General features: G+C 38.6%; 1 protein-coding gene across 1 annotated transcript; it reads left to right on the top strand.

Annotated features, from left to right (window-relative positions):
* Positions 1–65,154: 65,154 nt before the first annotated feature.
* On the top strand, positions 65,155–66,972 carry LOC149178287 (NAC domain-containing protein 79-like). The gene is made up of 3 exons (XM_089423596.1): positions 65,155–65,344; positions 65,495–65,778; positions 66,049–66,972. Exons 1-3 carry the CDS (start codon positions 65,155–65,157, stop codon positions 66,970–66,972), a joined length of 1,398 nt encoding a protein of 465 aa, XP_089279722.1.
* Positions 66,973–72,089: the final 5,117 nt, after the last annotated feature.

Below are 72,089 nucleotides of genomic sequence, written 5' to 3'. Positions count from 1 at the left end.
TAAACCATTTCATCCCACATTAATGCTTGGAACATGTAACTAGGGTGATTAGCTGAAAGAGAGATTTGGTTCAACCCAATCTATGGATGAGTGGTATGTGGAAGTCCCTGACTTGGTTCGCATTTTCATATGTTAATATGATCTATTTTCTTATTATGATTAACGAGCACATGTATTAGTTATCATTTAGATCTTATGGTTGATTTTTCATGGTCCTATTCCAGTTATATGTTGGTTATATCCATGGTTTTATGATGTGCTCTAGTTGTGGACAATGTTCATGATCTAATAAGTTACTGAATGATTTATGAATGCATGGGCTAACAACTACTTTTACAGCTACTTGAGAGGGCATTGAACCTTCTTGATGATTCTCTAATAAAGTCCAAAAGTTTATGATCAAATATACATTCGTGACATGTAGCTTATATATTATCATATGTTTGATGAAATGTTTATCATGAGATTAACATGTTCTAAGCAAGACCTAGCATAATTTTTTATTGCGCAGATGTGTTATCATCATTTCTTGCATTCTGGAAAGTTTTGGGCACTTCTGGGAAGTGGTCTAAAGGTCATTCCTAAAAAGGTGGCATAGATATTGCCATTACACCCTCTGAAATATAATATTTTTTTCATAACAACATGAAAGTAGGCTTATCAATGTAGTTTGAGCCTCATGACCGAATGCATAGTGTGTCATGTTTGCAGTTGGGGTGTAAAGTTTGTAAAAATTAGTTCCAACTCATAGATTAATCATAAGGAGTGGTTGTCAAGCTACTGAGTGATATAGTATCCCTGAGGGGTGGTAGTATGAGTTCTGGTTTTTGGTCCCTACTTCCATAACTGGAACTTGGAGGTTAGTTCATGTCATAGTAGCACTCATCTCATGTTTACCCTAGAGAGCTTGTAGAATCAGGTATACATAGGAGGTGGTGTTATAGTTGAACCCTCGAATTGTCAAGATTTCAAATTGACTATTCTTTAGGTCCCATTATTATTCCACTGTAACTTCCAAACTTCAAACTACCTCCACAAGGGTCTCATTTTGGTTCCACCGATCAATTTTCATAGAATTTTGAAAATTATTTAACACTGGAAATAAACTCCAAACATAACACTTTGGCACAAGTTTTTATGGTATGGAACATCATTTTATATTGAAAACTTAATGTCATCATTGCCATGTGGATACCTCCTAGTGGTCTCGCGTGTCACTTGGATTTGGCCCAGTTGGCTATTCAAAAACACCAAAATTGACTGCCACATGTCAGTTGTACAATGTGTCACATCATCATCCATATCTAGTGATGAACCTCAATATTGAAACAAGAATGTTGCAACTCCCAAGGATACCAACTTAAATTATCAACCCGGGGTTCATGAAAACTTAAAAGGTGTTGACATTGTATGTGAAACATGCAATGTGTCCTTATTTTGTTGATCTAATGTAATGAATTGAATATCATGAAATTAAACACTAACTTAGTTTAGAAAATGTAAATAGTAGTCTGCTTGAGGAATGCAAATTAATATGCTAATTGTAGAATGTGGAATGTTGTTTTGAAAAGGAAATTTGATCTTTTCAACAATAATGCTTGTAACTGAAACCTAAAGAAGAATGAATTAAAGAATCAAGAATAATCTACTTTGCATTGATGAATCACCCTTTTTATCACTATGTTCAATGAAACTTAGCTTTAGTAACAAAATCCATGTAGATTTCATAAGAAAATTTGTCTTCTAATTCTAATTGCATATGTGTACTTGTTGTGAAGGAAAGGTAGGCCTAGAGTTGGATTTGTTCTTCCTCAATCATGGATTCATAGCATAGGGGTCATTATTCAAGGCAAAGAGATAAAAAAATGGTTTTTGGAGTACATCTGGTCAAGATTACATGCGTTATACGAGGTTCTATAGGAGGCCTCGTTTTGCTACAGGAACGAGATAAGTTGCCAAATGCCCAAGAAAATCAATTAAAAATAAGATGAGTTTTTTTTTTATTAACTAGGGTGTCTTAGGAATCCATTCTAAGTGAAATCAATCCAAAATACCCCTGTTAAGACATGCTAAAAAATGAAAGAATCAATTTCTTTGTAAACATGGAGCGCTCTGCGGAGATGGATAGCAACCCCCCGCCTCTGGCTCGGCCCTGATCTCCTGAGCACGCGGTGCCTGGCAGCCCTGCTGCTGGGCCGCAGCTCCCTGCTCTGGTCTCCTTCGACCTGAGCCTCCTGCTCTCCCCCCCGAGCCTCTGGCTTTTACGCTCTATTCGGGCCTCCTGCCCCCCCGCGGCAGCCCTGAGGCTGGCTGCGGCCCCTGCTGACCTTTCTCCTCCCCAAGGCCTTCTGCCCTCTTCACCTTCGAGCCGCTAGTCCTCCTAGCTGTCCTCCTGCGCCTCTGAGTGGAAATATGGCTCAGCCTTCTCAAGAGCAAGTAGAAATGGAGAAAGCTTTCGCTTCTCTCATTCTAGAGACCAATAAGGAAAGGATCCGTCCTACAGCTTCAAAGTTTGTTAAAAAGTTGGATGAAATCCCGGAGGTCCCTCTTCCTTCAGCACTTCCAAGAAGAGCTGTTGTGGCTCTTGTAGATCGTGGATTAGTCGGACAGTTCACGGGGTTATGGCCTTCCCCCCGCATGGTTCAACGCTGGGTGGAAAGAAACTGGAATGCGATGGTCCAAGGGAAAATCGCCATAAGATTTTGTGGAAGGGGATTCTTTACCTTCCTCTTTGAATCAGTGGAAGATCGCAACCTCATTTTTAGAAACGGACCCTATTTCATGGACACCAGAGGACTTTATCTCAATTGATGGACTCCTGACTTCGATCCAGAAATGGATGTCCCTAACGCGGTCCCGGTATGGGTTCGTCTGCCACATCTCCCACTCCACTGTTGGGGAGATGAATCCGTTCGCGCTATCGGAAATGCAGTAGGGAAATATGTAGACAGATCGGAGCCAAAGGAGAATATGTATGCTTGTGTGAGGATATGCGTAGAAGTGGACCTAGGCAAAGGCTTACCAGAGGCAATCAAACTCAAAGTAGACCAGTGGACGCACATTCAGCAAGTGGACTACGAGCAGCTCCCTTTCAAATGCAAGGTATGTCATGAATACGGTCATTTTGCTAACAGATGCAGCAAATATAGAGCAGAAGATAATAGCAATAAAGAAGCTACTGAGGAAGCATGGGAAATAGTCCGGAAAAAAAAAAAAGGCAAACCCTCCTCTGGATTCAGTTGATCCCTCATCGAAAACACCCTTCCCCTCCATGCATCCATCCAGTTCGGGGCCTCCACCCTCCTCCTCTCAGCAAGTACCTCCTCCTTCCCCCACCTCTCCTCCACGGTCCTCTGACCCCTCCATCCCTCCATCCTCAAACCCTTTTGCATCCCTTTCCAAAGAAGATCCCATTCAAGAATCTGAGCAGCATATCCCTTCACCCCCCCATACCACTCAACCTTCCCCGGACACTACCTCAACAAGAATCACAAGAAGCCTATCAAAGGATCTAGGAGCATCTAGTGAGATTCAAAAAAAACATGGACCAGGAAGGAAGTCGGCAAAACAACATAGAGAAGAAAGTGCGCAAAAGGACATAGCAATGGGATCTCAGACACCGATTGAAACCTTCATACTAGGAATTTCGGACAAGGAAAACAACATCAAAGGCAAAGAGAGGCGAGCACCTCTGCACACCACAGGTAAATCATGATGAAAGTGCTGTCTTGGAACAGCAGGGGACTAGGGCACCCCTCCAAAAAATCTGCCCTCATGGAGTTAATCCACGGCGAAAAACCTGATATCTTACTTATTCAAGAAACAAAATTAAATCAGTCCGAAATCAGCAAATTCATTGGCCAACAAAAACAGTACGATGGTTGCACCAGTGAAGCTAGAGGAGCTTCAGGGGGTATTTTAACGATGTGGAATGTCAACAAATGGAGCTGTAGCATGGTCAAAACACAGCAGCATTGGATAAATATTAAATTGGAAAACAAGGACAATGGCGCAGAAGTTAAAATCTACAACATCTACTCACCCAACCACTTCAGGGAAAAAGAAGTCTGCTGGACCACCTTAGAGGAAGAATTAGATGAAGATCGTGATAACAACCTCATCCTAGCAGGGGACCTAAATCTGGTCTTGCACTCAAATGAAAAAAGGGGAGGAAACTTCACTGCTGATCATTTTCGAAACCGGCTGGAACGCATTATGCAAGAAAAAGATCTGGTTGATTTAAAGCCCAAGAACCGCAAATATACATGGAGCAATAGGCGGTTGGGAGCAGGTAACATTATGGAACGTCTTGACCGTTTCCTTTTTAATATCGCTTTTCTGTCCTCATTCTCCAACGGACAGTCTGACATCCTCAATACTTCCGCCTCGGACCACTTCCCCATCACTCTTACCTTGCAAAGCCAAAGCCATCTCGGCCCCCTCCCCTTCAAATACTCCTCCCTTTGGAACCAAATTCCAGCAGCCCGTGACATAGTCAAGCATGCATGGTCACAGCACGTGGAGGGCTCCCCTATATTCATTTGGGAGTCAAAACTGAAGCAAACGAGGCAGGCGCTAAAAACATGGGCAAAAACCGATTACAAGGAACCCGAGACAGCTAAAAAAGATATCAAACAGAACCTTGAAAAACTACAGCAAAGTATTGAAGCGGAAGGGCTCACTCAGCAAGCAAGACAAAAAGAGATCAGACTGTATGCAGCGTTAACCCAAACAATTAGAGATGAAGAAACCAAATGGAGATTAAAATCTCGGCAGACCTGGTTGCGTGAAGGTGATAAAAACACCTCTTACTTTCATAAACAAGCCACAATTAGGAAGGTAAGAAACACAGTTAACACAATCAGAGACGGAGAAGGGAACAATCATGAAACTCAAGACACTATCAAGGTTGCTGCAACCGCCCACTTCAAATCTCTCTTGACAGAGGACAACAACGAGGAGGACTTCTCAAACTTCCTCCAACACATGAGCAGAGAAGTCACCCAAGAAATGAATATCAGTCTCACCCAAGAAGTCGATGAGGATGAAGTCAAAAAGGCGATATGGAGCCTTCATCCGGACAAAGCCCCAGGCCCTAATGGGTTCCCAATCAGTTTCTATAGAGAATATTGGTCAATGATTAAAAAGGACATTCTCAAGATGATTCGCTGGGTCCTCAGGAAAGGCAAACTAGGAGGCTATACCAACTCAACTTTTTTAGCCCTCATCCCTAAAGAGAATAGGCCAATCTCCTTCTCTAGATTCCGGCCAATATCCCTGTGCAACTCTGCTTACAAAATAATCACAAAAATCCTATCCACAAGACTCAAGCCTCTCCTCCCTTCCTTAATTTCGGAAAATCAGGGCGGTTTTTTAGCCAACAGGCACATCTCCGACTCTATCCTTCTGGTACAAGAATCCATTCACTCTAGTCTTAGTCGAAAGGAAAAAGGTTTTATCCTTAAACTTGATCTAGCAAATGCTTTCGATAGAGTTAGACACTCCTTCCTTTTTGCTGTCTTGAGCAAACTAGGATTCAATGCTTCCTTCATTAACATGGTCAAAGCTTGTATCTCTAATCCTTGGATCTCGCCTCTAGTGAATGGAAGACCCTATGCAGCCTTTCAATCCTCCCGAGGACTCAGGCAAGGCTGCCCCCTTTCTCCCTACCTTTTCATTCTCATAGCTGAATCCCTCAGCAAAGCATTGGATTACAATCGAAGAACAGGATTAATTACAGGTATCCAATTCGAGCAGGGCACAAAGAACATCAACCACTCCCAATTCGCTGATGATACCCTTCTGATGGGTGGTGCATCGACTATCATTGCCAGGCGCTTCAAAAGGATCCTGGACCAATTTATGGACTGCTCTGGAGGAAGAATCAGCCAAGGCAAAAGCTGCATATACGGATGGAATACACCAACTCACACCATTCAAAGTATTGCAAATATTTTAGAGGTCTCTTACAAGATTGATTGGAACCATTTCACCTATCTAGGGATGCCGGTGAGCAAAGGTCCCCTGAAGACTGAAACTTGGAATATAATTCTCGATAAAATCAAAAGGAAAATTCAACAATGGGGAACCATGTGGCTGAACCCAGCAGGCCGTCTTGTTCTTCTCAAATCAGGTTTGACCTCTCTCCCTATCTATCATTTTTCTTTGTTACAAGCTCCAATGAATTTCCATCACAAATTGGAAAAGGCCCTTCGTTTTTTCCTTTGGCAAGGAGGGAAAACAGAGAAAAAAAAATTCAATTTGGTTGGATGGAAAAGTGTCATTCAGCCCCAAGAAAAAGGAGGTCTCGGAATAAGGTCTCCATATCTCTTGAATTTAGCTCTCGGGGCTAAAATTGTTTGGAGATTAATCACTGGGGATTCTGCCTGGTGGAAATCAGTCTTAGAAGCCAAGTACCTCAGCAGTTCTAGGCACAAGCTCCTGGAAGTAAACATACCCAATAGAGACAGCTCCAACATCTGGAAATTGTGCAAGAAAATTATCCCTATCATGGCCCAGCACATCTCCAAAGTACCTGGAGAGGGAAGCAACATCAGCATTTCTAAAGATAGAATCCTAGGCCAGAGCCCCATAGAATCCAAAGCAGAAGTAATCCCAGCTATAAATTGGTTAAATAACAAAGGAATCTGGAATTTAGCCCAAATCTCCAAGTGGGGAAGCTCCTCCCAAGCTTGGATTGGCTGGGCTTTGCCGAACTACCCAAGGGATCTGGAAACAAGCTTCATCGCTCTAAAAGACCAATTGCACAGTAAGGCTCCTATTCATAAGGGAGACAGAGATAGCTTTCGATGGGACCCCTCAGGCACTGAATACACAGCCAAAGTAGGATACCACCATTTATGCGCCAATACCTTTCCGCAGGATACATGGAGTCATTGGAGACTGGTTTGGAAAGCGGAAGCCCCTCCTAAAGTTAAATTCTTCTGCTGGATCCTTCTGAAAGGTAAGATCTTAACAGCTGAAAACCTCAAAAAAAGGGGCATCCCAGGCCCTTCTAGGTGTCCAATCTGTCTTCAAGCAGAAGAGACTATACAACATCTGTTTATGGATTGCCAAGTGGCTGCCAATTGTTGGAAAGAAATAGCATCTGTAGGTGGAGTAGAATGGAATCCTAAACCAAGCATAGCAGAGGCAATCCAAAATTGGAAGAAACTTTGCCCATGGAAGAGCAAGAAGATCAAATTATCTCAGAGGATATGGAGCACTTTACCATTAACACTGCTTTGGAGCATTTGGATAGCCATAAACAAGAAGGTGTTCCAAGACAAAAGACACAACTCCAGATACATGTGTCACAAAGCTATCAGCTTAGCTGTAGAAGCTGTGACCATTCGCTCCCACAGCAAAATCAATTTCAGCAGCTTCAGTGCTGAAGAGAGAAACCTGATTAATTATGGCAGCATAATCAGTACCCATGAACAAGAAAAGGATAACTCAATCTCAAAAGAGACAGCTACAGCCTGGAAGCTGAGGCCTAAGGAGGAGGAATTCGCCCTTTGGCTGGGCAAATGCAACAAATACTGCCTCTTCTTCGATGGGGCCTCAAAATCTAATCCTGGTCTCGCAGGCGCCGGAGGTATCATATGCAATGCAAATGGCAAGACTATCTTGTATTTTGAATGGGGATTGGGTGACCTATCCAATAATCGGGCTGAAGGACTGGCTTTATTCCAAGGATTAAATCAAGTGATCAAGCTGGGCATAAAGAAAGTGAATGTCTTTGGTGACTCAGCAATTATCATCCGGCTCATGGAGCAAAAGCGGACTTCACCAAACATTCTACTGCAACAAATCAACAACAGAAATCAAATTTTACACAGAATGCTGGAAGAAGCCCACTATTTTCATATCTTAAGGGGACTCAACAAAAAGGCGGACCACCACGCCAACCAAGCATGTAACCAACCCAAAGGCCAGCTCCGCTGCAATGATTGCGTATCCATTCAACTGCTGCCATGAAATACAAACATCTAATCAACTCGCGCGGTATCCCATCCAACAGAACCTGCCACAGCAACCAAATCAACGGATCACAGGTCAGAATAGATCAGAATGATAGCATTGGTATCAACAGACGGCACAGAAGCACATTCCAAAGCAGGGGAACCAAGATTCACAGCCCAGGAAATCGTCCTTGTCTCAGGAAAGTTGATCTCAGTCAAGATATGCGCAGAAATATCCAGAGGAGCATCGGGAAGAGTAGATCCCTCTCCCGCCGTTGTAACCGTAGAAATTCTTTAAGTACCCCTTCAGCGCATAAGCTTCAACTCACATCTGAAAATTCCCACTGTAATTTCGAGAGAGAAGCCGAATTTGCAGGCCATCTTAGTAAGCAGGACAGAAGCACGATTGTGGAGCGTTTTAGAAGTTTCGCTCTCACTCTGTTATACAGTGGGAGCGCCGTTGATGTTCAACGATCCTCAAAAGGTATTAGCGGCAGTCTCAGGCACTCTACGTGCTGTCTTCTAAGTGCTCTTATCACCACAGAGAGTCTTAGCAGAATCCATACCAACAGCCAATCGAATCGACAACACCAAGGACAAAAGCAAAAGAACAAAGTTAATACTCAGACAAAGGAAAATATGGAGCGCCCAGAGGATTGCTTTCACTGCCGCGACCTGAACATGGAATTCAATGAAGTCCGAGCCCAGCAAAGAGCATTGGAGGACCTAGTGCGCAGCATGGAGAATCGGATGGAAGACAAAGTCCGCATTCTGGAGAATAGGCTGGAAGAGCAAGTCAAAATCCTCCATGATAAGTATAGAGCAGAAATGAATCTTTTTCTGCATAGGGTCCACACCCTCCATGAACAGTACAGCGATCTGCACAACAGATGCATCCATGCTGAAGAAAGATGCATCCATGCTGAAGAAAAGATTGAAACTCTCAAGAAGATGCTGGAAAAGAAAGAAGCCACTTCCTCCTCAAGTATCAAGCCAATCGAAGTCGATATGGACCCAGAAGGATCAACAGCAAGAAAGATGAGTCACATTGAGATTGACTAATCATGCTTTGTAAATGTAAATTTTGGGGACAACAGTATGTCAATATCTATAGCAGCTTAAGTAGCATTAGTAGCAGTCCAGTTAAGGCAAGGACCAAGGAAAAATTCCTTTTTGTAATTCCCTGGCCCAAAAATGCTCCAGAAGCATCCTATGTAAGGCTTTAGCCTCATCTTTTTTCAGTTAATGAACAGCACCCGAACTTTGTCTAAAAAAAAGACATGCTAAAAAATAGCATAAAATTACTGCTCTAAAAACTGGAAATTCAAGAACTAATGAGCTAGCTAACCTACCAAATGCCTAACCTAATCGAGTGAAATTTCAATAGGGTAAATTTGGTTGTTAAATTTAATATTTTTATGACCAAATACGAGTGAAATAATATCAAATTAATATCATTAACACATTCTAAAAAATAGAAGAAAATTACTACTATTTCGCTACAAGGGATTCCCAGAAATTTTAGACTTGTCAACTAGTAGACCAGTCCAAGTAGCTCAATGATGAATATGACTTTTCAAACTTGTTTTAAGGATTCATAATTCTTTTGAATCTATAAATAACCTTAGAAAAAACTTACTTCAATCATTTAACCAACATAACCTACAACAAAAGAGGCATGAATAGTAAATGCATAAATAAGAGATGCAAGGCATTCAAAGGAAATAAATAAATTGTACAAGAGGGCTTTGAGGCTCCTAGGATGGTCAAGTCCAAGGAAAATCAAATTCCTATGAGTTAAACCAAGATTTAGAAACTTAAAATGGCACCGAACATCATTATTTGAATCAATCTAAGTACATCCATGCTACAAATGAAAGTGGCACTGCTAAATAACATGTTTTCTCCACAAAAGGACTAATAAATACACACCCCTAGAGGCCAATTATAATTTCCACTTATAAAAAGCTTTGAGGAAGCATTATCATTGAAATCAGTAATATTTCCCCTCCAAAATCCCTCAAATAGTGGATCTGGTTCTCAACACTAGGAATCTAAATTAAATCACAGGGACCACATTCCTAGATTTTCTCAATCACTTGAGCTCTAGCTTTGTGAAATAATTTCATCATATATTTTTCATTTATTCTACAATATTGATCCTCCTATAGTAAGGAAAAATTCCTTAGATTATCTCATCCTCCAAATCTTCATAATGTGCCAAATATTCTCACAATATTCTAAACAAATAAATAATATTAGGCACATAATAAGCTAGGATAAACCAAATTCATAAGGACCCATTAATATTAGGAATTGACTATATTATGTGCAATTAATGGGGTAAAATACATTTTTTAAGTGTCTAAAAATAATTAAATGGGCCTAATAATGTAGACAATTATGGGGCCCATCATCTCCTCCTATTGAAATTGTTACCCACCATTGAGAAACCTAGCCTTCTTCCTCTTTCTTGCCTTTGTCATGGTGTCCTTTGGTATCTTCTTGATGTCTTAGGTAGTTATAGAGGCGATTTATTCTTAATAGGACTCAACCATGGATGGTCCTAGTTTAGGCATACTATATAATCCATATACTAGTTTGATGGGAAGACTTGGCATTGTTTCCCATATCCTTTACCTTCTTTGATTTTTCAATATGCATCCATCTACAAGTTTTTCCCCTCTATTTTTTCCAATTCAAATAAGAGGGGTACTACAAATTTCTCAAGAATAATCCTTCCTACTTTGACAAATTTATAATATGACTCCAATTTAGGCAGTGGTTTATGCTCGTGGAGTTCTTGGGGGCTTATTTCTACCAATTTTTATGTTGCTTCTGCCTCCTGTAGCACTTTTTATAAATATGTTCCTTCTTTTAGCAACCATGTCTTTCTCTTGTAGAAACTTCCTTTCTCTTGTAGAAACGATGTTTGTGCTTTTTGTTTCTTAGTTGTGGTTGATCTAGTGGTTAGCCTTGTCATGGATGTCACAAGTTGTTTACCCTTGGATTTGGGGGAGGTGACCACCTCAATTTTCCCTTCCCTTGGCCCCAATTATTTTCTTATTATCTAGATGACTCTTCATTTTGATGGGGACTTGTTGAAGGAGGTCGAGGGTGATGAAAACGAGGCTATATGAAAACAAAACTAATGGTGATTAAAACAAGGTTGGTGGTGATGAAAACGATGCTAATGGGACATGAAAATGTAGCTAGCTAAATATTTAGTTTGGAAAATAATTTACCTTGTGGATGGTTGCATTTATTGACCCTCGATACTTAGATATACAAAAGAGAATTACATAGCACTCATGAAGCCCAAAGGTTTTGATTACATACCTTGCCTACATATGGAGATGCTTGATGGTGTTGATGTTTTGGATTGAAGACTTGTTCTATAGGTGTTGGTGGAGCCAAAAACTGTGTTGCAGGTGTTGCATGGTGGCCTGATTCATCATTGGTACATATTGTCAGAGTTTTCTTGCTGATGTGATCCTTTGATGGCTGCATGGTAGATCTGGACATGAGTGAGGTTATTTTTTAGTGTCTTCTGAGATGTCATTTCTTTATCTTCTTTGCTTCCTGTAATTTCTTGAGAAATATATATATATATATATATATATATATATATATATATATATATATATATATATATATATATATATATATATATATATATATATATATATATATCTGTGTGTTCTTTTTCTCACTGAACCTCAATGTTGCAAGTCCTTTCTTCATGTAATGTTCTTTTTATTAGATGTTGTTCCTCACTGGGTGATCAAGAATCTGGTAGTAGTTGAAAAAGGGTCCTTTAGCTACTCAAAATCAAGGAAATGACTCTCCATTTCCTTCATGATGGTTGGTTCTTTAATCTGGTGCTTCCAACTGTGTCATGTAGAGTAATTAAAGACTATTAGAGGAATGTATTTCTTCCTATAGTTGTCATAAAAACCTTTCTATGACAATAATATCCTTGGGCGCATCAAACTAGGTTTTCACCTAGGATCATTTTTTTTTATTTTTCTCTCCAACCCACTGACCGCCTCAAGGGGGTTTTCAATTAGTGAGCCAATCTTAGGTGCCTCAAAGGAATTTTTCACCTGAGATTTTATTTTTCTTCTTTTTTCTCTTTTTCCCATTATTTATTTTATTGTTTCTATCCTACTCTACTTGAAAAAAAAATCTTTCAAGTATATGAATACTTCCAGTGGATCCATGTGCACATCAAGATGGTAAATAAATTTGTGTGTAGGCTTGAAAGATATGCTTTGACATGTACCTGGATATGAGAGACCAAATGGTTTGAATGGGATGAGATCAAGAGTTGTTGAAGAAGAGTGCGGTGCTACAACTTAAATATTGTCTAGAACCATATTTCAATATAGTTGTGATGCCCCTACTCCGCTTTCACATTTGGATCTCTTTCCATGTCCTCTTCTACCATGACATTCAAATATTCCTCTTTTTGTTGATTGTTCTCTTGAAGACATGGATGATCTGATGATAAACATGAGGGAACTTTCTCAATCTCCTGATTTGATGTCTTCTCTTCATCAAATGCAATCCATGATTCATTTGAATCTTCCTTTTATGAATTTTGTCCTTCAATGACTTCAAGAGAATCTCTTTTTTTCAATACTCTTCCTAAGTGCAGATGAATACCATTTATGTCAAGAGGAGATTTTTGGAAGTATTGTACCTCAAGCTTGTAAGTGGACTAAGATACTTCCTTTTGTGGTTTGGGAATGGTGGTACATGTACTTGAGTGGGAGTGGATCTTTGAGATGGATGTGCTTGAGGTTGTGGTTATGGTGGAGGTGGATGGTAGGGATAACATGGAGTTAGGTATGAAGGATATTGAGGAAAATGTTGTGGACTTTTCCCATAAGATACTTACCAACCTTGTTTCCAAGATTAGTTTTGGTTTTGAGATGGTGAAGTTTGCCAAGGAATGGGTGTGTTCCAATTACTTTGATATGGATGTGAATAACCGTGAAATTGTGAATTAGGTTCTTACATCATGCTAGGTTAACTAGGCTTCCATGGCTCCATTGGAGCTACATAACAAAGCTATTCTGGTGACTGACTTGTTCCATTGTACTTCTGTAAAATTCCTTCAACGTTGGTAATAATGGACAATATGTAATAGCATGCAATTCTGCATGGATAACACAAATATCAACATCTTATTTTTGCTCATTTTGCATTCTTAACTTTTCTACTTGTTCACTTAGATTGCTAAGAATTTATGTTTTAAAGTCACGAGACAAATTTCCAAGTTCAACTTGGCTTACCGATTTTGATGCTGATTTACTTTCTCTTTCCCTTCCTCTTGATATGCACTTGCATGTTTCAAAAATTTCTTCAAATGATTATTGATAGACATCACCTATACTCATGAGATCAAGAATATCAATCCAATCATATCTAATTGTTCTAAGTAAGAGGGTTTTTAGTGTGTCAAATCCTAAATGATGCAATTTTTCCATCTTGACATTATACATAAATCTCTCTATTAGATCCTCAAGGCTCTCATATTCTTTTTTGAATCATTCTAAAGATTTCTTCTTTAAGATTGTGATATTTATAGATTTTTAAAAACATATTTTGAATATCATTCCATGACCTTATTGAATTAGTCCCTAAACTCATGAACCATATAAGAGATCTATCCTTCAATGTTGTTGGAAATAATCTAAATGTTTTAGTGTTTAATAAGTAACGATAAGATCTATAAAGGATTTCAAATTCAAAGAGAAAGGTTTATGGATCCTCTGACCTCATATCATGGAAGTTGGGAAGGAAATATAGTGTGATCCTTTTCATATGGACACTGATATCAGTATCTTGAATGGGAAATCCAAGAGGATCTTCTTCATTGTCATAATCTCCATCCACTTCTTCTACCTTCTCTTCCACCTCTTCTTCTTCTACCTGTAAAATTGGACAGTGATGTGGTTCTTATGAACGATGTGATCAAATGGGGGGATTTGGTGTTGGAGAATTTTTGTTTTGAATAAGAATGCTAATGCAATGCAATTCTTTTCGTTTGAAATGAAATATACCTAATGATTTTTTTATTTTTTTTTTGTAGAAAGTAAAAGAAATGAATCAACTATGGAATAAAATAGTGCATTCTTTGACACCTCCCAGACAATGGCACCAAAAAGTTATGAGACGTAGTATTGAAACAAGAATGTTGCAACTCCCAAGGCTACAACTTAAATTATCAACATGAGGTTCATACAAACTTAAGAGGTGTCAACAATGTATGTGCATCATGCAATGTGTCCTTATTTCATTGGTCTGATGCAATGTAGTGAATATGATGAAATAAAACACTAACCTAATTGAAAAAATGGAAACATTAATCTACTTGAAAAGTGGAAATTAATACTCTAATTGCAAAATGTGGAACTTTTTTTTAAAATAAAATTTGATCTTTTCTACAATAATGCTTGATCTTTTCTACAAGAATGAATTCAAGAATCAAGTCTAATATACTTTGCATTGATGAATCATCCTTTTTATCATTGTGTTCAAGGAAAAATAGATTTAGTAACAAAACCCATGTACATTTCGTAAGAAAACATTCATTGTTATCCAAATGTGGAAATATGTCATCTAATTCTACTTGCAGATTTGTTCTTGTAATGAAGGAAAGGTGGGTCTAGAGTGGTCTTTGGTCTTCCTTAATCATGGATTTAGAGCCTCAAGGTCATTATTAAATCCTAATAGATAAAAGCCAATCTTTTGGAGCAGATATGGTCAAGTTTATATGTGCTACAAAAACGCTTCAGGAGGTCCAATTTTGCTACAGGAGCAAGATAAATTGTTGACTGCCCAAGTAAATCAAATGCATGAGAATTTTTTATTATTATGGATTAGGATGTCTTAGGAATCCATTATAAATGGAATCACTCCAAAATACCCTTGTTAACATGTGCTAAAAATAGTAGAAAAATACTACTCTAAAAACTCTAAATTCAACAACTAATGAGCTAGTTAACCTACCAAATTCCTAGCCTAATCAAGGGAAAATGCTATGGGAGTAATTTTTTTTATTAACTTGAATGTATTTATGACCCAATACAAGTCAAATAAACTCAAATGAAGATCATTACCACGTTCTAAAAAATAGCAAAAAAATTATTATTATTTTGCTACAAGAGATTTCCAGAATTTTAGATTTGTAAACTACTAGACCAATCCAAGTAGCTCAATGATGGATATGACTTTTAAAAAATGTTCTAAGGATGCCTAATTATTTTGAATCTATAAATGACCTACAAAAGAGCTCACTTCAATCATTTAACCAATGCAACCTACAACAAAAGAGACATGCATAGTAAATTCATAAATAAGAGATGCAAGTGAAAAAGACATTCAAAGGAAACAAAGAGATTGTACAAGAGCCTAGGATGGATAAGCCCAAGGAGACTCAGAGTCTTGAATGAAACCAAGCTTTAGAAGCTAAAAATGGCACCAAACTTCATTATTTGAATCAATCCAAGTACATCCCTGCTAGAAATGAAAGTGGAGTTGCTAAATAGCAAGTTTTCTCCCTAAGAAGACTAATAAATGCATACCCCTAGAGGATAACTTGAGATGGTACTTATAAAAAGTGATGACGAAGTATTATCCTTGAAAGGAGGAAGCTTTCCCCTATATAATCCCTCAAATAGTGGGTTTGATTCTCAACAATAGGAATCTGCATTAAATGGAAGGTAGCACATTCCTAAATTTTCTCAATCATTGGAGCTCAAAAATTTGTGCAATAATTTCACCATATCTCCTTCATTTATTCTCTAATATTTATCCTCCTGCAGTGGGGAGCAAGTCCCTAGATTAATCATCCTCCAAGTCTTCATAATCTTCATAATATTCTCACAATATTCTACAAAAATAAATAATATTATGCACATAATAAGCAAGGATAAACCAAAATTCTTAAGGACCCATTAATACTACGAATAAACTCTATGATGTGAAAGTGAGGGGGTCAAATACATGTTTTAAGTGTCTAAAAAATAATAAAATGTGCCTAATAAAATAGACACTTGTGGGGCCCATCACCTAGTCACCACCACCTTACTCACCATGTCGTTTTGTGAGATGATCAATTTGTATGGAATAGAAGGAAGGTCAATTTTAGGCCTTTGCTCATGGTTTCACTAAAACTAAGCATCTTGAACACCCGAACTCCAAAACAACCAATTGGTTTGAACAACTAAATTTACCCAAATAGTTGAAATAACTTAAATATATGTTGGGTTCAACCCTTTTGCCACATGCTTCTTATTTTAATTTTAAGAAGCATGAACCTCTAAACTTATTCAACACTCAAAAGTTTTTCATACCATCACATATTGTTGGAAAGGTATTTCTGAGAACCATCTAATATTATAGTTTATAGGGGAATTTGACTTGATCTTCTGCATACAAAGTACCTTCAATCAATAGTCGAATGGACCATTCATCCACACAGCCATAGTTGTAATGTTTTTAATGAAGCTTCAATTATTATGCTACTAATATGGTTCTCTACCAATGACCTAAATAACAAGCTTTATGCTTCTCTTATCATTAATGAATGTACATCAATCTCCAATATAAATCATAGGTGGCTATCAATGACAATAATATGTCCAACGATCTCCAATAGTGCATCCAACAAAAGCAAGGAAGAAATAAAAAAATTCATGAATTCCATTGAAAATATTATCTTGGAGAGGCTCACTAAATGAGACATGGAGATCGAGGGAAATCATGAAAATATGGAGAATAACTGTGTTAGAACTCAATAACAAATGAGGAATATTTTATTACAATTGTAGAGCGCAAATATTTTAAATCATAGAACAATAATCATGTTTTCACTCTAAGAGCCATATCATTAGCGCTTCAAAACAACACAAAGGAGAAACTTCATTCCAAGAATTGATAAGAGGAAGTTTGATAATAATCATCCTATAATATGGATATTCCAAATGGAGAAAACTTTGATATATACTGATTGATATCCTTATAAAAGAGAATACTGCATCTATGTTTTTAAAACAAGATCAATCTATATGTTATCAATGGCTTTGCAAAAGGAAAAATGGATTTATCTTCACCTGGTCCTTTTTTCTTAGAAAGTTGATTTTATATACCTCTAAATTGCAAGTTTCATAATTGATATGTCATGATAATTATGATGACCATAATACATGAAATCTATCCTCAATCCACCATAATGGAAATTGAATATGTTTTCAATGCCAAAATATATAGAGTAACATCAGAAGTAAACACTATTGAACATAACAACAACATACAATAGACCATTTACTAAAATATTTATAGTATGAAAGGAAATAAACTTAAGATCAAGATAAGGTCACGACGGTTGGATCCTATAACACCCTCCGGGGTAAATATAAATATAAAAAACATAATAGGAACATAAATACAATAAACATATCAGCCATCAAAATCCATATATACATCAGTACATTTCCACATGAAAATCAAGGGAATTAATTTTTCATTAATAAATGCAATGAACCAACTCGTGGTGGGGCTACCATGTTCCACCTGACCATAGATTGGTTGAAAATTCTCTCTTCATCCAATCACCCCCATGCCATATTCCAAGCATGAATGTGGGACTCATAGAACACACCAAAAACACCAATCAATGTGGACGCCATTGGAGTTCTCTGCCTACACCGTGAACGATTTGAGTGCCTCGTAGTATCTCAGTCTTTACCGTGCATTTGTAGTCTGATCCAAGGATCACTAAGCCCTACACCAAGACATACTCTCCAGGATATACCATGCATTCCATCCCAGAATCACTAGGCCAAATGGAGAGAAAATATACCTCTTGGCTTTATCCTATTGTCACACGGAATCTGTCAAGGGTGCGGACACGACTGACCTTCCTAGAAGTCTAAGACGTTCTAATGACAAACAAGACAAAATGGAGTGATCTTTCTCTAAATACACCTTTTACAACATGAAAACTACAAGTGTTTAGGCTTACCTTATTCCAAAACGCTGTTGTTGAAGTCCGTTCTTGACGATCCGGATGAGCTCCTCCTTCAAGTCAATTCCTGCAACCACAAACAATCAAACAATTACCAAGCACTTGCATTTCATATAATAAAACATATATTCAACATGCAGACCAAGGAACACATGAAATAACTCATTAACACAAGCTATTGAGAAAAATAAACCAGTTTGTATTAATAACGAAACAAAGAAACTCTTACAACCTGGCCTTGGTGTTGTGCAAGTTCCTCCCAGGGTCCATCAAGGGTTTTCCTCTACTTTGACAAAGCTCACCCTCTCCCAAGTAGAATCAAGTGAAGACAATCTCTCCTCACAAAGGCTCTAATGGAAGACCTAAATCCTGCAGCATTTACCCAAAGAAAATGTATAGCTCCAACCTCCTCTCCTTCTGGCTCAATGCCTTTATTTATAGTGCTGTAAAGAGGTTATTCAGGTCCACTATCAATGGGATCATCCCCCTCTATGGGTGGGATAGCTCCCTTATTGATGGGATAAGTTCCCCCTTAATAGAGATACATGAACCAACTGGAGGCGCATCCATTTCATCAAACCGACCTCTAGAATGTTCTAGAAGTAACCACAAGTAACTTTTTCAAGATAAAACTCGCGCATTTTGCCTTTTACAGAGGGACGCACCTGTTCCTTAACATACAGAGCGTCCATGGACGCAGATTTTGTGAACAAGGTCCGCGTCCCCGCAGGTAAGGCTAGAGAGAACCTGCGACCCCAGAGATAAACATGATTTTTACAAGACTTTCTCTCTTCTTTGAGTTTGAGATGGATAACAGAGGCATGAGACTTGCCTAAGAGGGTAGCATGACTGTTGATTTGAGCCATACTAACTGTAAGTAGTCAAGGTGACATTTTTTAGTGTAACAGATTGCCCCCTAAAGTGCGAAGCCTGGAATAGAAAAGGGTTTTGTAATTCTAGGAAGGGTGAAGCGCTTTATCATTTCAAGGATTGCCTTGTGGATGGCCTGGTTGGAACCTGCAATTTTCAACACAAAATACATGGATAAGATTATATCATCACTGAGGTAGGCATTCCCATACTCAGATTCAAAACTTTAACTAATGGACTAACTATTCTGATACAGGAATGATCTTGCAGTACATCATTTTTATAGACTTTTGTAGACACAGTATGGACGCAGCCATCTGTTTATGATTAGTCTACATAGACAATGAATACAAAACTCCTCGCAGCCTGGATGGTAGAAACTAGATCCAGGGTCTTCACTTCTACTTCCCGAATTGGTACGATTCTAAGCATGTGATTAAATGATTCGATGTCGAACATGGTAGAAACCACTTGATTACCAGTCAATGATGTAAACTGTTAACAAGCGTGAGAGAAACCACCAGTAATGTCAATGGTCCTCAAAGTACCAAGCACAACCCGTGAAATGTGAATAGATGTTTTGATGTCGAACACTTCACGGAATCCTCTGATCGAAAGTCAATGATGTAAACTGACGTCAAAGGCGAGAAACCTGCCATTGATGCATGCAGACTTCAAGGTACTGTCGATTCCTAAGTCATCTTTCTAGATAATGTGTCGATGTCGATAGAAAGCGACCCGTTGCAGGCAAGCCCGCAACACGAAATCATTGTTCAAGTTGAAGAAATGTTGCTGTAAGGACTGACTCAGGGATGGTCAAATGGATGACAAGTATTTTGCAGATGAAAGTTTTGCTTGCAGACCTCTTGAACACATAACGACACAACAGATGGTTTGGTGACGAATAACTCAAAGTTGATCCCTGAACCCGGTTAAAGATTTTCAAAGTGATTTGGTCAACTGTGAGGTAAAAGATTTCCCAACCCAGGTGAATGAAAAGTGTCGTGTTCAAGAGCGGTAATAAAGTTTCTTCTGAGACAAAAGGTGACAAATAGGTTCATTCTTCTCTTTTTTCCCCCACCATTTCTGGCAAGTACCTCTTTATTTTTAACAAGCTTGAGGAGGATAACATATGCTTGATTATAAGCTCATCCTTCGGACGAGTCCAACCTAGTTTAAATTCGAACCCTAGGAAGGAGTGGTTCGTTCCTGTTTGTAATTGAACAGGTCCTTTACTGTAAAAGTTTAACGAGCCCAGTATAGGAGAAACTCGGCGTTTTTCATTTTTAGAGAGTCTGAAAAACTTAAGGAAACTCCACGTTGAACTTTTTCGTAATTTGTGTCCCTCAAGCCCGAAAAAGTATAAAATAATACCTGGGGGAACCGCTTGATCTTGCGACCAAGGAGTACTTTCATAATAGTGTCGTTGACCTGAAAAGTAAAAAGCGATCAAAGACACGTCGTTTTATTTCCTTATCGAGTTTGAAACGACAAAAACCCGGCAATCTTTTCCTGATTTTGCGGTCAGAAAAGAGCTAAAAGGGGACCGTCTTTTAATTCCGTTTTAACGAGTGAAAAAGAAACACTCGGCGATCTTTTCATGTTTTAGGAGTCAGAAAAGGGCTTAAAAGATGACTCTGAAATTTTGTTTGTGAAAAATTACAATTTCCCTCGAAATCCCTTCGTCCTGCACAAAAGCGACACATTACTCATACCTGTTTAAAATAGGCAAAAATACATTTGAAAACATCTTTTCATGGTAAAAAATGAACTAATTCATCCAAAAAACCTATAAAAAGACCTTTTACCATGTCATTTTTACCGTTTCACTGTTGAGGTTGAAAAAGGAGCTTTTGACAAGAAACTTCCCGTGGTTGCTGCGGAAAATCTGACCGTCGGAATCGAACGCCGCTTCACCGAGGTATTTTACACATCCCACTCTTCATTTTTATCCGTTTAGTTTTTTGTTTTTGGTCTCTGTTTCATTTTTTGGGGGGGTTTTGGGTTCAAAATGCGCCCCTCGGCGGACGCAGGTGCCCTTCGGGTGACCTGCGTCCCCCGACTTTTTCTCACACGGGAAAAAGGTCGGGGGACGCAGTCCGCCTTCAGGCGAGCTGCGTCCGGACGCCCTGTGCTACAAAGCCGGGGTGCGTCTTCCGCAAAGGGCGCATTTCAAAACCCCAACTCTCTCAAAAAACCACCAAATTTGCTCAAATTAATTTCTAATTGACTCTTTTGATGTGCAGGACCTAAAACATGTTAGACTGGAGAGAGAGAGAGCACGTAGAGGACGATGAAGCTGCGATTAACCACCAACCCTCTCTGGATGCCTTAAGAACATGTGGATTGTACAAATATTGGACCATACCGGGCATGAGGGGCCAGGTAAGATTTTTGGAATGGCTGGTTGAGCGATGGAACGTTCAAGATCAATGTTTTTACATTGGAGGGCACCAGCTCGAGATAGAGCCCTCGGATGTATACTTTCTCACTGGCTTGCCAAACAGAGGTGAGCAACTCAACCTTGCGGGGACCAGGCCGGGTGGCCAATCCCTTGATGATCTCCGCGAGGAGTGGTGCAACCAGGGACTCGCCATAAAAAAGGCGTGGAGATAAAGCACATCGCTCTGGCGGAACTTAGAGTTATTGCATTTACGGTCACCAGGATTTGTGGCGCGGCCGCCTTGCACATTGCCTCCGGATCCCAAATGCGGATGGCAGTTGACTGTTACCAAGGCACCATCTTCAACTGGTGCGAAGCTGTGTCGGCTCATATGAAGAGCCAACTAACCAAGGCAAAGAACGGACGACTAAAAACTTTTGGATATGGGCCTATAGTCGTGAGCTTTGCCTTGGAGAGAGTTCCTATGCTGATCCCTCAGCAACTCACTGTTGATGACTTGGGTCCTCGGGAGCCAAAGCTTGTTCGATGGGTTGCGGTGATGGCCCGGCATCCTGACGAGGGTGCTGCAGTGGTTCGATTCTCAGACAGTTACTTCGACTGGCTAGAGGGCCAGCTTTTTGTGATACAAGACTTTCCATATGCCGGAATGGATTTCAGAGGTGATCCGGACATGGTTCTTCCACAGGGAGAACAATGGGATGACAGAGGTACTTTCATTTTCACAAGTTTTCTAATTATGTATTTTTTTATTTTTCATATATATCGTCTCAAAGTAACAGTAAAATTTTAAAAATGCAGATGTTGGACCACAGCGTCCAGCCAATCTCCGGCCTTACGACAGACGACATCCAGCTGCACCGGCACCGGCCCCACAGGATGCGACAGCAGAAGTACTAGCTGATTTGGAGCATGATCTAGAGCGTCTCACGGCAGATATACCTGAGACTACTATGGATGATATTCCTATGAGGCTTCAGCGCTTCGTAGTCGCGGTCCCTGGACCGTTTAGGAGATTTCTGCGCAAGATAGCCCGCGCAGTGGTGTCGTACAGAGAGCACCACCAGTGATTGACTAGTCACTTTTGTAGTCACATGTGACATTTTTGACTTTTTGCACTATCATTTTGCCGATCATAAGGTGTGTTAAACCTATGATCGAAGACGATGTATATATTTTTGGACACACTTCTATCTATATCTATATATCACTATTACCGGCTTATCTTGTTTAACATGTATGATGAAATGTCTTTAAATTTACTTGCATGATTATTATAAATGTCTGTCCAACACTCGAGAAGCAATTGCATCTGCTAATGTATTCAAAGACCTTGGAATATGTTGATATTCAATGTAATCAAATTCACGTTCCAAGAGACGCACTCTCAAAAACAACCTTAATAACACAGGATTTCTAATGGCATAAACTCTATTAAGCTGTAATACAACAAGTTCAGAATCTAACCTCACTATCAAACGTCGAATTCCAAATGAAATAGATTCGGATAATAATTCAACCACTGCACTGTATTCTGCAATGTTATTCGTTGTTTGACCGAGGCTTACCCCATGCATAGAAACTAACTCGTCAGAGGGCGAATAGATAACCCAAGCTGCGGAAGAGATATTCCGTGTACTACGACAAGCACCATCAGCAAATCCAATGTATGTTTGGAGAGGCGTCGACATCTACAATATCAAGAGTAAAACCAAGATGAGCCAAAATAATGACGAAAAACCACACTTGCTAAGCTAAGCACACTGACTAAACTAACACACTTGCTAGCTAGAAAGGAAATCTAACCTATCTAAAAATTTCTCCATCCATCATTTTAAGCATAATACCTCTTTAGGTAAAGTCCATTTCTGGGTTTGCCCAAAGAGTCCCCATCAAAATCAACTAACTCATAAGCCCCTTTTGCTAGCTTTCGCTTTACAATGTAGGGCCCATGCCACATGGGAACGAATTTTCCAGCACCTAGCTTATCGTTCGCTTGATCATATAATAGTACTAGGTCTCCTTCCGAAAAACTTCGAGGGGTTACATTTTTATCGTACTGAGCTTTCATTCGTTTCGCGTGAGTCTCGATAGCTAAAGTAGCGTCACGTCGAGTCTCATCTAATTTAGCCAAGTATAACAACCGTTTCTCCTCTTCGGAAGTAGCTGGAAGTAATTCGACAGCCATTTGAAGTGATGGGATTTCGCACTCAATAGGTAACACAGCTTCTAAGCCATAAACTAGCTGAAAAGGGGTGAAACCTGTTGAATTTTTCACTGAAGTTCGATATGCCCATAGCGCCGAAAATAACATGTTATGCCAATTCGTTCGATGGATACCAATGATCCGTCGAATCATGACGACTAGAACTTTGTTGATTGACTCAACCAAACCGTTGGCTTGCGGATAATAAGGTGTAGAGCTATCGTGGCGCAAACCAAGCTGGCTTGTAAGCTCAGTCATCATGACATTTCGAAAATGGCTTCCATGGTCCGTAATGATTGCTTGTGGGACACCAAACCTAGTTATGATATGATTGAATACGAAAAGTGCAGCTGTCTTGCCGCTTGCGTCGAATGTAGGCATCGCCTCGGCCCACTTAGTAAAATAATCAACCGCAAGGATGATATACGCATGCCCCCCGGCCGAGTGAGGGTTACAAGTAATAAAGTCAATGCCCCATTTGGCGAATGGACCAGCGGCAATTATAGGGTGGAGAGGAGCAGGTGGAGCGCGCATCTTGCGATCAAACACTTGACAGTTGTGGCATTTTCTGACGGCAAGGATACAATCTTTAAACATAGACGGCCAGAAATAGCCAGCGCGCAACACCTTCTGAGCTGTGGCATACCCAGACATATGACCGCCACATGCTCCAGAGTGACAATCATTCAAAACTCTCTCAGCCTCATCGTGAGTTAAACAACGTCGAAAAACTAAGTCTGCCCCCAGGCGATAAAGTGTATCTCCAATAATTCTGTATTGCTGGGATTGAAACCGAATTTTTCGACGGTTTTCCTTGGAAGCTTCAGGCCGAAAGGTTTGGGTTTGGAGATAGATGATTATATCCCCATACCACGGATCTACAGTGCTAATAAGAAACAAAGATTCGTCCGCAATGGACTCCTCTGCCACAGTCTCTGTGTCAGCACTCGGGAAATCACACATCAATTCCGCGAAGACTAAAGATTTCTTAGACTTGGACTTCTCAAACTCCAAGTCGAACTCTTGCAGGATGACGATCCATTTAGAGTACTTGCCCCCTAGCAGTTGTTTTGTCAAGATATAAATCATAGGGTTGCAATCCGAAATAACAGTAGTTTTGCGGAGAAGAATGTAGTGACGAAAACGCTGGACAGCTTGAACGGCTGCCAGGGCCAATTTCTCCACATGTGAATATTTTAACTCAGTTGGATTTAAGGTTCTGCTAAGGTAATATATCACATGCTCTGCCTTGAATTCATCTTCTTGAACTAACACCATTCCAATGGTGGAATGCGAAGCTGCGAGGTATAAGAAGTAGTCCTGGTTGTAGTTGGGAGGATGCAATAACGGTGCATGGGTCAACGCGTGTTTCAGTGCATCAAAAGATTGTTGAGCAATCTCGTCCCAAAAGAATTGTACGTTCTGTTTCAACAACCGTGTAAAACCTTTAGTGACCTCGGCGTAGTTAGGGATGAATCGGCGTAAAAAGTTTGCTTTCCCTTGCAAACTTTGGAGTTGGCGCAAACTCGAAGGAGGAGGCAATTGGATGATAGCCTCGACTTTCGAGGGATCGACGCGAATGCCGGTTTTGGAAACAACAAATCCCAGCAATCGACCTGTTTCTATACAGAAAACACACTTGTGGGGATTCAACCGAATTCGATAATGCCTACACCTCATAAAGATTGCTCGTAAATGGACAAGGTGATCAGCTCGGTGTAAAGAATGAGCAGGCAAATCATCGAGATAGGGTTGCACAATGTGCTTGATGTCATGAAATGCATAAGACATGGCCCGTTGAAAAGTAGCACCGGCATTCTTAAGGCCAAAAGGTAATTTGCAATAAGCAAATGTCCCCCATGGACAAATGAATGCCGTTTTTGGTTGATCGGCAGGTAGAATATTGATTTGATTATAACCTGAGAAACCATCCATGAAGGAAAACATCTCACTTCCGGCACAATCATCAATAATTTGATCGATATAAGGCGTAGGATAGTTGTCTTTTGGACAAGCTCGATTGATATCCCTATAATCGATACAGATTCTTATTGTTCCTTGTTTTTTATTGACGGGAACAATATTCGATACCCAATCCGTTAACGGGATCGGATAAATGAAACCTGCTTTCAACAGCTTTTCGACTTCGGCTTTGATTGCAGCTGCTTTTCGAGGGTGAATCTGACGCAACCGTTGCCGAATGGGTTTAGCATCCGGGTAGGTTTTGATTTCATGAACAACAATGGCAGGATCGATTCCTGGCATTTCTTCGTAAGACCAGGCAAACACGTCGCGGAATTCTTGGAATAGGGCCTTGTAAGTTTGGATTTCTTCTTCAGTACATGCGGCACCTATATGAATGTTCTCCTCGATTCCGGGCTTCACTGAAATATCAATGGGAATAGTACGAGAAATATTCCCTAAATTCAGCTCTGAATCAGAATGTTTCGTTGGATCCTGAGCGTCTTTGACATATTCAGCGGTAAAGATAGATGAAAAATCATTTTCAAATGCATCATCCTTAGGTAAAAACGAAGATCTGTGATGGAGATCTTCCCATGGTAGATCATCTACACTTAGGATTTCGCGAAGTTGTTCGTCAGATGACACTTCTTCGGGAAACGTTATCCGTTCTAAGGGTGAGGTGAAAAGTGACTCTTCACTGACCACATTCATTTGGTCGGTTGAATGAAAGTCGGTAAAAGACATAAGAGCTTCATAAGCAATCTCATACGGACTCAACGGCATAACATCACCGAGTGAGTCTAGCTCAGAGTCAGAGGGAACATACCAAGGATCATCATAAATAATGTTTTCTGACGTGATCATATGAATTGTTGCGAACGAAGGGTCTGCATTGAGTGGAGGGAGAGGAAAAGTTCCCAGTAAACCGGAATCCTTAACTAAACCTACACCAATGTCCCTATAAGGGATTGTCGTTTTACCAACATGCTGGATAGTTTCTAAAGAGGTTGGGTCGGATGAAAAGTATGTCAGCTGATCAATAGTCACGATCTTACCGTTATGTGGAAACTTAATGACTCTGAAGACCGATGAAACGACCGCTGTCATAGCATATGACCAACTTCGACCCAAAAGAAGGTTGTAGTCTAGAGGGGCATCAACCACTTCCACATCCAGACTAACGGTTTTACCTTCGACCCCTATAGGCAATTCTTGTAGAATACCAAACGGACGGAACCCACGGCCATCAAAGGCCTTAAGGATGGTGGGGGATTGGTTCAACGAAGGAGAACCAAGCGATCTCCAACATTGAATCGACATAATACACGTAGAAGCTCCCTCATCAATCACAGTCCGATGAATAGGCCTGTTTTTGACTATCACTGGAATTTGGAAAGCCATTTGATGGGGGAGACGCGGTGTACTACTTTCTAGATCAAAGATCATTAGGTTCGGGTCCTGAACATCGACAGCTCCAATAGCCGACAAAAGCAATTTTCGTTGCGCTGGACATGATTGCAGCACTTCGAGTGCCGACATTGCTGAAGGTGAAACAGCTAAGTCTTCAACAATGTTGTAATTCTGGGCTGCTCTCGCATGTGGATTGAAAGCAGACCTTCGAAGTACACCCTTGGCGGGCGGCTTAATCACTAAGTCTGGGTTAGGTTTTTCGATCTGTAGTGGATCGGAACCAGGAGCTGAGGTTGATGGGTTAGAGTGAGAAGATTCTGCTTCTTTACCATCAACAGGAGCCTTACTACCATAATCTTGCGATCGAGTCGCAATCCTGACATGAGACATCATCAAAATGGGTTCTTCACTGGCATTCGAAGAAGAACCTATCATCTTATTTTCCTGCTCGGGAAATGGATTCTTTAACACAGCAGGAGTCGGAGAACCTTTAACTATTTTCACTACCTCGGCCCGATGAGGGCAGTCTCTCGTAAAATGATCTTCTTCACAAATGAGACAAGGATAACGAGGTTTGCGCTTTTCGTCATTGGTTTCCGACTTTTCCGTTTTCTCCTTTGGAGCCTTGTCTGCTTTAGCCTTCTTCTTTCCTTTCTTCTTTCCACCGTTTTTGGATTTGGCCGTAGATGACTCTACAGCGTGAATGTCGGCGGTAAGTTCAGGAGGAGAAGACTCTCCTGTCGGAGAATCAGGCAAAGTGATAATTGGAGTATTGGAGGTCTTGGAAGACTTCTTCTTACTCTTCGTAGTCACGATACCGATCATACCATCAGCGGCATGAGATCCCGAAGGAGCAGCAGCGATTTGGTTTGACTTTGGAAGATCCGGAATTTTCTCGTGTAACGTACCCGACTGAGTGTAAACTAAGTCAAGGTATTGTGCCTGAGCAATGACTTGCTCCTCAGTAACTACGCCGGCCTTAGCTACATCTTCAGTAATTCTTGGTAATAATGATTTTACAAACCATTCAGCTAAAATTTGGTCCGGGATAAAAACTTTCACTAATCTTCTTCGACGTCTCCACTCATGGATGTGATCAGAAATGTACGTGGATGTCGATTGTTTTAGCGAAGTTAATAATTCTGTACCATTATCGTATCTGACTGGTAACTGAAAATGAGTTAAGAATGAAGTAGCTAACTGGCTAAAGTTGTAAAAAGAAGCCCGTGGCAACTCAATGTACCACTTGGCTGCGAGACCAATGAGTGTACGCTGGAAAAGACGTAAGCGGATAGAATCATCTGAGATGGAATTTGATGCACACCAGAGGTGGTAAGTCATCACGTGATTAGACGGATCCTCTCCAGACTTACCTTCGAACTTGGGTATATCGCTGGGCAACTTATTTGGCATTGGCGGCCAGAACGGAAGATATTGAATTGGATCGTTCGTTAGGCGCGTCAAGTCGGGTAAATCTAAAGTCGCAATAAATGGTAACTGCCGGTTAGGATCTCTGAAACTCTGAGTCACAATACCAGCCCCAGGAGGAGGATATCCAGGATAACTAGGAACAGGATTCGCATTGGGGATATTATATCCTCCTGGAAAACCAGGATTAACCGGACCGTACTGGGGTTGTTGAGGTGGTTGATAATTGTACCCAGGATACGGTTGATACTGGTAAACCGGTTGTTGGGCAGCTTGCCCAGGTTGATACTGTCCCTGGTACGGAGGTTGAACAAATTGAGGTTGAGTAGTAACAACCGTACTTGTACCAGGTTGGCCTGCAGGCATCTGGACTGTGGTTTGAACCGTGGGTCCAGACAACGGTACAGATGTCTGAGGAGTGGTTACAGGGACAGTAGAAACCGGAGCTGCCGATACTCCAGATGTAAGCATGGTAGATGAAGCGGTAGTTGCTGCAGCCGTGTGAGGTGGAGTACTAGGTGCAATTGGCGGCTGAGTAACTACAGAAGTTACAGGGGTCTGAACACTTGACTGGACAGGTTGCGGTTGCTGGGGTGGACCAGGAACTGCAGGTTGTCCTGCTTGAGGTACCGACTGTATACTTGGTTGCGACATCTGTTGACCCTGTGACGGATCCCATGTTAACATTCCAGGGTATTGACTCGTAACAGGTTGAGGATACTGAGATCCATAGCCGTATTGAGGATAGGGTTGATAACTGTAAGGTGTAGTCCCATATGATTGCCCTTGAGGTGGTTGATAACCTTGACCAGGGTATTGACCCGTAGGTTGATAACCTTGAGGTAAATACGAATACTGGGGTTGACCTTGACCTTGAGGTTGGTATCCTTGAGGTTGATACCCTTGGGGTTGATACCCTTGGGGTTGCCATCCTTGAGGTTGCCATCCTTGAGGTTGATACTGATACTGAGGTTGACTTTGGGGTACATATTGAGGCTGGGGTTGATACCCTTGGGGTTGATACCCTTGAGGTTGCCCCCCAGTCACAAATGAAGTACCTTGAGGTTGCCCCCCAGGCATTAACGAAGGTTGCCCCCCAGGCGGTAATTGGCCACCTTGAGGTTGGTTAATGGGAGTTGAACCTGACATCATATAAACTTCACCTATACTCAATGGTACATTACCACTGTTTCCAACTAATAACCCATGATCAACAGGTTGAGGAGATGCTCCCGCAAAGGTACCAGAAAGTGATTGATACCCAGTAGGAACAGAAGGACCGCCATGTAAAAATGATTCAGGACTTTGTGAAAACACAGATGACTGACCAGACATATTTACAGGAGAATGAATTCCTCTAGGTGGAACCGGAGTACGAGGTGTAGAAAAACCTACTGAGTTGTCTAAAAAATTGGTTAATGCAAGGTACCAAGATTCACTTCTAGGAGGACTGTAAAAGATGGATTCACGCTCCCTTAGATCAAGGGTAATTAGATCTTCAGAATCAGAAACGCCTATTTCTTCCTCTGGAACAAGTTCTTCTATAGCAATTAATCCAACAGGAAGATTTTCGGTGATAATTCTTTCTATTCTTGGTGAATCAGGAACACTAGGAGTTGGAGTAACAGGTTCGGAAATTTCAGGTTCTTCGCCTGTTTCACTGGCAGATGAAAAACTACCAGCAAGCTCGGAAACTGTAACAGCTTCGGGATTGTAACCTGTTTCTAATCTTTGGTAATCTGGATGGACTACCAAGGAAGATTCTCCTTCTTCAGGTGATCCTACTCTACTGCCACTAGGAGGAGTTACAAGGACCTTTAACCCTTCTAAATGACCCGGAATGTCTTCAGGAGATTCACCCCGCGATTTACGGAGTTTTCTTAACAAATCTATTCCGGTAACAATCTCAGGAGACTTGCCCCGAAGTCTACGGGACTGTCTCGGTAATTCCGCCACAATTAAAGATTTTAACTACAACACACGAAATCAAAGTAAAAAATTTCAAATCAAACCACCTAAAGTCTTCTAAAGAACCAATCAAATTTGAAGCACACGCCTAAATAATCTAGAGCGTCAAACCACACACAAACAGTAGTCTTCCGGACCAAAAGCGCTAGTTGGTGATTAGGCCCAACCTCGCAGGATTCAGTACAGAAATAGTGGGTGGAACAGTTACCCCGGCAACCTGCTTAATGAATAGACTGGACCAAGTTCCTCCACTTTAACCGTCTCGAAGTGAAGCGAACCCCCCAGAAAATCCAAGTGAGTATAACCGACGTCTGCTCCAGGTACAGTGGGACCTTCCCTCCACCGTCACCTTGGGTAGAATCCTAGATATTATGGCCACTAAGGTTACCAATCACAACAATTACACCTGGGGGAACAGTCTAAACTCCGACAGCACGCAAGGGCAGAGTAGCAAGCTCCAATCCCCTTACCGGCTCCTTGACAACAATCCAAGGTTTACCGATAAGTGACCCCTGGCTCCTCGACAATGGTTAATCCGAGGTTTACCGTTTGTAATACGTACTGCCTGGCGTCGTTCCCAACGAGGGAGGAATGATCCCCTCACTGGTTCGGACACGAGCTCGTGTTTCTCCTTTAAGAGGAGCTTTCCCAGAATGTAACTGAAACAATTGGATTTGTTCTACTCAAGATAGACTATCTGTTTGGTTTTGTAGTCTTGGAGAGTTAAGTACTCACCTACTCCAAGACCCTAGCCTAAGCTATGTTGGTGCTTCAGAGCCCTAGAAAAATAAAGATTACTAGATTGATTTTAATTTAAGCGTTACTTTTAAGGTTGTTTCTTAAGTCAAAAGGTGATGGAAGTGAAACTAGTGGTGTGTTGACTCGACTCGAAACCACTACAAAATGCACCTAAAATGATTTATCCACTACTTTACTTTTTCGATGAATTGCTTAACTAAAAAGTTGAGAGAATGCAATCTTTATAAAAGCAACTTCTTAATTGAAGACAATCAAAGAAACAATTCGTTTTTCTTTTCCAAGCATAAAAACATAACTTCTCTTTACATGCACGAAAAAACTCTTTTCTTCTTTTGAAAACAAAAAGCTACTTGAAACAAGACTTTTAAGAAGATGTTTTTGTATTTTTCTTTTAATAAAGCAAATAAATCTAATATAACCAAAAATCAATCTTAACAACTCTTAAAATCTATGAAAATGCACTCATAAGCAAACTAAAGGCAAATTTACTCTAAGCAATCTTAACGAGGCCAAAACTAACAATGATTATTTCTAAGGTGTTTTACTTGATCACAATCAAATCAAGGACTAGCTTATTGCAGAACCAAAAACTAGTCAAAACAAAATTCTAATCTTTTTGTCCTTTTTGAAAATGGAAATCAATACTTTAAAAACAAGCAATTCGAAATTTGACCCAAAACAACTCAAATGACAAGTTGCTCAAACAAGGAGACTTTACGACAGGCTCAACTTCTAAGAAGGTTGACTAACCAGAGATATCTAAGGCTGGACAACTTTCTACTATCAAAGTCACTACAAAACCTTTCCAAAAATCAAACCCTAGGTCTAAACTTCGTTGAAAACCACTAAAACACTCAAAGCTCACAAAACTAGTTCAGGTGAGAATTCTTGACAGGGTACTAAAGGATCTGGGCAGAAAACACTAAGAAAAAACAAAATCTAAAAGTAATTTAAAGCAAAAATGGAATTTTCTTAACTTTTACAGGAAGACGCAGGCCACCCGTTGTCACAGGTGCGGCCCCGCACTGTGCAGTCGACAACAGCGCGTCCAAGGACGCACTGTGCAGCACACAGAGACTGCGTCCTTCTGGAAAAAGGAAGAAAAACTAAAGCCAACTAAATCTAAAGCTAAGCCACCCAAATACTAATTCTCACAGTCAAAAACCAGAAAATAAAAATGATTTTCTCAAAGCAAAGTTCATATAAAGGAAAAGACTCTCTCATTAATGGATTCCCCAGCGGAGTCGCCAATTTGTCACACGGAATCTGTCAAGGGTGCGGACACGACTGACCTTCCTAGAAGTCTAAGACGTTCTAATGACAAACAAGACAAAATGGAGTGATCTTTCTCTAAATACACCTTTTACAACATGAAAACTACAAGTGTTTAGGCTTACCTTATTCCAAAACGCTGTTGTTGAAGTCCGTTCTTGACGATCCGGATGAGCTCCTCCTTCAAGTCAATTCCTGCAACCACAAACAATCAAACAATTACCAAGCACTTGCATTTCATATAATAAAACATATATTCAACATGCAGACCAAGGAACACATGAAATAACTCATTAACACAAGCTATTGAGAAAAATAAACCAGTTTGTATTAATAACGAAACAAAGAAACTCTTACAACCTGGCCTTGGTGTTGTGCAAGTTCCTCCCAGGGTCCATCAAGGGTTTTCCTCTACTTTGACAAAGCTCACCCTCTCCCAAGTAGAATCAAGTGAAGACAATCTCTCCTCACAAAGGCTCTAATGGAAGACCTAAATCCTGCAGCATTTACCCAAAGAAAATGTATAGCTCCAACCTCCTCTCCTTCTGGCTCAATGCCTTTATTTATAGTGCTGTAAAGAGGTTATTTAGGTCCACTATCAATGGGATCACCCCCCTCTATGGGTGGGATAGCTCCCTTATTGATGGGATAAGTTCCCCCTTAATAGAGATACATGAACCAACTGGAGGCGCATCCATTTCATCAAACCGACCTCTAGAATGTTCTAGAAGTAACCACAAGTAACTTTTTCAAGATAAAACTCGCGCATTTTGTCTTTTACAGAGGGACGCACCTGTTCCTTAACATACAGAGCGCCCATGGACGCAGATTTTGTGAACAAGGTCCGCGTCCCCGCAGGTAAGACTAGAGAGAACCTGCGACCCCAGAGATAAATATGATTTTTACAAGACTTTCTCTCTTCTTTGAGTTTGAGATGGATAACAGAGGCATGAGACTTGCCTAAGAGGGTAGCATGACTGTTGATTTGAGCCATACTAACTGTAAGTAGTCAAGGTGACATTTTTTAGTGTAACACCTATATCCCGCCATTCAACGGAAAATATTCCTAGGCCCACCAAGGCACATAATCTGGCTTTACCACAACCCATAGTCTAGTTCAGGCATTATTAAGCTAGTGGCTTTGTGCATCCTCAGTGTGGTTCAGGTAACTATTGTGAATTAAAATTATAGGTGCGGACACGAACGAATTCCTATAGCCTGATAATGGGTCTAGCCACAACAGATACATTCTATAGAAGATTTCCTTATATTAGAATCAATCAAGAGGGCCTACCTCTTGGTTTCTTATCCTGCTTGATGATTTCCTCGCTCTCTCACTCCAGAAATCTCTCGCTTCCTTCTTCAAGCTCCTAAAACAAGTAAACAACAACAACAACACAAAAACATAATAATAGAAAACTTGCAATTCAACCTACTTAATGAGTCAAGAAGCATCAAGACATGAATATGTAATATTACAAAACATGTAGGAAATAAATTGATAGTTGCATATATTAATATTAAAGAGAGATTACAACCATTTGTCTTGATGTCGCAGTCTTCCTTTGACAAGACTGGGTTCCCACACACTTCTTCCAGCATTCCATGATGGCTTCAAACAATAATACTTTAAAGGATATTCCCTTTAGACTTCACTTCAAACCAAACACACTTCTCCCTCACACAACTAGATGGCTACAACTAGTAATAGCTTGCTCTCTACTCCAAACAAAAATATCATAAACATACCAACATCAACACTCAACACTATGACTGCAACTAGTTTGTGCTTGGGAAGAAGGGAGGTTTATATAGGAAATATGGATGGGAGATGGATCCTCTTCTCATGGGAGAAGGACTTATCCCTTCGGGTAGTTCCATCATTATAGGGGAAAGGAGACCAAACTGTCATCCTCGACCCCATCCGGCCAAACCATTTACCAAACTTCCGTCACAGAGCTTCTAGATTTGGAAGTTTTGCCTCTAATTTAAAAAACTTTCCATAATAGGACCAGCATGACTTGAACACAGCTCAGTCGCACCGAATGGTGTAGCGAATAGTGCTAATATTTGCACATTGGTGTGGGGGAGACAAAGGTCATTAGCGTCGGTCTTGTAAACTGGGAAAAACAGAAGTTTTAGGGGAAATGGTGCAAAAGGAAAATGATCTGCTCATGAAGAGGGACATAATGGGAGTTTCTTCATGAAGGAAAAGCATGCGAGGTTCGCTTTAGAGGTCCTCTAGGATCAAGGAATAGGGAGTACAGGGATAGTGACAAAATCATGTGTAACAGATTCCACCTAAAGCGTGAAGGCCGAACCGTAATTAGGGATGAAATGCTTTATAAATCAGTGTGGGGAACCATCATCAAAAAACCTGCAAGCATGTACTGATACATATACATAAACTGATATCTCTGTCAAATGGTACATGAATCGTGGCATGGATGCAGCCATCCATAGAATGAGCAAGTAAATGGATCTAGGTATGGGCACAACCATCCAATAATGAGAAGGATCACATATGATAACTCATGGTTTAGTCACAGACAAACATCTAAAAGAGACATGTATTTCATCATAAAGCATGTCACACCACTTCACAACCTAGAGTTTTGTTACTATGTCCAGGGTCTTGCACTCCAACACAACCCAATCAAAGTACATATCCTAGCATGTGAATAGATGTTTTGACATCGAACATGCTAGAAAGTCTCTTGATTACCAGTCAATGATGTAAATTGTTAATACACGAGAGAAACCACCAATAATGACGATGGCCCTCAAGGTACTATCAACACAATTGACGGAATGTGAATACAAGAGCTGAAGTTGAACACTTTTGAAATCACTCAATCGAAACCCAATGATGTGAAATTGTCGTCGATGTAAAGACCATTCCATTAGGGCATGCAAGCTCTAAGGTACTGGAAGGGAGTCTCTCGGTCAACTTCCCAGATAATGAGTCGAAGTCAATAGAAAGTGACCATGTAGAAGAAGGTCCATGATGAATCCCACATCATCGACGTGAGAGGAGAGGATGTCAAATGATTTTGGATGATACGAAGAATTAGAGGTAAGTGTCACTACAGAAGGAAAACGCTTAAACATATCAGCGACACAACTACAAGTTTGGCAGCTTTTGGATCCATGGGATCAGTGGTCATGATGACATGGTAGAGATCAAATGGAAGGAAAAAATGAATGGCCCAAACCCGGGAAGGTAAACGATGCAAGGGAGGATGTCCTAACCCGAAACGAAGCAAGGAGTGCCATGTTCAAGAGTAAGTTGCTGACACAACTCGATAGATTTCCAAATTTTTTCCCCACCATTTCTGGCGAGTACCCCAATTATTTTTTAATTTCAAGCTTGAAGGGGATAGCATATGCTTGCACTGTAAGTTCATCATTCGGATGAATCCAACCTAGTAAGTTTAACGATCCCTAGGAAGGAGAAGCTCGTGTTCATCATGGTGACGAATCCGATGTCGTTTAATAGTTTAACGAGTTTGACAAAGATATAAGTCGGTATCTTTTCCTTGTTTAGAGAGTTTGAAAAAGAGATGTAAAAGAAAACTCCACATGGTCCCTTTTCGTACATTATGTCTCTCAAGCTTGAAAAGGTGTAAAACAATACTTGAGAGAACCACTTGACCATTTCAGTCAAGGAGTATAATTTTCTTAAATAGTTCCTCCAAGCTTGAAAAAGGGGTAAACTTATACTGGGCACACAATGTTTCACATCCATTAATGAGTTCAAAACGACAAGTGCTCAGCTACTTTTTCATTTTTAAAGGGTTGGAAAAGAGTTGAAAGTAGACCCCCCCATTTTATTTTCTTTTACGAATCAAAAGGGAAAAAATACTCAAAAATACTTTCAATTTTTATTAGTCAAAAAAGAGATCAAAGGTGACTCATCCTAGAGGAACGTGTGGTATAAAGGGTAGCAATTGGTTCCAACAATGGAGGAACTGCTCAAAACATGTAATGGTCAAGAGGCTAGCTAATAAAACCACTCATTGTTGTGGTCCCTCAGGAAAGGAAATAGAACCAAGTGAAAGCATATGATCGGCCAAAGAGATGGTGGCGATGGAATGAAACAACCAAGACTCATCTAGCATAAATCAGGTAATAATAACAACAATCACGAGATGTAAATTAGGCATGGGTTCATTTTTACACAATCTTGAACCATGGAGAACTCTGCATGGATTTGGTTTCATGTTTACACAAGCTTGAAATGAAAAACTATGTTTGAGATAAGTTCGCATGCCCCCAACATAATGTCTCAAACAAGGTACATGCCCCCCAAACTTCATTTCATTTAGCTAGGTGAATGGAATGTGTTGTAGCATTTTTTTGGTTTTGATAAGTTAGAATCAATTAGTCAAAAAATGAAAATATTTTTCAAAAAATTTTAAGGTAGGATATGGACAAAAAGAATATTGAATAAAAATATTAGGAAATATCTTGATAACATGTCCATATCAAAGAAAATGTTAGAATAGTTTCCCTAAAAAATGAAGGAAAAAAATAAAATGTTAGGTTAGATAGAAAAGCAAGAAACTCTGAAAGCATGCAAGTCCAAGTGCCACTACTTTTTACTTTATTATGTAAAATAATGGTTGCATGTAGCTTGTCATAAATGCTACAACCCATGAGAGTCAAATAGTTTAATCTTGACTAGTTCATGCTTTAAATTTCCTGTTTATAGTTAGAGAATAAAGATCTATCCAAACTATTTAATCTTGTCAGATGAGTAATTGGGTAGAGAATAATAAGGAGCTTATCAGTTTAATCTGAGCCCTTGGATGTTATAAGGTTAGAATTAGATAGTTTTTTTTTCAAAAGAAAAAGGAAAGAAAAGGGTCTACTAGCCTAAAATCACCCAATTAAGTGAAGAAAAAATGTTAGGATTAGTTAAGGGTAGGTAGAAGAAATCTTGAAAAAGTACAAAGTTGATTGAAGAATAAGCACATTTATCATGCTTGATTATGTGTTTCAGTGTACAGGAGCAGTTATGAAAGTGAAACGGATGTTCACTAGCTGATATGATTAACTTCCCCTCATTTCATTTCACCCACCACTACATACTTACTAATTTCCTGATTATCCCATCATTTCCTAATAAGATACCCTTTTCCCTTCATTTCCATCTTTGCCCCTTGGTTTCACACATTTTCCTAGAAATTTACCCTTCGAAACTCATTTCCTACCCAAAAACCCCTTTTCCTTAGTGTGAAACCCATTTCCCTTTGAAGAAATCACTTTCCCCTTGTAATTTCCATAAAACCCATTTAATCCTAAAGTTTTATTAAAACCCACATTACTTAAATTTAAAAAGAGTGAAGGGATCTCTACTTGAATGGTTCATGAGGTACAATACTTGCTAAGGTTTTGCAAATGGGGTAGCAAGCTAAGTGGGCTTGATTGTGGGGAAAAACTCCACAGTTAAGCGCGCTTGAACCAGAGGAGATCTAGGATGGGTGACCTCCTGGGAAGTCCTGGTTACCGGGTGCAAGCCCCGGAAGTGATGATTGATCCTATGTGAAATTTCACTAGTTTCAATCCCACTTCTTCACCCCTGTGAGCATCACCCGATGCAATGAGTGCTAAGTGAACTATTCAAAAATCATGAGAAATTAGTCAGTTACGACTACATCTCATGGAAATGGTCATATGTGAATGACTTACTTAACGCAGTTGAATCCCAAAAATGATACTTTCTAAGGTTTTGCAAATGGGGTAGCAAGCTAAGTGGGCTTGAATGTGGGGAAAAACTCCACAGTTAAGTGCGCTTGAACCATAGGAGATCTGGGATGGGTGACCTCCTGGGAAGTCCTGGTTACCCGGTGCAAGCCCCGGAAGTGATGATTGATGCTGTGTGAAATTTCACTAGTTTCAATCCCACTTCTTCACCCCTGTGAGCATCACCCGATGCAATGAGTGCTAAGTGAACTATTCAAAAATCATGAGAAATTAGTAAGTTATGACTACATCTCATGGAAATGGTCATACGTGAATGACTTACTTAACGCAGTTGAATCCCAAAAATGATGTCTAATATAATGCACTGCGCAAACCCCCATACCTAAATTCAAAAAGAGTGAAGGGATCTCTACTTGAATGGTTCATGAGGCACAATACTTGCTAAGGTTTTGCAAATGGGGTAGCAAGCTAAGTGGGCTTGATTGTGGGGAAAAACTCCACAGTTAAGCGTGCTTGAGCCAGAGGAGATCTGGGATGGGTGACCTCCTGGGAAGTCTTGGTTACCGGGTGAAAGCCCCGGAAGTGATGATTGATGCTATGTGAAATTTCACTAGTTTCAATCCCACTTCTTCACCCCTGTGAGCATCACCCGATGCAATGAGTGCTAAGTGAACTATTCAAAAATCATGAGAAATTAGTCAGTTACGACTACATCTCAGGGAAATGATCATATGTGAATGACTTACTTAACGCAGTTGAATCCCAAAAATGATATCTAATATAATGCACTGCGTAAACCCCCATACTTAAATTCAAAAAGAGTGAAGGGATCTCTACTTGAATGGTTCATGAGGCACAATACTTGCTAAGGTTTTACAAATGGGGTAGCAAGCTAAGTGGGCTTGATTGTGGGGAAAAACTCCACTGTTAAGTGCGCTTGAGCCAGAGGAGATCTGGGATGGGTGACCTCCTGGGAAGTCCTAGTTACCGGGTGCAAGCCCCGGAAGTGATGATTGATGCTATGTGAAATTTCACTAGTTTCAATCCCACTTCTTCACCCCTGTGAGCATCACCCGATGCAATGAGTGGTAAGTGAACTATTCAAAAATCATGAGAAATTAGTCAGTTATGACTACATCTCATGGAAATGGCCATACGTGAATGACTTACTTAACGCAGTTGAATCCCAAAAATGATATCTAATATAATGCACTGCGTAAACCCCCATACTTAAATTCAAAAGGAGTGAAGGGATCTCTACTTGAATGGTTCATGAGGCACAATACTTGCTAAGGTTTTGCAAATGGGTTAGCAAGCTAAGTGGGCTTGATTGTGGGGAAAAACTCCACAGCTAAGTGTGCTTGAGCCATAGGAGATCTGGGATGGGTGACCTCCTGGGAAGTCCTGGTTATCGGGTGTAAGCCCCGGAAGTGATGATTGATGCTATGTGAAATTTCACTAGTTTCAATCCCACTTCTTCACCCCTGTGAGCATCACCCGATGCAATGAGTGCTAAGTGAACTATTCAAAAATCATGAGAAATTAGTCAGTTACTACTACATCTCATGGAAATGGTCATACGTGAATGACTTACTTAATGCAGTTGAATCCCAAAAATGATATCTAATCCTCCAATATTCACTTTTTCCTAATATAATACCTTTTAACGCACCCTTGGTGTGGATAAACAGACCCCTGCCATATTAAACCATGGTCCCACTCCATAAACCTTTTTAACCCATTTTATTCATTAAAATAATTACAAATCACTTGTAATTAGCCCTTGGACCTCACTAATCTCCGTCGACTATCCTCCGTGCAACTCCACCACACAATAGCTATCAGATCATCTGCTCCCAGATCTAACGACCCAGAACAATATCACGCACTCGTGATCTCCTAGGTTTATACGCTCGAGAGCATGCGAAATTCATGGTTTTTATTAGGCCCCTTGTGGTTACGTGGTAGTCCCACGTTAACTCACGTGTCCTCGAAGAAAAACCATCTCACAGCCAAAAGTGGTGCGATGAGCCTTCGAAACTGCTCCCCGCGTATGATAAAACCATCTACTGTTCACTTAACCTTTTCACACAAAATTTTAAAAGTTTCTCGTTTAAACGCCAAAACCCTCACTTTCGCTCTTTTCGCCGGTTTACACAGTAAAACCTGTATAACCCTGCCTATGCCACACTGAGCCTCTGCAACCTTATTTGACCTCCAGTTACATTCCAAACACTGCCATGACTGCATCCATACACTATCCTGTTCCCTAAAGCCATTTTGGCCCTCCCTGTCAGCCTGTTTTTTTCTTATAAATTGTTGTATTTTGTAAGTGATTAGCAGAAGACCAGGAGACCTCATTAAACAGTTTTTATACTAGTCAAAAAACATGTTTATTCTAGATTCTCGAGAAATGAATTCAAATGATTTTCCTGTACAAACAGAAACCAAGTTTAAACCAAAGACAGAGGAGAAGGAAACTTTTACACAATAAATGTTAAAACAAACAATTTACACAATAAAAGAAACCGAAAATTTACACAGTAAAAGTTAAAACACAGGAGGCAGATAAAAAATATAGATGAAAGAAAAAATGGTGAAAGTGTATCAGATGAAAGGTCATAAGTAAAAATGATATCCATTGTGAAGATCAAATAGTCAAGCAGCTTAAAGGGAAAAATATCAAAGTCTAAAGGACAATAGAACCTAAATAACAGGAACAGTCAGCCAGTTTCAACACTTTTCAATTTTTTCAGTAATAGTCACCAACAGCGCAACGTCAAAATAGTGTTAGATCAACTAGCACTCTTTATTTTTATTTCACAATAATCTATTTTTGTAAAATTAGTTTAGGATATTTTCTACTGTTGTATAAATAACTCTCCTTACGAGTTACTATGGGTTCATCATTGAACCAAGTTCACCATTGAACTAGGTTGATCATTGAAGAAGAGTGGCATCCTTGAATAAAGGTGGCACCCTTGAAGAGAAAATTGTAAACATTTGATGTACTTAGCTTTTATGGAACCTTAATACAAAGCAAATGATTTTGAATTCAGTTTTACACAGTTTGTGTTTCTTGTATGTTTTTCCAGTGTTACACATTATGTTTTTCTTCATATTCTTATGTCTTACAGAGATACCGAGGTAGGAATAATTGTGTCTTAATTTATTCCTATAAGCTTCTGAATTGATAATCTATTAAAAGAATGGATTAATGGACTATCTTTTTAATTAATTCCCTATGAATCAATAAATCATCAGCATCTTGTTGTAAGCATAAGCATAATCTCTTGAACCTTCTGGACATCTGTTAGAGGTTTTCACACTTATGATTACATAATTTTATTTTATTTTTCTTTTCTAAAAATTGTGATAATCATATTATTTTTTGTTTCTACTCACCATTATTCAAGCTTTATCACCATGTGAAATTTTATAGAAACCCTCTTCTTTGGGATTAACATTATTCAAAAGGTTAGGCATTATAGTGTTATATCTGTTTCATTCATTGGTCCTCCAAATTAAAACAAAAACCCCCAAACAATTATCTTAGATGCTCTAGCTTGATAGATGACCATTATCAACTCATAGGTACAACATCAATCTGGTGCCATTGTCAGGGAATCGAATTCCATTATGTTTTCATGGGGCAATGATATTCATTCTATTCCTTTAAGGTGATTAAATGTATATAAAGGTTAAAATCCTTCACCTAGTGACTCCACTAGGCCAAACTGGAACTTTTTAAGCACACGAGATCTCATTCAGAATCTGACTTAGTTAATCCTCTGTCAAATCCTAAAAAACTTTTGAGAAAAGCCAGTTCTAAAAGGAGACATCAACCATCTTCTTCTTCCTCTTCTTCCTTGCAGTCTAAAGATTTAGTATCATTTGATCCTTTTAGTAATATTCCATCTAATATTGATTTGACACAAATACCTCCTAGGGTTTCAGAACTATTAGATAGGGGAGTTGATTTAGATTCAACATTCCTCATTCATTCTTTTGAAACACATCAAGAACCCCCTCTACCACGAGGATCACCTAAAACTGAGTCTGACTTGGTTGCTCATTTATCTGAATACAAACCCACATATTTCATATCCCCTACCACTTATTAATTTCCTTCCACTTCTGAACGACCTAAATCTTCTAGTTCTGAATAACATGAAGAGACCATCTCCATATATTCAAATCCACTCTTTGAAAGAAAAGAGGGTATTCATTCACTAGTCCCAAAGTTAGTTCTTAAGACTTCTTTAAAGTTATTTAGGAGATCCCCTCCTTCTTCACCTCCACATAGTCACACACCCCCTCAATCACCTTCTTCTACCTCTTCTTCATCTTCTTCTTCTTCATCCACGTAAACACCTCACACACCACCTTCTACTATTGCATTCCAACCCATTGCACATGCTAGATATGTAGCTTTAGTCTTACCTTCTAACCTCGATGCATTCCCAGCTGGGTACTTGAAATACCTTCCCAGGTATAATGGCGAAACTATTCCCTCAGCTGAAGACCATCTTCAAGCTTTTCTAGATTTTGTAGACAACATGAATATTGAACAAGAAAATGTTTACATGATATTGTTTGTACATTCACTTGAAGGAAATGTATGAATCTAGTTTAGGCAGTTACTTGTAAATTCCATTAGAAATTGGGAAGAGCTTACAAACATATTTAAAAATCAATGGGGTGTAAAGAAAGATCATATTTCCTTTCTGACTGAGTTTGAAGAACTTAAAAGAAAATTTGGTCAACCATTATTATATTTTATCAAAAGGTTCAATAAACTTTATCATAAGATGACCCCTAATTGTAAGCCCCCTGTAGCAACAGCTAATTCTAGGTTTTCTAAAGCCTTTGATGATGATTCTTTTGTAATGCTAAGAGAGAGAACTTCAAGAACTCTTGAAGATATGCAAAAAAATGCTATAGAGGTGGAAGCAAATAGGGTTGCTTCAACTTCCTTGAAAGCTAAAGAGGAAAAGGCTCAAAGAAAACTCAAATCTACTCAAGAGGGCTCTTGTTCCTCTAGTTCTTCAAAGTCTAAAACTGAAGATTCTAAAATAGATGAAATAACTTCTCTTCTTAGAAGTATATCTAATAGAATTTCCAAGATTTAGAATCAACTTAAGACAGTTCAACAGACAATTACTAGACCCCAAAATCAAAATCAAGGTTAGTATAGAAGGAATCCACAATTACAAATTCTTCAGAGACCTAGAAATGATGAGCAGGTTCCCACTCCTTTACTGATAGATGACCAGCAACCTAATGAAAATACTATGACTATTACTGAAGATATCAATAAAATGGATACTTCTTCTAATAAAACAATTATGATTCTTCTCTCACAACAAAATCAGGTTCAAGAAGATCAAGAATGCTCACAGGTTTCTAAATACATTGCCTTCTCTGAATTTTTAATTGCAGAGTTGAACAACAGATATGATCTTAGATCTAGACCCAGCCCTGGAAGACCTCCTAAGGAGACTCCAATAATTGAGCCTCATACCAAAGCTGTTGAAACTCAAACAAATGTTATTCGACCATTAAATCAATCAACTGATACTGCTTAAAATGATAAAAATGCTTTGACTACATTTAATGTTTAAAAAGAGTTAAAAAGAGTTAAAATCCCAATTCCACTTTTAGAACTTTCCAAAAACCCTGGGTATAAAAATCAGGTCTCCAAATGGATACAAAACACCTCGGTTGATGCTAAAAGTGATATCATTAGTATGCAAGATGAAAAACCAGTAGTTCTCTTTGGCCCTAGCTCAGATATGATAGATGAAATAGTGTCTCCTTTCTATGTAACTCTTAAGACAAATCATTCCATGTTATATAATTATATGCTTGATTTTAGAGCATCACATAACCTCATGCCAAAAACTGTCATGGACCATTTGAAACTTGACATAACTAGATCCTATCATGACTTGTACACCGTTGATTCTAAAAGGGTGTCATGCTTAGGATTGATTAATGATTTAGTAGTCACCCTTGCCCAAATTCTAGTGAAAAGTGTAGTTCTTGATATAATTGTCACAAATATCCCTCCAAAATTTGGAATTCTCCTTTCTAGGTCTTGATGTGCCAAATTAGGGGGAACTCTTCAGATTGATATGTCTTATGCCACTATTCTAGCTTATGGGGGAGAACAACTAAGGTTATATAGAGAGGTAAGATTTGTGCACATTGTTTGAAAAACAGACCAGCCAAGGAACCATCCCATTTATGCAATTGATGAGGATTTTGGTTGCTTTCAACTCTCTTCAAACCAAATACATGAAACTCAACTTAAAATAGAAGATGTAATTGAAAGTCCTGAACCAAATCAAACTAATGTATGGAACTATTTTTTGATGGTTCTTGTACAAAAGATGGAGTAGGAACTGGGGTAGTTTTAATTTCACCAAAAAACGAAAATATCACCCAATCATGCAAACTCGACTGTGAAGTTACAAATAATGTGGCTAAATATGAATCTTTCCTTTTGGGACTGCAATTAGCCAAAAGCTTAAAGGTTTAAACTTAAGTGTTTTTACTGATTCAGAACTTATTGTCAAACAAGTGAGAAATATTTGTTAGACTAAGCATCCTAGACTTAGGTCTTATCGAAATGAAGTTTGGGATTTAGTTGATAACTTCTTTGATGCTTTTAACTTGAATTATATTCCATGAAATCCGAATATTCATGCAGATGCCTTAGTTGTTTGTGCTAGTTCATTCAAAATTCCTGATCAGACCAATGTAATCTATTAAATACAAGTCAAGTACAGATCATCCATCCTAGACAATCTAAAACACTGGTAGATATTTGTAGATGATGAACATTTGAAATAATTTCTACAGGTTATAGTTGACTTTTTAGTTCTACAAATTTATGAAGATAGAGCAGAAATAGATGAAAATACAAATGGAAATGATACTTCAAATTTCAATTCAAAAATTGTTGATCATGACATTATTTAATTGTATAACAATTTTATTCCCAAAGGCCTCATTCATTTAGAAAAATTGTTTAATCAAAATGATGTCCTCTGAAACCCTCAATCCATTTCTTCACAAGATGACATAGAAGAAATTAATATTGGAACAAATGATGATATTAACAACATTAAAATATGTGCATCTCTAGACCCTAAGATCAAAGCTCAATATCTTAAGTTACTTCAAAATTATAAGGATTTTTTTGCATGGACCTATGATGATCTAAAACCATATGGTACTTCATTAATATAGCGTAAGAATCCTTTAAAACCAGAAGCAAGTCCTTATCAATAGAAACATAGGAGCATCAATCTAGCTCTTCTACCAACTGTAGAAAGGGAAATTACGAAAATGTTAGATGCCCAGATCATTCTCCCTCTTAGATATTCTAATTGGGTTGCAAATTCAGTTCCTGTTAGAAAGAAGAATGGAGCAATTAGACTCTGATGGAAAGAGAGGTAAATGGATCACTCAAATATTGGAGTTTGATATAACTATCAAAACTAAAAAGCTAGTAAAAGGCCAAGGATTAGCTAAGCTTTTAGCTGAATCCATCTGTAAAGTGCTCGGAATCAATTTTGTTTTTGAGATACAAGGGAAAAATCCACAAGAACCTTCTCAAGCTTCATATATGAAGAATACACAAGAACCTTCTGTGCTTGCAAAAGAGGAGAACCCACAAGAACCTTCCCTTCATTCTGAAGAGGATAATCCAGAAGAACATTCCCTTCATCCTAAATAAAAGAATCCACAAGATTGACCTCAGATCAAATTCACCCTTTACACATTGATGACAAATTTTTGTTGTCATATTGGTACCAAGACATTGTAAATTTCTTGATCCATTTTGAATGTCTAGCATCATTCTCCAAAAGCATGTGTAAAACTATCAAACTGAAAGCATTCATGTACTGTATCAATGCAAATTTGTACTGGAAAGACCCAATAAATATTTTGTTATTATGTTTAACAGAATAAGAAACTGAAGGAATCATTAACCAATTTCCTGCAGGATTTTGTGGAGGAAATTATGCTTGATGAAAAACAACATATAAGATATTAAGGGGAGGATTTCATAGGCCAAAATTGTTTTTTCAAGTAGGAACAAAGGTCAGAGGATGTGTTCCTTGTCAAAAATTTACTGGTAAGCAAAAATTAGCAGCTCTTCCATTGGTTCCATCAATAGTCTCAGAACTTTTTAGTCAATGCAGATTATATTTTATTAGAGAGATTCATCCCACTTGAAGTGATCAGCATAGATGGATCCTCACTGCAACATACTACTTCACTAAATGGGTTGAAGCAATTCCAGTCAGAAATGATACAGATTCAGAAATAATCAAATTTATTGAAGAGAACATCTTATCTACATTTGGTTTCCCAACTCAAATTGTCACTGACAATGCAACAACCTTTTCTAGTGTTAAAATGATTGATTTTTGCCAGAAATATCAAATTTTGTTACATCATTCAACTCCATATTTCCCACAAGGTAATGGCCTTGTAGAATCCTCCAATAAAAGTCTATTAAAGGTAATCAAAAAGACTCTAGTAGATCATAAAAAGAGTTGGGACTCTAATTTAATTTATGCAGTATGGGCAAATAGAATTACTCCAAAGAGATCTACTGGAAAATCTCCTTTCCAATTAGTTTATGGGAAAGATGTAATCTTCCCTACCAGTTTGGCCTTCCCTGTTTTAAAATTCCTGCAGGATTCAACATATGAACCTCATGATTTTTCAAGGAGAATAAATCATATTATTGAACTAAATGAAAACAAAGATGAAGTTCAATACAAATTGAAATAGTATCATAATAAGATGAAGACCCTATTTGACAGAATATCCAGGGAAAGGTACTTCAAGGAAGGTGATCTAGTTCTAAGATGAGATTCCAGGAGAGAAGAAAAGGGAAAACATGGCAAGTTTGACAACCTGTGGTTTGGACCTTTAGCAATTGCTAAAGTAAAGGGAATCAACACTTTTATGCTACAAAATCTTGAGGGGCTATAGTCCACTTATCCTTTGAATGGAAGGTTTCTCAAACATTACATTCAGTACTGAGAAGTTGAAGTAGATTTCATTACTACCAGTGTAAAAACTCCATTTATTTTACTTTCAGTGTGATTTTTACAGCAAAAGGCTCCATAGCCCAATGAGAAGGCACATGGATCTACAGGTTCTCTGCATTCTACAGGAGAAAGCAGTACCCAGTTGGAGCCAATGTTGTAGCATTTTTTGGTTTTGATAAGTTAGAATCAATTAGTCAAAAAATGAAAATATTTTTCAAAAAATGTTAAGCTAGAATATGGAAAAAAAGAATACTGAATAAAAATATTAAGAAATATCTTGATAACATGTCCATATCAAATAAAATGTTAGAATAGATTCCCTAAAAAATGAAGGCAAAAATAAAATGTTAGGTTAGAGAGAAAAGAAAAAAGAAATAAACTCTGAAAATGTGCAATAAAGAAATAAACTCTGAAAATGTGCAAGTCCAAGTGCCACTACTTTTTACTTTATTATGTAAAATAATGGTTTTGTGCAGCTTGTCATAAATGCCACAACCCATGACAGTCAAATAGCTTAATCTTGACTAGTTCATGCTTTAAATTTCATGTTTATAGTTAGAGAATAAATATCTATCCAGACTGTTTAATCTTGGTAGATCAGTAGTTAGGTAGAGAATAATAAGGAGCTCATCAGTTTAATATGATCCCTTGGATGTTATAAGGTTAGAATTAGATAGTTTTCTTTTCAAAAGAAAAAGGAAAGAAAAGGGTCTACTAGCCTAAATGCACCCATTTAAGTGAAAAAAAATATTAGGATAAGTAAAGGGTAGGTAGAAGAAAAGTCACAAAAGTACAAATTTGATTTAAGCATAAGCACATTTATCATGCTTGATCATGTGTTTTAGTGTGCAGGAGCAGTTATGAAAGTGAAAGGGATGTTCACTAGCTGATTTGATTAACTTCCCCTCATTTCATTTCACTCCCCACTACATACTTATTAATTTCCTCATTATCCCATCATTTCCTAAGAAAATACCTATTTCCCTTCATTTTCATCTTTGCCCCTTGGTTTCACACATTTTCCTAGCAATTTACCCGCCAAATTCATTATCCTATCCAAAAACCCCTTTTCCCTAGTGTGAAACACATCCCCCTTTGAAGAAATCACTTCCGCCTTGTAATTTCCATTAAAACCCATAAAACCCCTTTATCCTAAAGTTATAATTAAAATCCGCATTACTTAACAATCCTCCTATATTCACTTTTTCCTGATATAAGACCTTTTAACACACCCTTGGTACAGTTAAACAAACCCCCACCATATTAAACCCTGGTCCCACTACATAAACCTTTTTAACCCACTTTATTCATTAAAATAATTACAAGTTACTTGTAATTAACCCCTAGTTCACGCTAATCTCCGCCGACTATCCTCTGTGCAAGTCCATTGTGTGATAGCCGTCAGATCATCTGCTCCCAGATCCAATGACCCATAGAAATTTCGCGCGCTCCTGATCTCCTAGCTTTACACGCCCGAGAGCACGCGAGATTCGTGTTTTTGCTTGGGCCCCTTGTGGTTATGTGGTCGTCCCACATTAACTCGCGTGCCCTTGAAGAAAAACCACCCCATGGCCAAAAGCGGTGCGATGAACCTCCGAAACCATTCCCTATGTACGATAAAACCATCCACTATTCACTTAACCTTTCCGCGCCAAATTTTAAAATTTTATTGTTTAAACGCCAAAACCCTCGCTTTCCCTCTTTTCACCCATTTATATAGTAAAACATGTATAACCCTGCCTATGCAACCCTGAGCCTCTACAACCCGATTTGACCTCCGATTACATTCCAAACACTTCCAAGGCTCTGTCCATACACTATCCTATTCCCTAAAGCCATTTAAGCCCTCCCCGTCAGTCTGTGTTTTCCTTATAAATTGTTGTATTTTGCAGGTGATTAGCAGAAGACTAGGAGACCTGTACAAACAACTTTTATACTAGTCAAAAAACCTATTTATTCCATATTCTTGTGAAATGAATTCAACTGATTTTCTTGTACAAACAGAAACCAAGTTTAAACCAAAGAAATAACCGAAGGAAAATTTTACACATTAAATGTTAAAACGCACACTAAATGTTAAAACATACAATTTACACAGTAAAAGTTAAAATATAGGAGGCAAATAAAAAAATACATATGAAAGAAAAATGGTGAAAGTGTATCAGATAAAAGTTCATAAGTAAAAATGACATCCAGTGTGAAGATCAAAAAACCAAGTAGCTTAAAGGGAAAGATATCAAAGTCTAAAGGACAACAAAACCTAATTAACAAGAACAATTAGTCAGTTTCAACAATTTTCATTTTTATTAGTAATAGTCAACAACAACACAACATCAAAGTAGTGCCAGATCAACTAGCACTCTTTTCTTTATTTCAAAATAATCTATTTTTGTAAAAGCAGTTTAGGATATTTTCTACCATTGTATAAATAACTCTCCTTATGAGTTATTATGGTTTCATCATTGAACCAAGTTCACCATTGAACCAGGTTGATTATTGAAGAAGAGTGGCATCCTTGAAGAAAGGTGGCACCTTTGAAGAAGCAATTGTAAACATTTGATGTACTTAGCTTTTCTAGACCCTTAATACAAAGCAAAGGATTCTGAATTCAGTTTTACACAATTTGTGTTTCTTGTAAATTTTTCCAATGTTACACATTATGTTTTTCTTCATATTCTTATGGCTTACAGAGATACCTAGGTAGGAATAATTTTGTCTCAATTTACTCCTATAAGCTTCTGAAGTGATAATCTATAAAGAGAATGGATTAATGGATTTTCTGTTTAATTAATTCCCTTTGAATCAATAAATCATCAGCATCTTGTTGTAAGCATAAGCATGTTCTCTTGAACCTTCTGAACATCGGTCAGAGGTTTTCATACTTATCATTACACAATTTTCTATTTGAAAATTGTGATAATCGTACAATTTCAAGCTTTATCACTTTGTGAAATTTTATAGCAGCCCTCTTCTTTGGGATTAACATTATTCAAAAGGTTAGCCATTACAGTGTTATATATGTTTCATTCATTGGTCCTCCAAATTAAAACAAAACCCCCACAATTATCTTAGACGCTCTAGCTTGATAGCTGACCATTATCAACTCAGAGGTACAACATAATGAAGGTTCACTTTCGAGATCCAAGAAAGACACAACTAGGATTTTACGAGATCTTAATCAAAGACTCGATTCAGAAAAAGGAGTTGTTTCATTTTTTAACGCGGTTGATATAGGAACAAACTATCCTCGGACATCTTGATTCATTTTTTAACGAGCTTGCCACAAGACAAGGAACTATGCTCATCCCTTATTTCATTTTTTAACGAGGTTGACACAAGACAAGGAACCATCCTCATGACTCCTTGTTTCGTTTTTTAATGAGGTTGAGACAAGACTAGGAACTAACCTCACACCCTTTGTTTCATTTTTTAATGAGGTTGACACAGTAAAAAAGCTATCCTCATACATCTGTTCATGAACCATATGAGACAATGGCTCCTAAGAGGTGTTCACTAGATGGAAGAATCACGCTCTGGGAGGAATACATGTCAATTGGTACCATAGACAGATCGAGTTCCAATGGCCCCAGTACATAGTGTACTATACCATATGTGTGATCATCAATAGACGCAGAGACAAAAGGGGTAGCCACATAATTGACTTATGGCAAGGAAGGTACTTCTTGCAAACAGGAGCCGATAGGGGACGATGGTTAAAAAGGAGACACCTACTGACCAATGAATGACAGTTGATCAATAGTCACAATTCTCCCTTCATTCGAAAAACAAACCACATGGAAAAGTGAAGAAACAAGAGCTCCCATGACATTAACATAGTCATGTCGTCCAAGGAGTAGATTGAAATCTAACAGACCTTGGACTACCATCACATCTATATAGACGGTCTTTCCTCCCAAAGAAATAAGGAACTTCGAAAGGATCACTAAGGGTTGACTAGTTCCTCCATTGAAAGCCAACATATTCTGGGTGACAGGCACAAGCTATCGGGAGCCCAAAGCTTGCCAAGTAGTAGAAGACATGATTCTAACAAACACACCTTCATCTAATATAGTTCCCAGTGCCACCATAATATAGGCTTATGTGTAACTGTGATCTAGAATGTCACACAAGACGGGAGGTGGAAAGAAGTCAATGGACCCCAATTGAAAGAGATGAGAAAACTACTTGGTGGGGATACCATATGATTCCCCCATGCTATGCAGGAATAGAAGAAGGACTCTCCTGAACAATTGGGATGTGAGGGTCACTCTTCAATCCATGATAATCTGAGGAGACAAGAAGAACATGAGCAGTATGATCACTACGCTCTTCCAACATAGAGTGAGAAATTGGTGGTAGAGCCAAGTCAACACTCTTTTTGACCAATGATTGGTCGAGAATAGACACAAAAGAGTCTCGCTCAGGAAGAGTAGGACCTTCACGAGATGAATCCAAGTCAATCTCTTTACCGACCAGGAGAGGGTAAGAAGAAAGCCTATGATAACAAACAAGAAGTTGGGGTTGAAGAGTTGCAAGGTTTTCCAAAACTTTGGAAGCTTTATCCATAAGAGGACAAAGCTAAAGAAGATTCTCTCCTTCACATAACCTACAGGGGAATCTAATCTTTCCTTTCTTCTTACCACCTCTAATCAAGGGTGTAGCATCGACATGATCTCTAGAGGTCGATGGGGATGGTCATTTTAGATCCTGAGACCATACCTCTAAGATTCTAGGAATGCTATAATAATCTTGAAGGAGATGATCACCCTTACACATCCTACAAGGGAATTTCACCTTCCACGAAGGATCAGAATGTTTATCGACAGGGGGTGCATTTGGAGTAATAGCTGCACAGTTGGCCTCTTTCTAATTTAACTTCTTCTTCTTCTTCATGTTCTTCTTCTTCCTCTTCTTCTTAGCCTCCTAGTTACTGGATTTCAAACTTTCACCAGGAAAAGTAGAAGAAGAGGGTGAAGAAATAAGGAAGAAGGTGAGGGGTCAATCGTAGAATCATCGTGACGTGATTCAAATGAAGGATACATTTGGATAGGATTCAGAACACTCGAGACCACCGAGGTTGAAAATAACCAGACTGGTAAACCAATGGTTAACCCAGGGAGGGACAACGTTGCCATATAAGGAGCACCATCATTTCCAAAAGAAGGAAAAGGACTAGGATTCCCTTTTGATGGGAACCCTTGACTGGTGGACTCTAGAAATGTTGCCATTGGAATCGACTCTAAATAATTACTAAGGAAGATAAATTTTTCCACGAATATTGTGTGGGAAGTTAATTTTAGAACACTGAAAAAAAACTTTTCCTTTTCATGCTTTGAGAGTCGAGAAAAGGATGAAAGGAAACTCTATCACTTCCGATTGAAAACGAGCTCGAAAGGACATGTGCTCAAATGACCTTTTAAGTTTAATGAGTCAAAAATATCAAATGACTACTCTAGATAGTTTAGGTAAAAAGGATTACCATGCAACCATGAACTACAGAATACCTCCCGATGAACCAAGAAGTAGGGTAGGCAATCTCCCTGAATGTTGTGTTCGGTGTATCACGTTTGCAAGGCGACCGACTCAGCTTCCTATGGATAAAGGATTGCAGCCTAGAGGGGTCTCCTATTATATACTTGATGATACAGGGAGAACAAATCCATACTAGCATTGTCTAATGCCGAAGCGAACGACAACTGCTAGATTTAAAGATGTCGGAACACGTCTCTAACCTAGACCACTAAATTTGAGCATTAAGTTTCAATGCTTCCTTAGGTTAATTCAATAAATTTTAACAGTCGATAGAGAGATAGAGAGCACAAAATTATCATTGATTGAGAAATAGAGAGAACAAAATTTATGCAACAATCAAAGAATGAAATCCTTCACTAATAAATCTCTTAAATGCACTTAATATTCCTATAACAACATAAGAAGTTTAATTTCATTTCCAATGCTTATGATGATGCAATTCTAGCTTCTCAATAACACTACTAATGCAATATTTTTGCTTAAGTAATCTAGAATGATGTTTTTCTTTTGATAAAATGCAAAATGAATCTTTCACATAAAGCACTTTAATGAAAATTTCTACAATTCTGAACAAATAAGCATCAACCAAATCCAAAGCATGATAAATAAAACTAAAAATGACTTCTTCCCTGAATCGAACAAACCAAACACATAAATGCTTCAATCGACAAACCAAGCAATCTAACCTATGCTTGGAAAGAGAAAAGAGACACATGAAATAAGAGAACAAACAAGACCCTTTTACTCATTCAATTGAAAACAAAGCATCCTAGTCACTTTTGGGAGGAAGAAGAGAGTTTAAGGGTCAAGACACACTCACACTGGAAACGGAGAAATTCTTATTTTTTTTATTATCCCTGAGACCGGAGCGACTTTTGGGCCAAAATAGCACCGATCGGCACGACTGGCCAGTACTACAAACAGCGGTGATGGCTGATCGGTGTGACTTTTTGGCCAAAAAATTGCATCGATCGAGGGATTCAAAGAAAAGATAAAAAATAACTTCACACACAGCCAGAAGTAACACATCAGAGGGTGGGATAAACTAAGCAAGCACAAAAACCAAGCAAAATGAATATTTCTAGTTAGGGAGAACTCGGTCCAAAAGGCTTACGGGGTCAAAATCATGAGAGAAAAACAAACTGACCAAGATTGGGATCAGGGCCTAATCTTCACTTATAGGGATCAGCGTGACTTCCTAACTCACAACAAGCACTAGAGGCGGCTTGGCATGACTGTTCCTCCCCAATTCATGCTATTTGGCACAACTATGAGCTGATTAAACATGTTGTCCGGGGGAGCTAAGGAAAAATAAAAAAAATTCAAAACTGGGACCAGATCTACTACTATGAATTTTAGACTTAGGCCAGTAAGCAGGAGAAAAGAAACAGAACCAAAGGGAAAATGTGAAACTAGCAAAGTTCTCACGAAGCCATGAAATCAAAAACAAACAAAATATGGGATCTCCCCAGTGGATTCGCCAATTTGTGGTGAAGTAAAATTCTATGTGTAGACACGAACGAATTTCTCTAGCCCGATAGGTCTAGCCACAACAAATACATTCTATGGAATATTTCCTTAGATTAGAATCAATCAAGAGGGCCTACCTCTTGAGTGCTTATCCTTCTTGATGATGTCCTCGCTCGCTCGCTCCAGCAATATCTCGCTTCCTTCTTCAAGCTCCTGAAACAAGTAAATAGCAACAACACACAAACATAAAAATAGACAAATTGCAATTCAACCTACTTAAGGAGTCAAGAAGCATCAAGACATGAATATGTAATATTACAAAACATGTAGGAAATCAATCAATAGTTTCATATATTATTATCAAATAGAGATTACAACCATTCATCTTGATGTCGTAGTCTTCCTCTGACAAGACTAGGTTCCAACACACTTTTGCTAGCATTACATGATGGCTTCAAACAATAATAGTTTAAAGGCTCTTCCCTTTAGATTTCACTCCAAACCAAACAAATTTCTCCCTCACACAGTAATATGGCTACAACTAGTAATAACTTTCGCTCTACTCCAAACAAAAATAGCATAAGCACACCAACATCAACACTCAACACTATGATTGCAACTAGTTTTTGCTTAGGAAGAAGGAAGGTTTATATAGAAAATATGGATGGGAGATGGATCCTCTTCTCATGGTAGAAGGACTTATCCCTTGAGGTATTTCCATCATTATAGGGGAAAGGATCCCAAGCTGTCATCCTCGACCCCATCTGGCCAAACCATTTACCAGAATTTCGTTACGAAGCTTCTAGAGTTGGAAGCTTCAGCTTTAATTTAAAAAAATTTCCACAACAGGACTAGCGTGACTGGAACACAGCTCAGTCACACCGATAGGCATGGAGAACAGTGCTAATCTCTACACATCGGTGTGGGGGAGACAAAGGTCATTAGCGTTGGTCTTGTAAATTCAAAAAAACAGAAGTTTTAGGGGAAATGGTGCAAAAGGGAAATGATCTGCTCATGAAGAGGGACATAATGGGAGTTTCTTCATGAAGGCAAAGCATGCAGGGTTCACTGTAGAGGTCCTCTGCGATCAACGAACAGGGAGTACAGCGACAATGACAAAATGTTGTGTAACAGACCACTACCACCATGTGTTTTTCAATTTGGAGATCCACCCCACTCAATTTCGAATCCAATCCGGCCATCCCCCATAAAAAGCATGAGAGAACCCAACTCATCAAAGCTATTAGTAAATGGTAAGGTTAGGCTGAAAATACTATCACACCTGGCAAGACCCATGCCATGGTAGAAAAGAAACACATGTAACCCCATGCATGCAAAATCTAGCAAGGAAAATACACATGCAAGTTGATACCTGCAATGAAGCTTGTTGTAGTTGCTTGATCCTGAATTTCCCTTCTTGATCTTTGCTTCCTCTTGCCTTCTTTTCCTTTCTTTCTCCAATGCCAAAGTGTTCCAAGAAAACTTTAATAGTCCAAGAGTAAAAGAGAGAGAGAGAATAATGAGAGAGCTCCAAAACTGAACTGACCAAGTCTTTCCCACTGATCCTCAAAAGCATTTTTATTAATGAGGCCTTTACTTTCTTTATTTTCCATTATTTTCATTCAATTTCCTCCTCACATGCAACATGTGACCTTTCACCTTCCTTTTCTCCTAATTTCCATTATTTTTATAAATGAATGTGCCAAAATATCTTTTTTCCTATTTAATGCCTTCGCCATTGCCTTTTCCAATTTCCTTAGCCATAAAAAACCAAATGAACACTCCCTAGGATGTCCTGCCCATAATTCAACTTGGAATACGTGTCCCATCATCCATGGTATTTATATATTTTTACATGGAATTTTTGCCAGGGATATTACAGAACCCTCCCCCTTGGGGGAACAGTGTCCTCGGTGTTCAATGACACCTATAACCAACATGACTGCTAAAAACAAAGCATACTGCCCATGGAGCTTTATAACACAGCTCGTTGCAATATTTACAATGGAAGATATAATCAAAATCAAAACATCATTACAATATGACCAGATAAAATCCATACTGTATATTGTAGCTTTATAACATATCTCATTACGGTATTTACAATGATATACACATACACATTTGCTTAACCAACAAATAAATGATATCATATCATATCAATCAACAAGGGAATCCAGAGGCTCACACCTCTACCCTCAAAGTAATACCAGGATTCACCTCCTTCCCAAGAAGTCCAGAATCCACTACAAAGTGAAATCTGTATCCAATGTCCAACACTATAATCATATGCCACTTGTCCTCTTAGCGAATAGTTACCGGCTCATTATCCCAGGCCGCACTTTGAATGTGCATCTGATTCCATATGGAAATACTCATGACCAAAACAAATCCATCTGTGACCTTCCCTTCTCTGCTACACAGTCCCTCAGGAATCCGATCACCCCTTCTGTGTAGTGACCAACCTTCCAAGTTCCACTGGCAACCCCATCCCGAGTAGTCCATCCCTTCGCAAGGCTTCCTCACATTAAAAGATACAAAAACCAAGGCATATACCTACCTCAATACATCATACCAGTCATAGCATGCTCATGGAAATCAATGGACACTATTGGGTACCGATGTCCCATAGTGGCCGTGCTCCTAAAATGCCTTACTAACATACCGTTGCATGTTTCAATTACTTTGTTTCTGCTGCTAATTATTGCAAACGATTTCATCCACTCAAACCGGGCATGTTCATGCATTCTGGTACCAAGCACATAACTTCCATTAGATTTAAAATATATTGAAATAAATTCACATCATACCTCATTGGTAGCTCATCAATAAGGTACATTTGCAATCTTTTTCACTTCCAGTCACAACAAGTCAAACTAGCATACTTGACCAAATCAACATATATAAAGATATCACATCAGGTTAGCTCAAACAAAACCATCATAGATAAAAATCATAAATCACATGTAACCATTATAAACCAAAATCATAGATCCCATATAATCATCATATACCATAATTGTAAATCACATGCATAATAAAACTAAAATAAAATGTTGATACTTATCTTTTCATCAATCCTTATCTTCTACCTTTGTCTTTATTCCATACGCACTCTGGCTCGGTTTCTACACTTGAAAAATACCAACTTCCTTCTCCTCAACCATGTGCATAGACACATAGTGTGCATCGCACACATACATCCACACCTGACACACAACACCATGCAATACATGCATCTACATTTGACGTACAACTCATACACCTACAACCAGTGTACAACACAGTGCATCATCTATACCCATTGTGCAATACCACCCAATACATGTAACTACACAGAGTACAGCATAATGAGTACACACACCGCAATACCATGGCTACATGATGCACCTACATAATATTGCATGCCCATAACACAACATTGACGACATGCACACAATACCACACGTACACCAATACCATATGTACAACATGTACACAGTACCACCGATACACCGCATTGCCTGCACAACGTGTGCACAACATCACATGTACATGGCCCACCTGACAATGTGTACACAACACCACTTGTACACTACACCACTATATAATGCATACACAATACCACATGTACACAGTACCACACGCATGACATGTATGCGACACCACATGTACACAACGCCATATGCATGACATGTACATAGCACCACATGCACACAACGCCACTTGTACAATGTGTACACAACACCACACGCACACGACACCACTTGTACAATCGTGCACGCCACACCATACGTACATAGTACTAATGTACCACTTGCATGTAACATGACTTGTACGTAGCACTGCATATCCAACACATACATAACATCATCTATACACATCACGACATATCCAAAATGTAAATAGCACCATATGCACACATGCCGCATATACGTAATGAAGACAGTACAATATGTATACAACACCCCATATGCAATATTCACACAACCCTATTTGTACCATCCTTACATAACATTGCATAAAAAACATGTACACATGCTATGTATACACAACACCGCATGTGCACACATCATATATGAAACATGTACAACATATGCAATATATGCACAACAGTAGTACCACACATCTAAAACCATACTGTCCTTACAAAGAAACCTTGCTTCATATGTCTTATCCATGCTTACCCTAGCATGTCACAAACCACAATACTTTGACTTTGCTAATGTCTCCTTTAACATTACCTGTCATAACATAAACATAGGAATACTACAAGTATACAATATCAATTCTTACCCACATGATACTGACCTCGTATATTTTTCGTGACTACTCCTGATTGATTCCTTGTAAGACCAGGAACCTCTTCATGTTGTTCTTCTGCATAGCAATCATTCCTCCACGAGAATGATCCCTCACAACCCTATTAGATAGTAACATAGATACATGGCTACATACATACATATATAAACATTAGTATAAAACAATCATGATCCTGTCAGACAACGACATACATACATACATGTATACATATAAAACTTAAGCATAATCATGATCATAAAATAATTACCAGATAACATAAGGTACAGGTTAAGAGAACTTCCTTATTTATCTACAGGCATTGAGAGTAATAGTTCCCAACATAACCAAAGCATATGACACCTCAAATCCATTTACTTTACCTTTTCATGTTACACTTCTCATGTGTGTACTACCATGGTCCATTTACACCAGTGGACTAAACCAATCTAATCTAATTCTCATAGTCTTACCTTCCACTATGCTCACTCATACACTTAGCTTCATCTGGGTCATGCATTACCTGCATTACCTGTTGGGTATGACACTGCTCTCCCCAAGCTCCATTAACTTTCCTCTTTCCCAACTAATTCCCAAGACTCAAAACATAAAAGGAAAGACACGAAAAAAACAAGAAGAAGACCATAACAACCAATAACAATATGACTCTACAAACAAAGTGGTATGGCCATACACTAGACATAAACAAAATGCAAATCAAGCTCAAAATACAAAAAGCACAAGGATGACACCATGACTCAATCTCCATGGTTCCTAAGGAAAGCGCAACCTGAGCCATCTTCAAGATTTCATGGCAACCTCTCTTGCCAACTCCCTGCATCATTCTCACACGTCAACCACATGTTCCAAATATCAAGACAACATATTTATCAATTTGAAATCAACTTTTACAAACAATCATGTCATAATCCATAATTACTAGACATAATGCTACAACTATCAACTACATTCAAGTACATATCAATCGTCTCAATACACACATGTTAGTACAATTATCTTAAAAAAAGATCATTGGAACACATACTCATATTAAGAAATTCATCAATCATTCAACCACTTGCAAACATACCATCTTAAATAAATGAACTAAATGACATAATCAATAGTTAAGCACCAAATATATGCAATAATAAACTGACACCTTAATGTATCTCAAGGGAGGTGATCTTCTCTGCACATCCAATCTAGTTAGCACGATATAACTTTACAACAAATTAACATAAATCATGATATCCATAATGGTAACTAACTAACATGTTCACATTATAGGCTCATAAACATCTGTTGTTCATGCATAATAATCAGATATGTATGATCAGTCTAGATTAGTACAACACTATGTCACAAATATGTCAGCTCATACCTGCGTTTCGCAACCATTACCATCTGCATAGGTCAAACCAAGTTATCACAATACATATAACATCAAGATCTTCAATGCAGTGAACATAACCATGATGCATATGACCAATCCAAATTACAACATCAAGATCTCAATGAAATAACCCTAATAATCAAGTTAATTGCACATAACAATAATAAGCTATATATCATGCTCATCACAACATAAAACCTAATCATCAATCTAACTATCCTTGAACACACTCAACAAGTTAACTTATAACATACCCATCAACAACATATAGCAGAATCCTTAGGTTATCTAATATAAAACAACAATAGCAATGCATACAACTACATGTTACTATCTTTCTTGACTATCTGACACATGTGCAGATAACTACACTAATCAACCAACATCTATCATGAATGTAACTATAACATCAAAATACATTTGCATAACCTAATGTATATAAACCTAATGCATATAAAAATCCTTAACTTACATACTTGCATGCCGAACATACAATACATGTATAAAAATATACTTTTACCCCAAAGTCCAATGCTGAAACCTCATTATGATGATTTTCATCTCCTACTCTATCTCAGCCAACACATTAGCTTCATAACAACCAATAGCATCATGATGACATAAATTGCATACCAAGACTTCACAAGGCATGTTTTACCTACTATTCATGAATAACTATAACTAAGACCATACATGCATAACAACTATATATATATATATATATATATATATATATATCTGCAAAAAAAAATGAGTACCAAACCATATACACATCATTCCAGCTAGAGTCTAGTCATCAATGCATGACCATATCAACTACAGAAACCATGAAATCATGCATGACAACAACCATTGCTCCATGGTACACATTGCCACATGCAACCAACAATATGCATAAGCAATGTCAAATCAACTACACCTATGCATAAACGCATGTTGTCGAACATAAGCGATCAAATCTTGTAATCAACCTGCAAGAGTGATACATGTAATCAAAATATTCAAAAATGTATCCTAACATACAAGGATGTAAGTAGGCGACATGAAATCAACATGTAAATGACATATAATCCATACACAGTCAGTCAAATGTTCAAAAAATCAAGAAATTGTGTCTATTAATTTGAAATAAGCCTTCACCAATACTAGAAACCTATAAGCATAACTCCTCACTATCCATGGTCCACACTAAGATAGAAGGAGGAAACTACTATAATGGCCCAATCTCCAATGTCCAATTATTGAAATGGGATCTCCAAAGCTCTACTAAATTTAACCACACTTGAAAAGAAATTGATTTTTATTTCTCATACATTTTGTATGAGATTAAGTAAAAAACATTGCACTTATTCCACTGTAGCATAATAACTAAAAACACACCACTTTTCCATTACTTACATGCAACTTTTCAAATTCCTTGCATGCAATCTTTCAAATTCCCTACATGCAACTCTTCAAATTATTTGCATGGAAATAGACATATATCAGCTACATCCATATTATCATACTACAATACTATCCCATAAAAAAATAACATTTTATTCAAAAAATTACCATACTTTTACATTTTCTTCAAACAACTACTATATTATTACATTTGCATGTATGCATTTCTTCAAACACTTTACATGCAAACTAAGATAGAAAATATTTGCATACAAATAAGCATATATCAACTACAACAATACTATCCCCAACCACAAACAACATACTCACTGGGGCATTTTATCAAACAATTTGTATACAATTAATCATTGAACCATTTAAGCATTTTATCAAACACTTTGCATGCAAACTAATATAGTGAATGATTCAATGTATATATATATTGATCTGTAGTAGTATAAGTTATGGAAACTGAACCATATGATCAGTGGTATTTTCCCTCACTATGGTTCAAATTTCAACTTCTGAGATTTCATAGATGAAAAGTTATAACAAAAATACCAACACAATCATATTTGGTGCACAATTCTAGGAGTATCCATAAATCTCGACTTCCACTAGTCATATATCCTAAAATATAGCGAATAAATGTCTAAAATTTTTATCACAATATGATTGGGATTTCCCCTCATTGCAAAAAATAGTTCAGCAATTTGAGAGTGCCTAGAAGAAAAGTTATTACGGATATGAGAAAAAGGTCTAAAATTTAACCTTTCATCTTCATTTCACCTATGACAGAGCCCATCCAGTCCAAATGTTTGAACCATGCTCTCATACCACTCTGTAACACCCTTCGGGGTAAATGTGCATATAAAACAACATAATAGGAACATAAATAAAATAAACATATCAGTCATCAATATCCATATATACATGAGTACATTTCCACATGAAAATCAAGGGAATGAATTTTTCATTAATAAATGCAATGAACCAACCGGTGATGGGAGTACCACGTTCCACTCGACCATAGATTGGCTGAACCAAGTCTCTCTTTAGCTAATCACCCCCGTGCCATATTCCAAGCATGAATGTGGGACTCATAGAACACATCAAAAACACCAATCAATGTGGATGCCATCAGAGTTCTCCGTCTACACTGTGAAGAATTTGAGTGCCTCATAGTCTCTCAGGATTTATCATGCATCCGCAATTTGATCCAGGGATCACTAAGCCCTACATCGAGACATATTCTTCACGCTTTACCATGCATTCCATCATGGAATCACTAGGCCCAACGAAGAGAAAATATAGCTCTTGGATTTATCGTATATCCCACCATTCACCGGCAATGATTCCTAGGCCCACCAAGGCACACAATCTGGCTTTACTACAACCCACAGTCTGGTTTAAGGGTTACTAGGCCAGTGGCTTCATGCATCCTCAGTCTAGCTCAGGGACCACTACCACTATGTGTTTTTCAATTCAGAGATCCACCACACCCAGCTTCGAATCCAATCCACCCATCCCCCACAAAACGCACGACAGAACCCATCTCATCAAAACTATAAGGAAATGGAAAGGCTAGGCTGAAAATATTTTCACCCCTCGCAAGACCCATGCCATGGTAGAGAAGAAACACATGCAATCCCATGCATGCCAAATCTAGCAAGGAAAATACACATGCAAGCTGATACCTGTAATGAAGCCTGTTGTAGCTGCTTGATCATGAATTTCCCTTTTTGATCTTTGCTTCCTCTTGCCTTCTTTGCCTTTTTTGCTCCAGTGCCAAAGTGCTCCAAAAAAACTCTAAGTGTCCAAGAGTATGAAAGAGAGATAATAATGAGAGAGCTCCAAAACTGAATTAACCAAGTCTTGTCTCAAAAACCTTTTTATTAATGAGGCCTCTATTTTCTTCATTTTCCATTATTTTCCTTCAATTTCCTCCTCACATGCAAGATGTGACCTTTTCACCTTCCTTTTCTCATAATTTTCATTATTTTCATAAATAAATGTGCCAAAACACCTTTTTTCCTCTTTAATGCCTTAGCCATTGCCTTTGCCAATTTCCTTAGCCATAAACAACCAAATGAACACCCCCTAAGATGACTTGCCCACCATTCAGCTTGGAATACATGTCCCATCATCTATGGTATTTATATATTTTTACATGGAATTTTCACCAAGGTTGTTACATATCCCAAGCACTTATTCCAACTTGTGCAGAAAGCTTGGAATCACATTGGAGGTGACTCTCCAAATGTTCTGAGCGAGCATCGAATCTCTCCAAGAAATACCACTAATGATGTTGAATCCTCTCAATGTTATTAAGGAATGAAATGATACCATTCATGTTTTTATGCTTCTCCTTTAAGACTACCAACACAGAGTGATAGAGTGCATGCATTAGTTTTTTTGTCCCCTAGTGTGACCAACATCAGATATCCAATGATAAACATTTTATATGAGCCTCGTATGAATATTCATTGTTTAGTTCTCTACCGCTTAGACTCGTTCAGAGAACCAAAAATTTGTTTAAAAAATCCTCAACTATTAAAGTTTCTGGATTTTCTAACACCCCTAATTTTCTTGAGTAACACTTATCTTTCTTATTTTTGAATTTCTCCATCTCAATTAGTTTTTTATTGTTTTAATTTATTTTCAGCCCTATTTTGTCTTCTGAATCAAGAATCAACTCGCAACCCGATAATTGTCTTTATTTTGTGTTCAAAATCAAGAATCAATGCGCACCTGATAATCCTCTTTTAAAAGGAACTAGTCTCCAACAAAAGTCATCCACGGCCCACGGGTGAGGCGAGGAAACTTCCTCTATCGAGTACGCAGAATCTGCCCTCATGACTCGATACACCGAATTCAGGCGAGCAAACTTCCTCTATCGAGTGGGCAGAATCCACCATAACTCGATACATCGAATTCTCCTCCCTCCATGTTGAAAATAAAATGTACATTTATATCGGCTGCCCTTCAAAGATTTGATGCGGACAACTTGATTATATGTCCCTAGCCACATCATTGAAAACGCTGAAACACAAAAAGTGACAATGACACGTGAATTTATGTGTTTATCTGAGAGAGAACGGGTGTTATCCATGATTTTGTATCGTGATACACCGTAGATAGTATTAATTAAATCTTTGCATGTCCACATATAAAATTTAATGCGTGTAAGGATCGAGAAGGTTAACGCAGGTCACTCGGCTTAAAGCAACGATCTCAGGCCAAAGGAATTTTGTCTCCCAATGTTCCACAGGAAAATGAAGGCCAAAGTGAGACAAGGATGGATAACCAATTAAATGACATAACATGATATCGCCCATGATGTTGATTTGTGTTGACTTGCCTTTTCACTTTGGGCAGCGGCTATGATCGCTTCCTTGCTGCCTTTTCCAGATGTCATGCGTCGCTGTTTCATTACCCAATATTGCTTGAGGTCAATAACCTTCCCTTAAAGAGTTGCCCAAGGACGGGTTGACCTTAAAATATTACAATGAGAGGTCGGCATCAAAGGCGGTTGGTCCATATCTCCGATTATAGTCACTGAAATCGTTATTTTTCTCGAAGGCTAGATCATCTTAAATATCCTTCCATACATGATTGGAAGCTTATGCTTCAACTTCAAGTGTTTTAGGGCAGCAACTTTAGTTCAAATTTTATGTTTGCTTTCATGCCCGCGGTTATCGTTCTGCTCTCCCCTTTATTGATGAAGTGATAACATGTATAGAGATAGAAATGTAATAGACGTGCTTGTCTCAGGTTTCCGTCAATACTGACAAATTGTGAATATTTCTCGTTTGACAGCGAGGTTTATTGTGCTGTTATCATCACAAATTTGGTAATGCGTCTCTCGTTTCACTTCCCTTGGGGATTTCTATGATTCTATAGTAAGAACTATCAAAGCTTTGGAATGAGAGTGACAGAGGCCATCAATAACAGCCAGACCTTTACAGTTCGGCACTGCCAGATATTAATAGAACCAGATATTATGGGAAATATTGAGTTCGCAATGGAGTTGACCTCGAACCAGATGAGTAGTGCATACGAACACAGCCAGCTGCCGCCGGGGTTTAGGTTTCATCCCACTGATGAGGAACTCGTTAGTTACTATCTTACCAACAAGATTTTGGACAGCACCTTCTCCAGTTCTGCAGTTGCAGAGGTCGACTTGAACAAGTGTGAGCCTTGGGATCTACCAGGTACATATTAATGATGTATCAACATTATTTGATGTTTTATTATTAACTACTACATAATTCTAATCTAGCATAATTTTCTTTAAATTTTTATTGTTACAGGCAAGGAGAATTTATATATTGCTATAACTAGTCAAGATAACATGTGTGCAGCAAAAGCTAAAATTGGGAAGAAGGAATGGTACTTCTTCTGCCATACGGATCGCAAGTATCCGAGAGGCCTTCGCACCAATAGAACCACAGAGACTGGATACTGGAAAACGGTCGGGAGAGATCGAGAGGTTTTCAGTTCAGGATCATCTAAACTCATTGGAATGAAGAAAACACTGGTTTTCTACAAGGGCAGAGCTCCCAAAGGGGAGAGAACCAACTGGGCAACGCATGAGTATCGTCTCCAAGGCAAATTCTCCTGTCATCCCCTCCATAAAAACTGCAAGGTACGTTGATGCAGTTCCGGAACAGTATATATGTTCTTCTGTGTCTGGGTTTAAGAAATGATCTGACATTAAAAACTGAAAGGCCAATTAAGGTTTAGGATAAATAATACTCCGTCGTTTAGGTTTAATTTTTTTCCTAATTTTATTGGCATTACAAAATACGGGATCTTCCCCACGGGAGCTGTAAAATACCTCTCCTGGTGCAACAGAAGAGAGAACTGAACCCAAACACTATGACACCTGATATGCATATGCTTGGACTTGGTACAGGATAAATGGGTGGTGTGCAGAGTCTTTAAGAAGAGTGCTATCCGGAAGATGAGTTCCATAGGGCTGACGAGAAGTCAGGCATATAGTGATCTATTGGGCTCTCCATGCTTTCCTTCATTCCTGGAGTCCCCTTGCAACATGACCGCAGAGAATGATCAACAAACACGATCTTTTGAAAGGAAATCCGTCACTTCTGCAAATCCTCATGATGTGTCGTGCTTCTCCATACCGCTGGAACCTACGACTAATTTAACGGAACACCATCTTCCTCGGATTCGGTGTTGCTCAAATTATCCTGATTCTTATGATCAACTATCTGAAACCGCTGGATTCATGGAGGAGTCTTCATATATCCATAATCTAATGCTGAATGATAAGAGAATTTATACGAATAAGATTCCTAGAGCTCCACATTTCTCAGCACCCAGAATCAGACGGGATCAAATGAGCGCAAAACTGGACCAGCAGCCGGGGATTCAGCTGCTGCCAGTCTTACGCCCCCCTATACTATACAATCCACATATGCCTATACCATCTAACCATTCAAATCTGGGATTTCCCACAAATCCATATTTGCCTTCTCTGCACTCTTCAAACGTGGTTTCAAAGGTCCTGGTTGACCAGTCTGCAGGAATCCCAATGGAGCCATTTTCTAGCTCTTGTGCACATCATAAAACATTAAGCAATAACAGTACTATGGGAGCTAACATATCTGCCAAAAGCCTTCAGTGGACTACCGATGGCCTCTGTCAAAACATATTGGCTCAGCCTATTCAAGAGTCCGATGGGGCTATGTGTTTGAGTTCATATATTAATCATGAAATGACTTCTGTTGTCTGCAATCCGTTGGATACACTGGATTCTTCCTCAGCTACTCCAGTGGACTTACATTCTCTCTGGAATAACCGGGAGCATTTATTTTAACGGAACTTCAGAAAAGCATTTTCTATATATATGTACGATGAGCCTCTTGCTGCATAATGGGAGATGAAGAGAGCAGAACTCGACGTAGATTGCGTTAAAGGAGGATATTGATTGAGGAGATGATGCTTTTTGTGAAGAAGAGAGCCATCCGAATTTGGAAGTACATGTTTCTTCTGATAAGGGTATGAACGTTTGAGGTGATGGTTTTGGTTTCTGTTTTCTCGCATGTTAGAATTGAACAAAATATTCACTATAAGTGAGAACGCAACTTCTTTTTTAGGGTGTGAAAAATTCTGATTCTTTAAGGGAGAGGGTGCTTTGCACTTCAGATGATGTTTACGAATTTTGAATTCCTTCTGAATGTGAGACTTCTATGAACAATGTGCCAGGATCAGGTTTTGGGGCTCAAGGTAGCCTTACGTGGATGAATGGTGTCATTCTTCGGAGAAGCTTTATAACACTCCGACTTGTGTTTTGGAAACTTCTTCCATATAGTTTGGAAAGATAAGAGAAGGGGTGAAGCTCAATCTCAATCCATCGGTGATGATTCTGGTTTCTCTGATTTCAAAAATAAATGACTATTTTACTGTTAATATTCTGTAGAGTGTTCACTGTGTTAATTAATATTTATGACGAAGAATTGATACTTTGTAACCTAAATTGTAATTTCTATACCACATAAAAGAATTTTGATATTGGTGTCGAAGAAAACATTTGGTCTGCTGATTTATTTCGTAAGTGTTTTTTATAATATGCATTTTTAATCAATTATTATTAAATTAAATTCACTTTAAACTTCAATTTTCAATTTTTTATATTCCGGGAAAATTTTTTTATTAAAAAAAAATATTTTAAACCATTTAAGATTATATATATAGATATAGATATTAAAATTATATTTAGCAGAGAGTAATTTTTTTTAATAATTTTAATAATAACGAAATTTTTATTTTAATATGTTTATAAAAAAAACTCATATTATTGAGATAAATATTTTAAATTTCTAATAATTTTTTTCTTTATTTTCTAAACTCAGAGTATTTGTAAAATATAATTATGCTTTTGGTTGGCAACTAATAATTGGGCATTATAGAGTTAATTCATCAAAATTTTCCAATTATTTTCTCCTTTCCAATAAGTACATGATTTTCCGGGTAAAATATAGAGGTCTGGGGAACAAATATTTGGCGTTGGACGAACGATGGAGAGCGTGAAGGCGTCCAAAGGTTTCGAACCCTCGTCGTTCACCAGTTTTCTCAAGGAGATCTGGAGGTTCAGGCCTCGATACCTCACGCAATGGGGCCAGATATCGTCGGCATGCGGGTCGGAATCAACGTGGGGAGATTGGGAATTGTTTTCATGTATCGAATGCACTGGGGAGGAAACCCATGTTTTTGGGGTTTACGGAGACGGCAAGGGAGGGAAGGACGCAGACCTCGCCCCTCTCAGCATCGATCCTTTGAGAAGGTTAACGAAATACGCCGAGGGCAGTGATCTGCGTGATTGATCCTCACGGCAAGGTATACATTGGGTTCAAGCAGAGAGGCCCTTATCGGTAGACTACCTCGGTGCATGGTCATTCGCGGAAGCTCCAGGGGTGATGAACAGTGTGGGGCCAAACTACGACTATGAACAAAGCTGCCGCCATGCCGCACTGCAATTTGAGAGCAAGATGCGCCAGAACGCAAAACGAAATGGCAGGGGGGGCCTGCATGTTGCAGAACTGCTCCCTCCTTCAATGCAGTGGCCAAAACTCTTCAGATCCGGCCCAGATCTACCTGATCCAGCCAATATTCGAGATCCCAGGCTGCAGATCGGTGGCACCAAGCACAGATCGAGCAGAGGGGAGGCAGATCTAAACATGCACAAAGGAAGACAACTCAAAATGAGACCAGATCTGGAAGTTTGGATACAGCCAGAGCAGGTAAGATCAACTCGTTTTCAGATTTTTATTAACCCCCCTGAGGGGAAAACCCGATTAGTGTGGGTTCGTGCAGAAGGCACCATCTTGCAGCTAAAGGAGCAGATATGGACAGAGCTGGGGTATCCAGTTCAAATCCAACATCTGGTGAGTGGTAGGTGGTCCCTTCAGGATCACAGAACGATGGAAAGCTATGAAATCAACCGAGGAACAACCATTGTTTTAAACCTGAGGCTGAAAGGAGGGGCTCTGCCTCAGGGACAACCAAGCTATTCAGGGGGAGTCAAGGGGAAAGCAGCACCCCAGCACCAACCCAAAGGAGGCACATCCTACAAAAACATTTTACAAGGCAACAGAGACGCGGGGCCCTCGCCAGACCAAGGTGGAAATAAGCCCAAGCCATACATTGTAGATCAATTGGGACAAACCCCAGCTCTGAATTTTGACTCTTCAGGGCTTGATGATTTTGTCAAGTCCTATGAAACGCAGGCCCTTATATGCCGTTTTAACAGTTTTTGGCCAAAACCAATGGATCTATTCCACTGGATCTTCACCAATTGGACCATGGAATGTGACATACACCTATGTTCCAAGGGGTTTTTTATAGTAAGATTCACATCCAAGGAAGTCAGAGATACAATCATCAGCATTGGGCCGTGGTTTTGGGGAACAACAGGGCTGTTTATGACCCCATGGTTTCCAGACTTTGATCCAAACACAATGACTGTATCCATAGTACCGGTTTGGGTGCGCCTATACAACCTTCCTCTTCACTTCTGGAGTGAACAAGTCCTGGAAGGTATTGGGAACAACATAGGGAAATATATCAAAACAGATCTGGAAAGGATAGATGAAAGGATCTACACCTTCGCACGCATTTGTGTGGAAGCAGATCTAAGCAAAGGGCTGCCGGACAACATAAGACTGATCTACAAACAACAGAATTGGTTACAGGCTCTAGACTATGAAAACACAACTTTCAGATGTAGGCTTTGTAGGCAGACAGGACACCTGCAAAGCTCATGCCCAGAAGCCAAAAAAGTAAACAGTAAGAAGAAGCAGAAAGGGAAGCAGAGGAAAGGATGGAAATACACCACCCCAGACTCAGGTGACGAAGAATCAGAAGCAGAGGAGGAAGAGCCTACTGCAGAGAATGCAAAGGTTCCTCAAGAAACAGAGACTCAGAAGGGTACCTCATCAGCCACAAAGGACTCACAGTTTCACTCAAATCAGGCAGAGATGTCAAGTGCGGACCAAAGCATGGGAGGCATTAAACGACATCACCAGTCAGATACTTCAGACTCAGACAAAGAACCAGGTCCACAGAATGTAGAAACACAGCTAGTAATTGCTTCGATTGAGCCCTCTCAAGGAGAGTGGCGCAAGGTTGAAAAGAAAAAGGGGAGAAAAACTTGAAGCGTGAGTTTTACTCACTGCCGGTATTCAGTTTTTCTCTCTTTCTCTCTTTCTCTTTTCTTATTCTTTGTGCACGTTAGTCTGCTAATGTTGCGGGGGGTGGGTCACCACTCGAGCCTTTGGAAATGCCTAGCATATGCAATGTAACTTTTTATTTTTCTTAATAGAAAGTTCGCTTTTTCTTCGGAAAAAAAAAAAGTACATGATTTTCCTACTGAAAATATATTTCAGTAATAAAATGAGGAGTTTTGTAGGTATTAGTTTATAAAACTACCTCAACAAAACACAAAAGCATATACTTTTTGTAGGTATTACTTTAAAAAACCACCCCAACAAAACACAAAATCGACTTCATAGGCCATTATCGAATTAGAGTAGGTTTGATTTTTCCATTAATTTTAATTCACCTATCTTTAATTTACACCTCTTGTTAGCATACATGTCTACTTCTTTGTTGAAGTCTCTTACGGCATGGAAATATGCTTTAGATGAGATGTCAATTTTCTTGATTCCTTTGATGATGTTTTTCATAGATTTCACCTTTGGGAGGGAGCCTTTAACTAGAAGATGCAAGTTTTGGAGAAATCTCACATAACAGTGAGTGTGTCTACCTTATGTTCTTTGGCTAACAAAATTCCCTAGTAGAAACTATATATATATATATATATATATATATATATATATATATATTTGATTATTTGTAATATGACCAAGATCTCATCAACACTTTTTCCTCCTAGAGGCACTTTTTCCTCTAGAGATATAAGATTTGGAGTAAGTGTGTCCACCTAGTATTGTTTGGTTAACAAAATTCCCCAGTAAAAACCATTTATATCTATTTGATTATTAGTAATATAACCAAAACCTCTTTCCCTCCTCTAAACCATAGAGTAAGCCGCCTCCTCCTCCAGCCACCCCTTAAATCTTTAAAATCTTTAATTTCATCTTAAAAACTAAATCAAATCCTATTAAAATGTAAAAAAAAAATTCTCACATACCTATAATATAAAAAATAATTTATTTAACGTCAATATATATTCTGTTTTTTAATATGATATACCACTTACATATTAATCACGGAAGAAGTTACAAATATTCCTCATATTTTTTATAAAATATCTCTAAAATTAATGTATTTAAATTTTAATGCTTAAAAATAAATCGCGCCATACAGTCAATATAGTGTGAGAAAAAGAAAAGTAACAACCTAGTGTGAGAAAAAGAAAAATAACAACCTAATTTTTTAGTTCGCTTTTCGAAATATAATTCTCTAAAGTTATGAAGAATTCTAAATTCTAAGAAATTATTTATGTTTACTTTCTTTTTAAGTAATCTTTCAATTTGGTGGATGAATAGTTTTAAATTATTTTTTAGATTATCTGATTAGAGATAAGCACAAGTAAATGATGATTTATCAACAAGTTAGTTACACAAATACTAACATGTGTTACATAAATTAGTGCCTGTTGTTTAATTTAAATATAGTTAAATTAAAATAAATGTAATGAATTATATTTAGTGCTAATGTTTAGAATCTAGTGAGGTATTTTGTTAATTGTAATTCTGCATTGTGCGTGTGGAGAATTCAATCCTACTCCATAACAATAATAATTGTCTATGATGATGTTTATGTTGAGAAGGTTTTCTAAAATGTTTTACATTTTCTACATAAAGTTTAAATAGATATATTTTAAAGGGTAATTGTTCTTATTGAGAATATTTGTGAAATATAAGTGGAATATATTCCTTAAAAAAATTGGAGTATTAAAAATTAAGTTGT

Source organism: Pinus tabuliformis, chromosome 4_1, assembly GCF_031772625.1.
Source record: "Pinus tabuliformis cultivar Carrire ecotype Pingquan chromosome 4_1, CPIR1, whole genome shotgun sequence".
NCBI lineage: Eukaryota > Viridiplantae > Streptophyta > Pinopsida > Pinales > Pinaceae > Pinus > Pinus tabuliformis.
The sequence above is the reverse complement of the archived record's forward strand: the minus strand, read 5'-3'. Positions and strand labels throughout refer to the sequence as shown.

What these genes read in the sequence shown, in the direction of transcription:
- LOC149178287 (XM_089423596.1), top strand. Translation starts at nt 65,155, where the DNA reads ATGGAGTTGACCTCGAACCAGATGAGTAGTGCATACGAACACAGCCAG. An exon ending in TGAGCCTTGGGATCTACCAG is followed by an intron (nt 65,345 to 65,494) that starts GTACATATTAAT and finishes ACATGTGTGCAG; the next exon opens with CAAAAGCTAAAATTGGGAAG. An exon ending in CCCTCCATAAAAACTGCAAG is followed by an intron (nt 65,779 to 66,048) that starts GTACGTTGATGC and finishes GACTTGGTACAG; the next exon opens with GATAAATGGGTGGTGTGCAG.